Source organism: Salmo salar, chromosome ssa15 (assembly GCF_905237065.1).
Source record: "Salmo salar chromosome ssa15, Ssal_v3.1, whole genome shotgun sequence".
In the NCBI taxonomy this organism is placed as follows: domain Eukaryota; kingdom Metazoa; phylum Chordata; class Actinopteri; order Salmoniformes; family Salmonidae; genus Salmo; species Salmo salar.
Genome location: NC_059456.1, coordinates 18,097,034 through 18,169,122, shown reverse-complemented (window position 1 = coordinate 18,169,122; position 72,089 = coordinate 18,097,034). Strand labels below are relative to the sequence as shown.

The 72,089-nt window shown below is 43.3% G+C and overlaps 1 protein-coding gene across 3 annotated transcripts; it reads right to left on the bottom strand.

Annotated features, from left to right (window-relative positions):
* Window positions 1–17,302: 17,302 nt before the first annotated feature.
* mtmr9 (myotubularin related protein 9) lies at window positions 17,303–55,489 on the bottom strand. Of its 3 annotated transcripts, XM_045695516.1 has the most exons (12): window positions 55,341–55,436; window positions 54,038–54,065; window positions 53,601–53,785; window positions 52,839–52,947; window positions 51,958–52,083; window positions 50,416–50,589; window positions 47,864–48,081; window positions 42,878–43,039; window positions 41,015–41,156; window positions 37,706–37,926; window positions 31,858–32,009; window positions 17,303–18,321 (listed from the first exon to the last, which is right to left on the bottom strand). In XM_045695516.1, exons 3-12 carry the CDS (start codon window positions 53,780–53,782, stop codon window positions 18,158–18,160), a joined length of 1,650 nt encoding a protein of 549 aa, XP_045551472.1. In that variant the 5' UTR covers window positions 53,783–53,785; window positions 54,038–54,065; window positions 55,341–55,436; the 3' UTR covers window positions 17,303–18,157. The 3 variants fall into 3 exon arrangements, with proteins under 3 accessions (XP_045551472.1, XP_045551471.1, XP_045551473.1); XM_045695515.1 differs by lacking the exon at window positions 54,038–54,065 and having other exon boundaries at window positions 55,341–55,489; XM_045695517.1 differs by lacking the exon at window positions 54,038–54,065 and having other exon boundaries at window positions 53,601–53,807; window positions 55,341–55,437.
* Window positions 55,490–72,089: the final 16,600 nt, after the last annotated feature.

Sequence of the window (72,089 nt, the reverse complement as noted above, 5' to 3'; positions counted from 1 at the left end):
TGCTTGTACAGTCTATTTGCAAAAAAATTGGGGTAAGAAACGTTATTCCGGTATACTGTGTAATGTATGACCTCAGAGCTGGTATTTGGCAACTGACCTCAAGTGGGAGTACGGAGCAGCAAAATACGGAATATAACGCTGTTACCAGAGAAATGTTCTGACAAGTATCTTAATTATCTTAATTATATATATATATAATTAATATAATATATTTGACAATCCCATAACATTGAAATAAAGCAACAGTTCACTGAAAATACATTTGTTTTGCTGTCAATTGGTACAAAATACAGGCGTAACATAGTTTTTTTTCTTTCTCCAATGTTTATTATGATTTAGTAAATGATACATAGGAAATGTCCCAAAGGGGGGGAAATGTCTTACACAGGTACTGCTGTATAGAAAATAGACACTGTACATTACACACTCAGCATTAATACATACAATACACGTGACCCTTATTATTATAATAGACTTCTCATATAGTCACATACGTAATACTTACGAAGAACACCATCGTATTCGTGACGCTACAGACTGTTTTTTGTGAGAAGACCGATTTTGGGTTCTTCGTCACCTGGTCTGACAAACACCACTGTAGCTCTACCACTTTCCACCACAGACGGGGGGGGCTGCATTCCAAACACATCAGGAGACACATGTCCACTTACCCTCTCACCTTATTCCCTTGGGGGAATCCCAGCGGCCATCTTTGCTGTCGGTCCAAACAATTAGCCAAGCAAGGAAAGTTGGTAAACCTTAAGTCCCTCAGCCTTTGTTTGTGATCAAGTGTTTTAGTGATCGAATTCTGTTCAGTCCAGGGCCTGAAACATCCCATAATTCAATTCGGGATGATTGTACATCACAAAGATAATTTTACCAGAACTTAAAACTAACATTAATATTGCATCAATTTACAAGTATAAGTAAAAATGAATGTAAAAATAAGTTAGAAATTGTGCTACTAATGCACATGATGGCACAAACACCTCTCTTAAAAGTAATTAATGTTTTTTTGTTTGATTAGCTTTTGGAAACAATAGCTAACGTATAACTTTCACTGACATCACACTTATACATTATCATTTTCAATTTACCTGATATCATCAGATGGCTAATATTCGATGTCTGCGGATGCATTGTATTCTGGCCAAGATATGAAATGCGATCATAATTGACTGTAGCGCATATTAAACACACACACAACAGCTATCAGTGGTTTCATGATAACTGAAAACACTACCGTGGGACAAACGAATTACAAATTTCCAGGCAAAGTTTGGTTCATTTAAAATTCATTCATTCCTCCCTCGCCCTGCAAGTGTTAACTCATGATACATCGTCAGAAGTGTCCACTTAATTTGAGGGCTGAGGGGAGAGAGTGTGTCTTTAACGTGTTTGAAATGCAGGCGGATGCGGGCGGATTGAGACGCAGCCCATACAAAAAATATTTATCTTTAGTTTAAAACAGACAGATTCTGGATGGGGATTTTATATTATGTTAATACTCTAGGGGATTAGGCCTACAGATCATGTGACTAAGACCTACAGATCATGTGACTAAGACCTACAGATCATGTGACTAAGGCCTACAGATCATGTGACTAAGGCCTACAGATCATGTGACTAAGGCCTACAGATCATGTGACTAAGGCCTACAGATCATGTGACTAAGGCCTACAGATCATGTGACTAGACTTACAGTGTGAACATGTTGGTTTTTCCACACCCTTGGTTTTGACTTTGAGGTTTGTTTGTATCTGAGGAGAGGCAGGGCAGGGCCGACACACGGACTGGGCCGACACACGGAGTGACCCGAGTAACCAGAGTGCAGGCTCATAACTCAGCTGACCTGTGATTGGTCGATATGTGCACACCCCCTTTTCCGTCATCAGGGGTATGGGAATTAGGAAACAAGACACTAAGTGCGTCCCAAATTGCCCCCTAATTCCTATATATAGTGCACTATTTTAGACCAGAGTTCAGTCTTTCAAGAGCTCCACCCTGTAGATAAGAGGTACCAGTTAGGCAGGCAAGCACCTGCTCCTTCTACACAGAGGAAGAGTGGGCGACAAGAGAACTGTAAACACTCTGTGTGTGCCCAAATGGCACCCTATTCCCTGTATAGCACACTACTTCAGACCAAAACTCTATGGCCCCCTATTCCCTATATAGTGCACTACTTTAGACCAGAGCCTTATGGTATCCTATTCCCTACATAGTGCACTACTTTAAGCAACAGGTTAATCAGTGATTTATAGCGACACACTTTTTACAGTAAACAAAGTTCAGTGACCTCAAGGAGGTTACTCTGGGTTATGTCCCAAATTGAGCCCCCTGGACCCTGTTACCTGGTTGAATAAGCTGTATTAAACTAGTCGGATGGTTGAATAAGCTGTATTGAACTAGTTGAATGGTTGAATAAGCAGTATTAAACTAGTTGGATGGTTGAATAAGCTGTATTAAACTAGTTGGATGGTTGAATAAGCTGTATTGAACTAGTTGGATGGTTGAATAAGCTGTATTGAACTAGTTGAATGGTTGAATAAGCTGTATTGAACCAGTTGGATGGTCGAATAAGCTGTATTAAACTAGTTGGATGGTCAAATAAGCTGTATTGAACTAGTTGAATGGTTGAATAAGCTGTATTGAACTAGTTGAATGGTTGAATAAGCTGTATTAAACTAGTTGAATGGTTGAATAAGCTGTTTTAAACTAGTCGGATGGTTGAATAAGCTGTATTAAACTAGTAGAATGGTCGAATAAGCTGTATTGAACTAGTTGAATGGTTGAATAAGCTGTATTGAACTAGTTGAATGTTTGAATAAGCTGTATTAAACTAGTTGAATGGTTGAATAAGCTGTTTTAAACTAGTCAGATGGTTGAATAAGCTGTATTAAACTAGTAGAATGGTTGAATAAGCTGTTTTAAACTAGTCGGATGGTTGAATAAGCTGTATTGATTTGAGGGCATCCATTAGATTCCCTAGATTCTATGATGAAGGCGAGATTCCCCAGGACCAGGATTAACAAATGCTGCTATATCCTCCTTCCATTGTTTTAATAGAATGGCCAGTGCTGTTGTTTCATTTCAGGTTTGAATCAAACTATGAGAATGAATCATTCAAATTCTAGAACGTTGGAGGGAGAAAGTGAGATAAGGAGCCCCAGATCATCAGCTAGGACTACAGCCAGGTTTCCACACAGCAGGGCTTCTAAAGAGGGCTAGGACTACAGCCAGGTTTCCACACAGCAGGGCTTCAGCCGAGTTTCCACACCGCAGGGCTTCTAAAGAGGGCTGGGACTACAGCCAGGTTTCCACACAGCAGGGCTTCTAAAGAGGGCTGTGACTACAGCCAGGTTTCCACACAGCAGGGCTTCTAAAGAGGGCTAGGACTACAGCCAGGTTTCCACACAGCAGGGCTTCTAAAGAGGGCTAGGACTACAGCCAGGTTTCCACACTGCAGGGCTTCTAAAGAGGGCTGCGACTACAGCCAGTTTTCCACACAGCAGGGCTTCTAAAGAGGGCTGTGACTACAGCCAGGTTTCCACACAGCCAGGGCTTCTAAAGAGGGCTAGGACTACAGCCAGGTTTCCACACAGCCAGGGCTTCAGCCAGGTTTCCACACAGCAGGGCTTCTAAAGAGGGCTGGGACTACAGCCAGGTTTCCACACAGCAGGGCTTCAGCCGAGTTTCCACACAGCAGGGCTTCTAAAGAGGGCTGGGACTACAGCCAGGTTTCCACACAGCAGGGCTTCAGCCGAGTTTCCACACAGCAGGGCTTCTAAAGAGGGCTAGGACTACAGCCAGGTTTCCACACAGCAGGGCTTCTAAAGAGGGCTAGGACTACAGCCAGGTTTCCACACAGCAGGGCTTCTAAAGAGGGCTGGGACTACAGCCAGGTTTCCACACAGCCAGGGCTTCTAAAGAGGGCTAGGACTACAGCCAGGTTTCCACACAGCCAGGGCTTCAGCCAGGTTTCCACACAGCAGGGCTTCTAAAGAGGGCTGGGACTACAGCCAGGTTTCCACACAGCAGGGCTTCTAAAGAGGGCTGGGACTACAGCCAGGTTTCCACACAGCAGGGCTTCTAAAGCGTGCTGGGCACCTGCAGTGTACTACTAAGGGACATGGTGTATGAGAGAAAGACACACACACAGAGAGAGAGAGGACCTCAACACGACAGCAGGACATATGCCCAGGTCACGAGCAGAGCAACAGGCCCAACCCCCACTATTACACCCGCCCCCAAGCCCCATACTGAGACCTAAGAGGTACGTATCAGATGCTCAACATGCTCTGCTCACACCTACTGTGATGGTCCAGGACCTAATAAACCACACAAAAACAACACTAGACACTATGGAACACAAAGCTTTTACTATCTCATCCTGGAATATCCAAGGTCTGAGGTCATCTGCCTTTGGCCTAAAGAGCAGGAACCTGGACTTCATCAAAGAAATTGGAAATGCAGACATTGTCATCCTACAAGAAACATGGTATAGAGGAGACGGACCCACTGGTTGCCCTCTAGGTTACAGAGAGCTGGTAGTCCCATCCACCACACTACCAGGTGGGTGGTATAGAGGAGATGGACCCACTGGTTGCCCTCTAGGTTACAGAGAGCTGGTAGTCCCATCCACCACACTACCAGGTGGGTGGTATAGAGGAGATGGACCCACTGGTTGCCCTCTAGGTTACAGAGAGCTGGTAGTCCCATCCACCACACTACCAGGTTGGTGGTATAGAGGAGACGGACCCACTGGTTGCCCTCTAGGTTACAGAGAGCTGGTAGTCCCATCCACCAAACTACCAGGTGTGAAACAGGGAAGAGACTCAGGGGGTACGCTAATTTGGTGTAGAGCAGACCTAACCCACGCTATTAAATTAATCAAAACAGGAACAGCTTCTCCATCCTACCTATATCCCCCACTAGAATCCCCATACTTTAATGAAGACAGCTTCTCCATCCTACCTATATCCCCCCACTAGAATCCCCATACTTTAATGAAGACAGCTTCTCCATCCTACCTATATCCCCCCACTAGAATCCCCATACTTTAATGAAGACAGCTTCTCCATCCTACCTATATCCCCCACTAGAATCCCCATACTTTAATGAAGACAGCTTCTCCATCCTACCTATATCCCCCCACTAGAATCCCCATACTTTAATGAAGACAGCTTCTCCATCCTACCTATATCCCCCCACTAGAATCCCCATACTTTAATGAAGACAGCTTCTCCATCCTACCTATATCCCCCCACTAGAATCCCCATACTTTAATGAAGACAGCTTCTCCATCCTACCTATATCCCCCCACTAGAATCCCCATACTTTAATGAAGACAGCTTCTCCATCCTACCTATATCCCCCCACTAGAATCACCATACTATAATGAAGACAGCTTCTCCATCCTACCTATATCCCCCCACTAGAATCACCATACTATAATGAAGACAGCTTCTCCATCATACCTATATCCCCCACTAGAATCCCCATACATTAATGAAGACAGCTTCTCCATCCTACCTATATCCCCCCACTAGAATCCCCATACTTTAATGAAGACAGCTTCTCCATCCTACCTATATCCCCCCACTGGAATCCCCATACTATAATGAAGACAGCTTCTCCATCCTACCTATATCCCCCCACTAGAATCCCCATACTTTAATGAAGACAGCTTCTCCATCCTACCTATATCCCCCTACTAGAATCCCCATACATTAATGAAGACAGCTTCTCCATCCTGGAGGGGGAAATCAATCATTTCCAGGCCCAGGGACATATACTAGTCTGTGGCGACCTAAATGCCGGAACTGGACAAGAACCTGACACCCTCAGCACACAGGGGGACAAACACCTACCTGGAGGTGAAAGCATTCCCTCTCCCATATGCCCCACTAGGCACAACTATGACAACATAACCAACAAAAAATGAGTCACAACTCCTGCAGCTCTGTCGGATGCTGGGTATGTACATAGTCAATGGTAGGCTTTGAGGGGAATCCTACGGTAGGTACACCTATAGCTCATCTCTTGGCAGTAGTACTGTAGACTACTTTATCACTGACAATCCAGAGTCTCTCAGAGCGTTCACAGTCAGCCCACTGACACTCCTGTGAGATCACAGTAGAATCAGTCTACTTGAACAGAGATATACTCAATCATGAGGCATCAAAGCCAAAGGAACTGAGTAATATTAAGAGATGCTATAGATGGAAGGAAAGTAGTGAAGATATTTACCATAATACAATTAGGCAACAACATATTCAACCATTTCTAGAGAATTTCCTGGACAAAATGTTTCACTGTGTCACGTAGAGTAGGCCAGAAGGCTAAACTGGAAAACCTAACCTCTATCAAAATAAAAAGATGGCGGAGCCGCAAAAGTTCTTATGTGCTTCTGGGTGTTTATTTACATAGTGATTCAGGAACAAAAACAACAGCACTGCCATCAATCATCTACCTTATGGGACAGCTAAAAACAATGCTGCCCCATCCACAGCTCAATCCAAAATGGCTCTCCATGAACTGAAAGAGAGGCTCCTTTTGTAAGGGCTAGCCCCTCCCCTCAGAACAATTAACACTAATTAATGAAGCAATTACCTATTCAAACCTACATTTTCCATTTAACTAAACATACTAAAGTATATACATTGCAACACGTTTTTTTATGAAACAATATCACAATATAACATTTACAAAATTACATCATTACTGACAGTGTCTTTCAATATGTCCATTTACATTAATGAGCCAATCGGGACAGGCACTACAAAGTCAGCCCGATTCCTTTAGCTCGGGTCCTTATCCAGCATACCCGGACGCTACAGAGATGGAGAGAGAGAGGAACAGAACAAACAAACGCGTTCATCCATAACATCTAAGTATAGTAAATATTGCTAATATTAAATATGAACACTGGTCTGTTTATTTCTTTATACCCTAACCGGTTACTGAAGTAAGTGTGAAATGTATTTACTATGATAGAGGAGTTAACTTGTGTGTCGACCCACATTGTTAACTTATCTGATAACGGAGCAGGGAGGAGTGATGAATGTGTGCGTGCGTTAAAGTACCAAATGCTGCCCGCGGACAGTGACGGACTTCTACGTCACACACTGTAATAGTGAAGGTGTAAACGTGTCAGTAGAAAACCTAAACAGTATATTTGACTTCTCAGCTTCCCTATCAAATCTAAAAATGCCAAGCAGACAACCTAAGAAAATGAACAACAATGACAAATGGTTTGATGAAGAATGCAAAAACCTCAGAAAGAAATTGAGAAACCTATCTAATCAAAAACATAGAGACCCAGAAAACCTGAGCCTACGCCTTCACTATGGTGAATCACTAAAACAACACAGAAATACACTACGGAAAAAGAAGGAACAGCACGTCAGAAATCAGCTCAATGTAATTGAAGAATCCATAGACTCTAACCACTTCTGGGGAAATTGGAAAACACTAAACAAACAACAACATGAAGAGTTATCTATCCAAAACAGAGATGTATGGATAAACCACTTCTCCAATCTTTTTGGCTCTATAACAAAGAACAAACAGCAAAAACATATACATAATCAAATACAAATATTTTAATCAACTATTAAAGAATACCAGAACCCACTGGATTCTCCAATTACATTGAATGAACTACAGGACAAAATACAAACCCTCCAACCCAAAAAGGACTGTGGTGTTGATGGTATCCTAAATGAAACGACAAAATATACAGACCACAAATTCCAATAAACTCTTTAACAAAATCCTTAGCTCTGGCATCTTTCCCAATATTTGCAACCAAAGACTGATCACCCCAATCCACAAAATTGGACTCCATTAACTACAGTGGGATATGCGTCAACAGCAACCTTGGAAAAATCCTCTGCGTTATCATTAACAGCGACTTGTACATTTCCTCAATGAAAACAATGTACAGAGCAAACGTCAAATTGGCTTTTTACCAAATTACCGTACGACAGACCACGTACTCACCCTGCACAATTCTTTCCAATTGGCAAACAAACAAACCAAAACAAAGGCAAAGTCTTCACATGCTTTGTTGATTTCCAAAAAGCTTTTGACTCAATTTGACATGAGGGTCTGCTATACAAAATGATGGGAAGTGGTGTTGGGGGAAAAACATACAACATTATAAAATCCATGTAAACAAATAAGTGTGCGGTAAAATTGACAAAAACACACATTTCTTTCCACAGGGCTGGGGGGTGAGACAGGGATGCAGCTTAAGCCCCACCCTCTTCAACATATACAGTTGAAGTCGGAAGTTTACATACACTTAGATTGGAGTCAATAAAACTCGTTTTTCAACCACTCCACAAATTTCTTGTTAACAAACTATAGTTTTGGGAAGTTGGTTAGGACATCTACTTTGTGCATGACACAAGTTATTTTTCCAACAATTGTTTACAGACAGATTATTTCACTTATAATTCACTGTATCACAATTCCAGTGGGTCAGAAGTTTACATACACTAAGTTGACTGTGCCATTAAACAGCTTGGAAAATTCCAGAAAATGTTGTCATGGCTTTAGAAGCTTCTGATAGGCTAATTGACATAATTTGAGTCAATTGGAGGTGTACCTGTGGATGTATTTCAAGGCCTACCTTCAAACTCAGTGCCTCTTTGCTTGACATCATGGGAAAATCAAAAGAAATCAGCCAAGACCTCAGAAAAAAAATTGGAGATCTCCACAAGTCTGGTTCATCCTTGGGAGCAATTTCCAAACACCTGAAGGTACCACGTTCATCTGTACAAACAATAGTAAGCAAGTATAAACTCCATGTGACCACGATGCCGTCATACCGCTCAGGAAGGAGACGCGTTCTGTCTCCTAGAGATGAACGTACTTTGGTGCGTAAAGTGCAAATCAATCCCAGAACAACAGCAAAGGACCTTGTGAAGATGCTGGAGGAAACAGGTACAAAACGTATCTATATCCACAGAAAAACGAGTCCTATATCGACATAACCTGAAAGGCCGCTCAGCAAGGAAGAAGCCACTGCTCCAAAACCGCCCTAAAAAAGCCAGACTATGTTTTTTTGGGGACAAAGATCATGCTTTTTGGAAAAATTTCCTCTGGTCTGATGAAACAAAAATAGAACTGTTTGGCCATAATGACCATTGTTATGTTTGGAGGAAAAAGGGGGAGGCTTGCAAGCCGAAGAACACCATCCCAACGTGAAGCACAGGGGTGTGCAGGGGTGATTTGCTGCAGGAGGGACTGGTGCACTTCACAAAATAGATGGCATCATGAGGCATGAAAATCATGTGGATATATTGAAGCAACATCTCAAGACATCAGTCAGGAAGTTAAAGCTTGGTCGCAAATGGGTCTTCTAAATGGACAATGACCCCAAGCATACTTCCAAAGTTGTGACAAAATGGCTTCAGGACAACAAAGTAAAGGTATTGGAGTGGCCATCACAAAGCCCTTACCTCAATCCTATAGAAAATGTATGGGCAGAACTGAAAAAGTGTGTGCGAGCAAGGAGGCCGACTAACCTGACTGAGTTACACCCCTCTATTGTCCTCCAATACCAACCCTCCAAAACTCCTCTATTCCCCTCCACTACTCCAACTCTCCTCTATTCCCCTCCACTACTCCAACCCTCCTCTATTCCCCTCCACTACAACCCTCCTCTATTCCCCTCCACTACTCCAACCCTCCTCTATTCCCCTCCACTACTCCAACCCTCCTCTATTCCCCTCCACTACAACAACCCTCCTCTATTCCCCTCCACTACAACAACCCTCCTCTATTCCCCTCCACTTCTCCAACCCTCCTCTATTCCCCTCCACTACTCCAACCCTTCTCTATTTCCCTCCACTACTCCAACCCTCCTCTATTCCCCTCCACTACTCCAACCTTCCTCTATTCCCCTCCACTACTCCAACCCTCCTCTATTCTCCTCCACTACAACAACCCTCCTCTATTCCCCTCCACTACTCCAACCCTCCTCTATTCCCCTCCACTACTCCAACCCTCCTCTATTCCCCTCCACTACTCCAACTCTCCTCTATTCCCCTCCACTACTCCAACTCTCCTCTATTCCCCTCCACTACAACCCTCCTCTATTCCCCTCCACTACTCCAACCCTCCTCTATTCCCCTCCACTACTCCAACCCTCCTCTATTCCCCTCCACTACAACAACCCTCCTCTATTCCCCTCCACTACTCCAACCCTCCTCTATTCCCCTCCACTACAACAACCCTCCTATATTCCCCTCCACTACTCCAACCCTCCTCTATTCCCTTCCACTACAACCCTCCTCTATTCCCCTCCACTACTCCAACCCTCCTCTATTCCCCTCCACTACTACAACCCTCCTCTATTCCCCTCCACTACAACCCTCCTCTATTCCCCTCCACTACTACAACCCTCCTCTATTCCCCTCCACTACTACAACCCTCCTCTATTCCCCTCCACTACAACCCTCCTCTATTCCCCTCCACTACTACAACCCTCCTCTATTCCCCTCTACTACAACAACAGGTGTATCTTCAGTTGGCATGAGGAATGTATCATCTGATGGAGGAATAAATAGACCCTCAATAACAGCTGTCTGTGTTGGTGTGTGTAGGACGGTGTGTGTAGGACAGTGTGTGTGTGTGTGTTTTCTGTTTCATTCTACCACCAGTTTTACACTACAGAGTTAATTCAGACCTTACAGCCTTACTAGTATTACATTTTTTTCTCATCAATCTACACACACTAACCCATAATGACAAAGCAAAAACAGGTTTTCAGAATTTTAGGCAAATTTAAATAAATACAAAAACGACTGAAATATCACATTTTACATAAGTATTCAGACCCTTAACTCAGTACTGTGTTGAAGCACCTTTGGCAGTGATTACAGCCTCGAGTCTTCTTGGGTATGATGCTACAAGCTTGGCACACCTGTATTTTGGGAGTTTCTCCCATTCTTCTCTGCAGATCCTCTCAAGCTCTGTCAGGTTGGATGGGAAGCGTTGCTGCACAGCGATTTTCAGGTCTCTCCAGAGATGTTCGGGAGGGTTCAAGTCTAAGCTCTGGCTGGGCCACTCAAAGACGTTCAGAGACTTGTCCCAAAGCCACTCCTGCGTTGTCTTGGCTGTGTGCTTAGGGTCGTTGTCCTGTTGGAAGTTGAACCTTCGCCCCCAGTCTGAGGTCCTGAGCGCTCTGGAGCAGGTTTTCATCAAGGATCTCCCTGTACATTGCTCCGTTCAGCTTTCCCTCGATCCTGACTAGTCTCCCAGTCCCTTCCACTGAAAAACATCCCCACAGCATGCTCCTGCCACCACCATGCTTCACAGTAGGGATGGTACCAGGTTTCCTCCAGACGTGACGCTTGGCATTCAGGCCAAAGAGTTCAATCTTAGTTTCATCAGATCAGAGAAAAAAGGTGGCTTTTGGCAAATTCCTAGCGGGCTGTCATGTGCCTTTTATGGAGAAGTGGCTTCCGTCTGGCCACTCTACCATAAAGGCCTGATTGGTGGAGTGCTACAGAGATGGTTGTCATTCTGGAAGTTTCTCCCATCTCCACAGAGGGACGCAGACCTGTCAGAGTGACCATCGGTTTCTTAGTCACCTCCCTGACCAAGGCCCTTCTCCCCTAGTGTTAGGCCACACAAGCTCACAAAAACGGGACAGGAGTGCTGAAGCGTGTAAAAGTAACCTGTCCTCGGTTACAACACTCACTAGCAAGTTCCAAACTGCCCCTGGAAGCAACGTCAGCACAATAACTTTGTCAGAGCTTCATGAAATGGGTTTCCATGGCCGAGCAGCCGTACACAAGCCTAATATCACCATGCGCAATGCCAAGCATCGGCTGAAGTGGTGTAAAGCTCGCTGCCGTTGGACTCTGGAGCAGTCAAAATGTGTTCTCTGGAGTGTTTGATCATGCTTCACCATCTGGCAGCACGACAGATGAATCTGGGTTTGGCGGATGCCAGGAAAACGCTTCCTATCCAAATGCATAGTGCCAACTGTAAAGTTTGGTGGATAATGGTCTGGGGCTGTTTTTAACAATTCGGGCTAGGCCCCTTAGTTCCAGAGAAGGAAAATGTTAATGCTGCAGCATACAATGACATTCTAGACGATTCCGTGCTTCCAACCTTTTTACAACAGTTTGGGGAAGGCCCTTTCCTGTTTCAGCACGACAATGCCTCCGTGCACAAAGCGAGGTCCATACAGAAATGGTTTGTTGAGATCAGTGTGGAAGAACTTGACTGGCCTGCACAGATCCTGACCAAATCTGACCATAATTCTATCCTCCTGATTCCTGCTTACAAGCTAAAATTAAAGCAGGAAGCACCAGTGACTCGGTCTATTAAAAAAAAAAGTGGTCAGATGAAGCAGATGCTAAACTACAGGAGTGTTTTGCTATCGCAGACTGGAACATGTTCCGGGATTCTTCCGATGGCATTGAGGACCACACAGTCACTGGCTTCATCAAGAAGTGCATCAATGACGTCTTTTCCACAGTGACTGTACGTCCATACCCCAACCAGAAGCCATGGATTACAGGCAACATTCGCACTGAGCTAAAGGCTAGAGCTGCCGCTTTCAAGGTGCGGGACTCTAACCCGGAAGCTTATAAGAAATCCTGCTGAGCCCTCCGATGAACCCTCAAACAGGCAAAGCATCAATACAGGACTAAGATCGAATCGTACTACACAGGCTCCGACGCTTGTCGAATGTGGCACTGCTTGCAAACTATTACGGACTGCAAAGAGAAGCACAGCTGAGAGCTGCCCAGTGACACAAGCCTATCAGATGAGCTAAATAACTTCTATGCTCACTTCGAGGCAAGTAACACTGAAACATGGATGAGAGCATCAGCTGCAAGCGCTGACCAACTGGCAAGTGTCTTCACTGATATTTTCAACCTGTCCCTGACTGAGTCTGTAATACCAACATGTTTCCCTGTGCCCAAGAACACTAAGGTAACCTGCCTAAATGACTACCGACCCGTAGCACTCACATCTGTATCCATGAAATGCTTTGAAAGTATAGTCATGGCTCACATCAACACCATTATCCCAGAAACCATAGACCCACTCCAATTTGCATACCGCCCCAACAGATCCACAGATGATGCAATCTCTATCGCACTCCACACTGCTCTTTCCCACCTGGAAAAAAGGAACCCCTATGTGAGAATGCTATTCCTTGACTACAGCTCAGCGTTCAACACCATAGTGCCCTCAAAGCTCATCACTAATCTAAGGACCCTGGGACTAAACACCTCCCTCTGCAACTGGATCCTGGACTTCCTGACGGGCCACCCCCAGGTGGTAAGGGTAGGTAACAACACATCCGCCACATTGATCCTCAACACGGGGGCCCCTCAGAGGTGCGTGCTCAGTCCCCTCCTGTACTCCCTGTTCCCTCGTGACTGCACGGCACGACTCCAACACCATCATTAAGTTTGCAGACGACACAACAGTGGTAGGCCTGATCACCGACAACGATGAGACAGCCTATAGGGAGGAAGTCAGAGACCTGGCAGTGGTGCCAGGACAACAACCTCTCCCTCAACGTGATCAAGACAAAAGGAGATTGTGGACTAAAGGAAAAGGAGGACCGAGCACGCCCCCATTCTCATCGACGGGGCTGTAGTGGAGCAAGTTGAGGGCTTCAAGTTCCTTGATGTCCACATCACCAATAATCTAACATGGTCCAAACACACCAAGACAGTCATGAAGAGGGCATAACAAAACCTATTCCCCCTCAGGAGACTGAAAAGATTTGGCATGGGTCCTCAGATCCTCAAAAGGTTTTACAGCTTCACCATCGAGAGCATCCTGACGGGTTGCATCACTGCCTGGTATGGCAACTGCTCGGCCTCCGATCGCAAGGCACTACAGAGGGTAGTGCGTACAGCCCAGTACACCACCGGGGCCAAGCTTCCTGCCATCCAGGACCTCTATACCAGGCGGTGTCAGAGGAAGGCCCTAAAAGTTGTCAGAAAAACTCCAACCACCCTAGTCATAGACTGTTCTCTCTGCTACCGCACGGCAAGCAGTACCGAAGTCTAGGTCCAAGAGGCTTCTAAAAAGCTTCTACCCCCAAGCCATAAGACTCCTGAACACATAATCAAATGGCTACCCAGACTATTTGCATTGCTCCTCCCCCCCTTTACACCGCTGTTACGCTCTGTTGTTATCTATGCATAGTCACTTTAATAACTCTACCTACATGTACATATTACCAACATTATCTCAACACCGGTGCCCCTCCACATTGACTCTATACCGGTACCCCCTGTATACAGCCTCCACATTGACTCTGTACCGGTACCCCCTGTATATAGCCTCCACATTGACTCTGTACCGGTACCCCCTGTATATAGCCTCCACATTGACTCTGTACCGGTACCCCCTGTATATAGCCTCCACATTGACTCTGTACCGTAATACCCTGTATATAGCCTCCACATTGACTCTGTACCGGTACCCCCTGTATATAGCCTCCACATTGACTCGGTACCGGTACCCCCTGTATATAGCCTCTACATTGACTCTGTACCGTAACACCCTGTGTATAACCCCGCTATTGTTATTTACTGCTGCTCTTTAATTATTTGTTATTCTCATCTCTTACTTTTTTGGGGGGTATTTTCTTGAAACTGCATTGTTGGTTAAGGACTTGTAAGCATTTCACTGTTGTATTTGGCACATGTGACAAATACAATTTAACCCCTGACCTCAACCCCATAAAAACATGAATTGGAACGCCGACTGCGAGCCAGGTCTAATCGCCCAACATCAGTGCCCGACCTCACTAACTCTCTTGTGGCTGAATGAAAGCAAGCAACTTTTCCAACATCTAGTGGAAAGCCTTCCCAGAAGAGCAGAGGCTGTTATAGCATCAACGAAGGGGGGGGGACCAAACTCTATATTCAAGCCCATGATTTTGGAATGAGATGTCGGATGAGCAGGTCATGTAGTGTATATGCCTGTCCGGTGGGTGTGAAGCTGAAATACAACCTGTCTGAAATCAGTCCTGAGACAGAGACACAATAAAACACACATCAATACCTTTAGCACAATCATCTTTTTAATGCCCTAGAAAACATTATATATATCATTTAAATCACTCAATAAAAGGTTCATGTGAAAAAGACAGAAGAAATCAAAACGGAGACGATAGAAAAACTAAAATATTTAACTTAGATTAAACAGAATATATATATTTTTTTTCTCCAACCCCCATAAAGAATTGCACTGATCAGAGGCGTGAATGTCAATCAAAACGTGAGAAGGATGAAAAGTAGAACAACTTGTGTCAGTGATAACAGCAATGGATTAGTATAGAATGAGCCTTTATAATAGCCCACGTGACAACAGTGGACACAGATCTAAGGCTATATATGTACAGCTCTTTCCCAGTGGACACAGATATAAGGCTATATATGTACAACTCTTTCCTATGTCATTCTGAAGCCGTAACTAGTTTGACATCTAAAAGCCATTCATACATGCAAATCATTATATGGTTTACAAGATAATATAGGTATATAATGGGCATACATCGAACACGAAACACTTTTCAGAAACTCTTTCAATATACAGATTCAAATAACCATCTCGGTCTCTTAAGTCGCTCAGCTTTTTATCCAATTTTTTTATTTTTATTTAACTAGGCAAGTCAGTTAAGAACAAATTCTTATTTACAATGACGGTCTAGGAACAGTGTGTTAACTGCCTTGTTCAGGGGCATGTGACGTGACAAATGACAGTGCAATTTTCAGGGCTACCCAACTCTGCAACATGACTTAGCAGAACGCAGGCAGCCCCCCTTACAAGTAGCCAGTCAGTCCCATTATTAAGACAGAGTGTTCATAGATTTAAAGACTTCCTGTGTTCTAAAAAGTCCACGACTTTGACATCTACATTAGGCTAGGGGGACTTAGGTATCGCCCTTTGACCTCTACATTAGGCTAGGGGGACTAGGTATCGCCCTTTCCCTTTCAGGATGCAGGCGTGGAGAGCGCTTGGAAGGTTGCTATAGGCAACACCGCCACCACATTACACCCGATAGAATCACGTACGACGCAAGACAAGAGAGCCGTAAAAAAAATAAAAATAAGAGGTTTACGAATGTTTATGCCGCTTTGTGTCACGTCATAAGATGACGTAAGATGACTGATCGCTCAACCTCAGCGTCAGTAGTTTTTTGTTTGTTACCGTGTGTCTTCTTCTAACTGAAACACACCAGGAAGAAACAAACCTCTAAAAAGCAGCAGGACAGTCGCGCCCGTGGTGTCAACGACTGGCGGTGACTCAACATGTACAATCATCAGGAAACGAACAAAAAAAAATGACTGTCGATGTTCTGGTCATGAGGCGATAAAGACGGCCCACCAAGGTTTTGGGGTCAATTTCCATTCCAATTCTCTGCAACGTATTTTAACTAGGAACATTTTGGAATTTGGTTAACTTTCTGAATTGGAATGGACCCCAACCCTGACGAACACCTTATACTGTTATCTTAAAGACATTTTGACCAATGAAGACAGCGAGTCAATGAAATGTACAAAACAGGTTCAGCATAGTGTTAAACATACAACATAATCAAATTTCCATCTACTGTAGTTAGCTAATATAATAACAATATTACACATGAAATACCTCTCCCAAAAAAGCGATTTTAAAGCGCAGAACAACAATGGCAGTAGTAACGTCTGCCAAGACAATGGTTAAATGGTAGTTTTTTTCTCCCTCCCATTTATTTAAAAAACGTTTTCATTTTGGATATATAGGGTTTTATTTCGATAGCGATGATCTTGTTTTATTTTTTCAACATTTGTTTTTCAATCGTCCTGATTTTTTTGGGGGGGTCAGTGTGTGTGTGTGTGGGTCTGTGTGTCCTAAAGTAGTCAGTGTGTGTGTGTGGGTCTGTGTGTCCTAAAGTAGTCAGTGTGTGTGTGTGGGTCTGTGTGTCCTATAGTAGTCAGTGTGTGTGTACGTGGGTCTGTGTGTTCTATAGTAGTCAGTGTGTGTGTACGTGGGTCTGTGTGTCCTAAAGTAGTCAGTGTGTGTGTACGTGGGTCTGTGTGTCCTAAAGTAGTCAGTGTGTGTGTGTGTGGGTCTGTGTGTCCTAAAGTAGTCAGTGTGTGTGTGTGGGTCTGTGTGTCCTAAAGTAGTCAGTGTGTGTGTGTGGGTCTGTGTGTCCTAAAGTAGTCAGTGTGTGTGTGTGGGTCTGTGTGTCCTAAAGTAGTCAGTGTGTGTGTACGTGGGTCCTAAAGTAGTCAGTGTGTGTGTGTGGGTCTGTGTGTCCTAAAGTAGTCAGTGTGTGTGTGTGGGTCTGTGTGTCCTAAAGTAGTCAGTGTGTGTGGGTCTGTGTGTCCTAAAGTAGTCAGGTGTGTGTGTGTGGGTCTGTGTGTTCTATAGTAGTCAGTGTGTACGTGGGTCTGTAGTCAGTATTGTGTACACAGTGCAGCTACTGGCACGTGTTGCCGTGGTTACTCAGAGTAGTGCTGCAGTCTCCTCATATCCAGCAATAAGAGCCCCTTTCAATAAGAGCCTGGGTGTGGTTGGGCAGCTGCTGGCTGGTGACCAGGGGTAGCATGAGGAGCATATCTATACATGTCTGTAATATAGATAGATAGAGATAGATATACTTGGCTTTAGCCCTGCTCCAGAGAACTCTCTCGCCCTTTCAGCAGGCACTGACCTAACACCAGCGGGTTGGTGTAAAGCAAGGAATCAACCGCGTTACTTAAAAGACGAGGAAGCATTTTTTTATTTGTATTTTTTTTTTAAGTACTCAAAAATCTCTCGACCCCCGTCCCCCGTCCCTCGTTCCCCCGTCCCTCGACCCCCGTCCGAGTTCATATCGTTCTCTTCTTCTGGGACCGTTATGCGCCAAGCAGTTCAGAGTAGGAGCGTCAATAAGGCCTTTAATATAATAATGAATAACATTAGATAGAGTAGGAGTGCTGATCTAGGATCAGGTCTATCCTGTCCATGATGTTTAATACATACAGCCTCAGGTCTCTGGAGTAGTAACCTAGTGTTGTTACCTCTGCTTTAATCTTCCTCCTCTCCTTCTCCCTTTTCCTCCTTCACATCTCCTTCTCCCACTCTTCTTCTTCCTCTCCACCACCCCTCCCTCCCTCTCCTCTCCTCTCCTCTACGGTGTTTGCAGCAGAGGCTCCTCAGTCTCCAGTTGGGCCAGCTGTCTCCTGAGGTTGTTGACTTTATTCTGCAGCTCTTTGTTGTACTGTATGATATGAACCATCTCGTCGTACGCCTCATCCAGACACCTGGAGCTGCGCTTCCAACGCAGGAACACACCTTGAGGGGGGGGGGGAGACAGAGAAAATGAGAGAGCGAGAGAGAGAGACAGCGAGAGAGAGAGAGTGAGAGCGAGACAGAGAGAGAGACAGCGAGAGAGAGAGAGACAGCGAGAGAGAGACAGAGAGAGAGCAAGAGAGAGACAGCGAGAGAGAGACAGCGAGAGAGAGACAGCGAGAGAGAGACAGCGAGACAGAGACAGCGAGACAGAGGGAGGGAGACAGAGGGAGGGAGACAGAGGGAGGGAGACAGAGGGAGGGAGACAGAGGGAGGGAGAAAGAGAGAGAGGGAGACAGTTGAACAGTAATAATCAGAGGGGCCAGAGAGAGACAGTCAGTGGTAGCATCCCCAAATGGCACCCTATTCCCTATATAGTGCACTACAGTCCTGTTCCCTATATATAGTGCACTACAGCCTTATTCCCTATATAGTGCACTACTTTATACTACAGCCCTATTCCCTATATAGTGCACTACTTTATACTACAGCCCTATTCCCTATATAGTGCACTACTTTATACTACAGCCCTATTCCCTATATAGTGCACTACATTACACTACAGCCCTATTCCCTAAATTGTGCACTACAGCCCTATATAGTGCACTACTTTATACTACAGCCCTATTCCCTATATAGTGCACTACTTTATACTACAGCCCTATTCCCTATATAGTGCACTACTTTATACTACAGCCCTATTCCCTATATAGTGCACTACATTACACTACAGCCCTATTCCCTATATAGTGCACTACTTTATACTACAGCCCTATTCCCTATATAGTGCACTACTTTACACTACAGCCTTATTCCCTATATAGTGCACTACTTTACACTACAGCCTTATTCCCTATATAGTGCACTACATTACACTACAGCCCTATTCCCTATATAGTGCACTACATTACACTACAGCCCTATTCCCTAAATAGTGCACTACAGCCTATTCCCTATATAGTCCACTACAGCCCTATTCGTTATATTGTGCACTACTTTACACTACAGCCCTATTCCCTATATAGCGCACTACAGCCCTATTCAGTGCACTACTTTATACTACAGCCCTATTCCCTATATAGTGCACTACTTTTGACCAGGGCCCATAGGAGAAAAGGGGCTTGGTGGACTGAAAAAGTCTCCGTAGCAGCATAACAACTTGGCCTATAGGGCTATGCTTATGGCCTGCAGGGAATTCTTTAAATCACCAGCTCAGCATGTATATTTCAGCCATAAAGTAGTTAAATACAGGTTGAAACCAAGTCAATCCTCAAGTCTCTATGTTCAGCTGATGCAAGAGCAAGCAAAACTTAAGTCAAAACTTTTATTTTGCCGTTGATTTAAGCAAGTTAAGTAAGTAATTGAGAAACATTCTCAACGACCAGATCAAGAAAGACAAATTAACCTTTCTGGGACCGGGGGCAGTATTGAGTAGTTTGGATGAATGAGGTGCCCAAATTAAACTGCCTACTACTCGGGCTCAGAATGTAGGATATGCATGTTATTAGTAGATTTGGATAGAAAACACTCTGAAGTTTCTAAAACTGTTTGAATGATGTCTGTGAGTATAACAGAACTCATTTGGCAGGCAAAAACCTGAGAAAAAAAATCCAACCAGGAAGTAGATTGTAGTTTTTCCAAGACTGGGCCTATTCAGTATACAGTGACTTAGGGTTCAATTTGCACTTCCTAAGGCTTCCACTAGATGTCAACAGTCTTTAGAACGTGTTTCAGGCTTTTGCAGTCACAGAGAGCGAACAAGACCTCCTGGAGTCTGATGACCGAGAGAATGTCATGGCCTCAATTACGCGCGTTCACGTGAGGGGTAGCTGTGTTCCATAACGTTTTTCAAGACATTGGAATCGTCCGGTTGGAATATTACTGAAGTGTTACATTAAAAAGGCCCTAAAGATTGATGCTTTACAACGTTTGACATGTTTCAACGAACGTAAATATAACTTTTTGTCGTGAAATTTTCGGCGCGCTTCCTACATTTGAAGTAGCTTACTGAACGTGCAAACAACAAGGAGGTATTTGGACGTAAATTATGGACTTTATCGAACAAAACAACATTAATTGTGGACCTGGGATTCCTGGAAGTGCCTTCTGATGAAGATCATCAAAGGTAAGTGAATATTTCTAATGCTATTTATGATTTTTGATGACTCCAAAATGGCGGGTATCTGTATTGCTTGATGTCTTTTTCTGAACGCCGTACTCAGATTATTGCAAAGTGTGCTTTCCCCGTGAAGCTTTTTTGAAATCTGTCACAGCGGTTGCATAAGGGAGATGTTTATCTATAATTCTTTGAAAAACAGTTTAATATTTTATCAATGGTTATGATGAGTATTTTTGTAAATTGTTGTGCTGATTCACCGGCAGTATTGGAGGCAAAATATTTTCTGAACATCACGCGGCAATGTAAAATGGGGTTTTTGGATATAAATATGAACTTTATCGAACCAAACATACATGTATTGTGTAACATTTAGTCCTAGGAGTGTCATCTGATGAAGATCGTCAAAGGTTAGTGCTTAATTTTAGCTGTATTTCTGGTTTTTGTGACCCCTCTCCTGCTTGGAAAATGGCTGTGTGGTTTTTCTTGTGTTGGCACTGTCCTAAAATAATCTAACTTTATGCTTTCGCCGGAAAGCCTTTTTGAAATCGGACAATGTGGTTGGATTAAGGAGAGGTGTATCTTTAAAATGGTGTCAAATAGTTGTATGTTTGAGAAATTTGAATTATGACATTTTGTTGTTTTGAATTTGCCGCCCTGATATTTCACTGGCTGTGTCCCGCAGGTAGCCCATAGAAGTTAAGGAAAATGGACAACGATTAGAAAGAAAAGGCTATGGGCTCCGAATATTTTAAAACAGGTACTGCCTTCATGTACATATCTACCTCAAATACCTTATTATTATCTATCCTGATGCCTTGTCGCTTCACCCTGCCTTAATTTTCTATTAAATAAGCTGTTATTTTGAGAGTGAAAACCCGAAAACAAAAAATGGGAAAAGCAGAAACCTGGAAAAACTAAATAAAGTAAACAGAATTTGGGGAAAAACAAAACCTCTGTACATTGATCTGGTACTGGTACTCCCTGTATATAGCTCCACATTGATCTGGTACTTCCTGTATATAGCTCCACATTGATCTGGTACTGGTACTCCCTGTATATAGCTCCACATTGATCTGGAACTGGTACTCCCTGTATATAGCTCCACATTGATCTGGTAGTGGTACTCCCTGTATATAGCTCCACATTGATCTGGTACTGGTACTCCCTGTATATAGCTCCACATTGATCTGGTACTCCCTGTATATAGCTCCAAATTGATCTGGTACTCCCTGTATATAGCTCTACATTGATCTGGTACTGGTACTCCCTGTATATAGCTCCACATTGATCTGGTACTCCCTGTATATAGCTCCACATTGATCTGGTACTCCCTGTATATAGCTCCACATTGATCTGGTACTCCCTGTATATAGCTCTACATTGATCTGGTACTGGTACTCCCTGTATATAGCTCCACATTGATCTGGTACTCCCTGTATATAGCTCCACATTGATCTGGTACTCCCTGTATATAGCTCCACATTGATCTGGTACTCCCTGTATATAGCTCCACATTGATCTGGTACTCCCTGTATATAGCTCTACATTGATCTGGTACTGGTACTCCCTGTATATAGCTCCACATTGATCTGGTACTCCCTGTATATAGCTCCACATTGATCTGGTACTCCCTGTATAAAGCTCTACATTGATCTGGTACTGGTACTCCCTGTATATAGCTCCACACTGGTCTGGTACTCCCTGTATATAGCTCCACATTGATCTGGTACTCCCTTTATATAGCTCCACATTGATCTGGTACTCCCTTTATATAGCTCCACATTGATCTGGTACTCCCTTTATATAGCTCCACATTGATCTGGTACTCCCTGTATATAACTCCACATTGATCTGGTACTGGTACTCCCTGTATATAGCTCCACATTGATCTGGTACTCCCTGTATATAACTCCACATTGATCTGGTACTGGTACTCCCTGTATATAGCTCCACATTGATCTGGTACTTCCTGTATATAAGCTCCACATTGATCTGGTACTCCCTTTATATAGCTCCACATTGATCTGGTACTGGTACTTCCTGTATATAGCTCCACATTGATCTGGTACTGGTACTTTCTGTATATAGCTCCACATTGATCTGGTACTGGTACTCCCTGTATATAGCTCCACATTGATCTGGTACTCCCTGTATATAGCTCCACATTGATCTGGTACTCCCTGTATATAGCTCCACATTGATCTGGTACTCCCTGTATATAGCTCCACATTGATCTGGTACTCCCTGTATATAGCTCCACATTGATCTGGTACTCCCTGTATATAGCTCCACATTGATCTGGTATTCCCTGTATATAGCTCCACATTGATCTGGTACTTCCTGTATATAGCTCCACATTGATCTGGTACTCCCTGTATATAGCTCTACATTGATCTGGTACTCCCTGTATATAGCTCCACATTGATCTGGTACTGGTACTCCCTGTATATAGCTCCACATTGATCTGGTACTCCCTGTATATAGCTCCACATTGATCTGGTACTCCCTGTATATAGCTCCACATTGATCTGGTACTCCCTGTATATAGCTCCACATTGATCTGGTACTCCCTGTATATAGCTCCACATTGATCTGGTACTCCCTGTATATAGCTCCACATTGATCTGGTACTCCCTGTATATAGCTCCACATTGATCTGGTACTCCCTGTATATAGCTCCACATTGATCTGGTACTCCCTGTATATAGCTCCACATTGATCTGGTACTCCCTGTATATAGCTCCACATTGATCTGGTACTCCCTGTATATAGCTCCACATTGATCTGGTACTCCCTTTATATAGCTCCACATTGATCTGGTACTCCCTGTATATAGCTTCACATTTTATTCCTCGTGTTACAATTTTATTTTTATTTTTTTAATTTTTACTCTGCGTCGTTGGGAAAGGCTCGTAGAAAGCATTTCACTGTAAAGTCTGCACTCATTGTATTCGGCGAATGTGACATTTTATTCTCTCTGAACTGCCAGAATGAATTTATGAACACACCCTTAGTCATGCATAGGAGTCAATGGGAGTGAAAGTGGTGTAAAACCGGAAAAAGTTATGACTCAACCTTTAGGGTTAGAGGTCAGGGAACTTAAGTAGCATCTGAATCTAAAAACGGCATCAGAATAACTCGGGACTAACGCCTCATGGCCACCAGATGCGTCAAACTCCAGAGGAAGTCATTGATTGAGCAATCCAGGAACAATACATTTGGGACACCACACTTGGCAGCGGTGGGTTCTGTCTACCGCATGCGTTCAATATTATCAAATCGTGTGTTGCTTTACCGTGCTGTGGTACAAACAGAAGTTCATAACCAGACTCCAACTAGCTAGCTTTTAGCTACAGTGAGGGGGGAAAAAAGTATTTGATCCCCTGCTGATTTTGTATGTTTGCCCACTGACAAAGAAATTATCAGTCTATAATTTTAATGGTAGGTTTATTTGAACAGTGAGAGACAGAATAACAACAACAAAAAATCCAGAAAAACGCATGTCAAAAATGTTATAAAATGATTTGCATTTTAACGAGGGAAATAAGTATTTGACCCCTCTGCAAAACATGACTTAGTGGCAAAACAATTCCCACAATTCAATTTTCTCAAACAATCAACTATTTTACACCAATTTAAAGATAAGACTCTCGTTAATCTAACCACATTGTCCGATTTCAAAAAGGCTTTACAGCGAAAGCAAAACATTAGATTATGTTAGGAGAGTACATAGACACAAATAATCACACAGCCATTATCCAAGCAAGCATATATGTCACATAAACTCAAACCACAGCTAAATGCAGCACTAACCTTTGATGATCTTCATCAGATGACACTCCTAGGACATTATGTTATACAATACATGCATGTTTTGTTCAATCAAGTTCATATTTATATCAAAAAACAGCTTTTTACATTAGCATGTGATGTTCAGAACTAGCATACCCACCGAAAACTTCCGGTGAATTTACTAAATTACTCATGATAAACGTTGACAAAATACATAACAATTATTTTAAGAATTATAGATACAGAACTCCTTTATGCAATCGCTATGTCCGATTTTAAAATAGCTTTTCGGCGAAAGCACATTTTGCAATATTCTGAGTACATAGCTCGGCCATCACGGCTTGCTATTTTGACATCCGCCAACTTCGGGGTCACCTAAACTCAGAATTACTATTAGAAAAGTTTGATTACCTTTGCTGTTCTTCGTCAGAATGCACTCCCAGGACTTCTACTTCAAAAACAAATGTTGTTTTGGTTCCAAATAATCCATAGTTATATCCAAATACCTCAGTTTTGTTCGTGCGTTCAGGTCAGTATCCGAAGGGTAACGCGCGAGGGCATTTCGTGACAAAACATTTCAAAATATTCCATTACCGTACTTAGAAGCATGTCAAACGCTGTTTAAAGTCAAATTTTATGCTATTTTTCTCGTAAAATAGCGATAATATTCCAACCGGGCAACGTTGTATTCATTCAAAGAGAGAAAGAAAAACATGGCGAGTTCTCGTGACCGCGCATCTCCAGTCTCACTGTCCCCAGGCTGACCACTTACAAACTCTGCTCCTATACTTTGCCCAGAGACAGCAGACACCCCATTCCACTTTCTGGCGGCTTTAGAGAGCCAATGGAAGCCTTAGAAAGTGACACGTTACAGCACAGATGCTGTAATTTCGATAGAGACGTAACAGAAGGACAACAAATTGTCAGACAGGGCACTTCCTGCATGGAATCTTCTCAGGTTTTGGCCTGCCATATGAGTTCTGTTATACTCACAGACACCATTCAAACAGTTTTAGAAACTTTAGAGTGTTTTCTATCAAAATCTACTAATTATATGCATATTCTAGTTTCTGGGCAGGAGTAGTAACCAGATTAAATCGGGTACGTTTTTTATCCGGCTGTGAAAATACTGCCCCCTATCCCAAAGAAGTTAAGGTCTGGAGACTGGCTAGGCCACTCCAGGACCTTAATGTGCTTCTTCTTGAGCCACTCCCTTGTTGCTTTGGCTGTGTGTTTTGGGTCATTATCATGCTGGAATACCCATCCACGACCCAGACATCCGGCAAAACAAAACGCATATGCATCTGGCGGACATTGGGGTTATAAGATTAGCGTCTGTTTACGGCTGGCTTGTCCATCGATGTTGATGACTAGTAATTATCACGCAAGCCTCCCGTCTGGCCTTTGACCTTCTGTGGAGGCATCACGGCTACTCAAGTGACAGTGAGTGAGGACACCCTAAAATCAGTAAGGACGTCCTATAATAAGCTGCCCATGCAGGACACTTTGGAAGGGGCAGAGGGAGTCATTCAACGTGCCACAGATAGCAACCATCCCAGGTATGGAGAGAATGCCAGGGTGGAATTCAGTGACGTCTGGTAACCCATATAAAGCATTGTAAGACAGTCATTTGATCATATGCGCTTCATAAGCCAGTCATGAGTTCGTAAGCCTGTCCAGGATTTGACGTTAAAGTCTGAAAGGCACTTGCCCATTAGGCAAGTAAGGTATATTTTTGGGTTGCCCGAAATGTTTAATGAGCCTAGCTATTTACATACGGAGGTGGCATATACTGCTTTCACAGGGGAGGAACCAGAAAGATTAGTACTGGAATTCTTTGTATTTTGGTTGCCATCACTACAAAAATGATCTTGCCTGATTGGCAGTCAGGCAAAAAAATATAATAAAAATAGGATTTCCATCTACCCTAAAACAGTTAGGCTATCATTACCATTGCTAACGGCTAAACAAAGTGGTAGATATACAATTTTTTTATGTTACATTTTAGTCATTTAGCAGACGCTCTTATCCAGAGCGACTTAAAGTAGTGAATGCATCCATTTCATTTCATGCATTTTTTATTTTTTTGTACTGAATCGAACCCACAACCCTGGCATTGCACACACCATGCTGGCATTGCAAACACCATGCTCTACCAACTGAGCCACAGGGAAGACAGGTACCAGGCAGGTCACCCGTGATACAAGTCAGTTATCGACATCCATCCATGTGAGGATGAACAAGTAGCCTATACAGAGTTCATACAGACATTGGCAAGTTAAATTCAAGGACTTTTTCCAAGCACTAAATCATTATTTTCAAGTGCCTACATTTGATATTTATTGTAATAGACTACAGGAAGAAAAAAAAACTCCCCACAAAATGTAGCAAAAAAAACAACAACTATTCATTACCACTTTAAGAATAATGCATCTTTTTTTTTTATAGGCCTACACAATGGCATTATGCATTATCATTCACATTACATTCTAAACTATGTCAGAATAATGTGGGCCTTGCCTGACTAAATAGTCAGCATGGTCCCCACACAAACACACTAATGAAGTCTGTGTCAGACTGACTAGCTACACAGACAGACAGACTTCATTAGTGTGTTTGTGTCAGCCTGCCCACGCGCCGGCTGGTCAGCCTGCCCACGCGCCGGCTGGTCAGCCTGCCCACGCGCCGGCTGGTCAGCCTGCCCACGCGCCGGCTGGTCAGCCTGTCCACGCGCCGGCTGGTCAGCCTGCCCACAGCAGTAGAACTTCTAAATCGGCTAACAACTTCAATGACATTTTCAAGGAGCAAATAGCCTAGAGGAAATGTCTGATTTTCAAGGTAGGCTATTGCATGATGACTGAATTAAATTAAAATAAATAAAATACCTTGTTTGCATACCCATTATTGCCTTTACTGGTAGATATAACTTGGATCATATTTCGTACCCCTACCGGTCTTCGCTCCATGCAACAACCAGCTGTTTGAGAGCTACACGCTCTGCCCTACAGATTATCTATAGGTTACGTGTGCAGCGGGCGTGTAATAAATCCTTCCATCCTTCCCTGTGGCTCAGTTGGTAGAGCATGGTGTGTGTAACACCAGGGTTGTGGGTTTGATTCCCACGGAGGGCCAGTACAAAAAACAAAAATATGCATGAAATGAATAGTATGAAATGTATGCATTCACTACTGTAAGTCGCTCTGGATAAGAGCGTCAGCTAAATGACTAAAATTTAAATAAATCAACAAAACAAAACAGCTTTGGGGAATCCATCTCTTTTTTTAAATCAATTATATGGCATAGATTAAAAATATAATTATGATGATTTTTTTAAATTACTGACAGGGAATATCGACTGGTCTGAAGGGTTTCCAAAACCTCCCCTGTATATCGAGCCCTGACACACACACACACTCCTGTGTCGATGTTGACTCTTCAGTTGGTTTATTTTTGGTTTACAAGCAGCATACTGCCCCCTCTTGGTTTACAAGCAGCATACTGCCCCCTCTTGGTTTACAAGCAGCATACTGCCCCCTCTTGGTTTACAAGCAGCATACTGCCCCCTCTTGGTTTACAAGCAGCATACTGCCCCCTCTTGGTTTACAAGCAGCATACTGCCCCCTCTTGGTTTACAAGCAGCATACTGCCCCCTCTTGGTTTACAAGCAGCATACTGCCCCCTCCTGGTTTACAAGCAGCATACTGCCTCCTCCTGGTTTACAAGCAGCATACTGCCTCCTCCTGGTTTACAAGCAGCATACTGCCTCCTCCTGGTTTACAAGCAGCATACTGCCTCCTCCTGGTTTACAAGCAGCATACTGCCCCATCCTGGTTCAGTGGATATAAAACACCAAGCAGCATACTGCCTCCTCCTGGTTCAGTGGATATAAAACACCAAGCAGCATACTGCCTCCTCCTGGTTCAGTGGATATAAAACACCAAGCAGCATACTGCCCCATCCTGGTTCAGTGGTTATAAAACACCAAGCAGCATACTGCTCCATCCTGGTTCAGTGGTTATAAAACACCAAGCAGCATACTGCTCCATCCTGGTTCAGTGGTTATAAAACACCAAGCAGCATACTGCCTCCTCCTGGTTCAGTGGATATAAAACACCAAGCAGCATACTGCCTCCTCCTGGTTCAGTGGATATAAAACACCAAGCAGCATACTGCCTCCTCCTGGTTCAGTGGATATAAAACACCAAGCAGCATACTGCCTCCTCCTGGTTCAGTGGATATAAAACACCAAGCAGCATACTGCCTCCTCCTGGTTCAGTGGTTATAAAACACCAAGCAGCATACTGCTCCATCCTGGTTCAGTGGTTATAAAACACCAAGCAGCATACTGCCTCCTCCTGGTTCAGTGGTTATAAAACACCAAGCAGCATACTGCCTCCTCCTGGTTCAGTGGTTATAAAACACCAAGCAGCATACTGCCTCCTCCTGGTTCAGTGGATATAAAACACCAAGCAGCATACTGCCTCCTCCTGGTTCAGTGGATATAAAACACCAAGCAGCATACTGCCTCCTCCTGGTTCAGTGGATATAAAACACCAAGCAGCATACTGCCTCCTCCTGGTTCAGTGGATATAAAACACCAAGCAGCATACTGCCTCCTCCTGGTTCAGTGGATATAAAACACCAAGCAGCATACTGCCTCCTCCTGGTTCAGTGGATATAAAACACCAAGCAGCATACTGCCTCCTCCTGGTTCAGTGGATATAAAACACCAAGCAGCATACTGCCTCCTCCTGGTTCAGTGGATATAAAACACCAAGCAGCATACTGCCTCCTCCTGGTTCAGTGGATATAAAACACCAAGCAGCATACTGCCTCCTCCTGGTTCAGTGGTTATAAAACACCAAGCAGCATACTGCTCCATCCTGGTTCAGTGGATATAAAACACCAAGCAGCATACTGCCCCATCCTGGTTCAGTGGTTATAAAACACCAAGCAGCATACTGCCTCCTCCTGGTTCAGTGGTTATAAAACACCAAGCAGCATACTGCCCCATCCTGGTTCAGTGGTTATAAAACACCAAGCAGCATACTGCCCCATCCTGGTGAGTATAGGTAGGACGAGAGAGACTGAAAGAGGGAGGAGGATGAAGAGAGAACACACAGACGATAACATACGCACTATACCCCAGACATATAAATGGGGAGTGTTTCTCAAAATGCATTCCACCGTGCTACGAGCACGGAAATTGAAGAACGGGAGTGTCGGAGAATGAGTCCAAATCAAAGTATGCAAATAAAAGCTTACTCCGTTTGTACATATGTTGAAGCTTGCATTGATGCAAGCTTCAACAAAAAGTATGCAAAGAAATATAATGCAACAACGCAAAAAAAAAAACGGAGCAAAATGTATTGAAATCAACGGTGGACAGGAAATGAGAGTTGGAGTGAGACAAAATACACTATTTACATGTCACATGTTGCCCGACTACAATATTTTATTTTGATAAGTAAATAAATAGATGCTATGTTAATTGTGGCATGTTTACCTGCCTACGTACCTTAGATCACAAACCCGTAATAAGTCAATAGGGCTAACTGGCTAGCTACTACTGCTAGCTAGCCACGAAGAATTGACATCTATCTTGCATAACAGTTTTTAAGGTAATTTTCCCTGTTAAACTATCTGGATAGCTACATTATTACGATTCACATTTCTAGCTGATAATTATGATGTAAAACCTTTACTTTGTGTATATCTTGTTTCGTCTATATAGCTGTCATTGTCCTGACTGGAAGAAGGGGTCAGTGAATGGGGAGGTGCAGCGTGGGGTAATACAGTAGGGGGAGTGCTGCTCAGCGTGAGGTAATACAGTAGGGGGAGTGCTGCTCAGCGTGAGGTAATACAGTAGGGGGAGTGCTGCTCAGCGTGAGGTAATACAGTAGGGGGAGTGCTGCTCAGCGTGAGGTAATACAGTAGGGGGAGTGCTGCTCAGCGTGAGGTAATACAGTAGGGGGAGTGCTGCTCAGCGTGAGGTAATACAGTAGGGGGAGTGCTGCTCAGCGTGAGGTAATACAGTAGGGGGAGTGCTGCCCAGCGTGAGGTAATACAGTAGAGGGAGTGCTGCCCAGCGTGAGGTAATACAGTAGAGGGAGTGCTGCTCAGCGTGAGGTAATACAGTAGGGGGAGTGCTGCTCAGCGTGAGGTAATACAGTAGGGGGAGTGCTGCCCAGCGTGAGGTAATACAGTAGGGGGAGTGCTGCTCAGCGTGGGGTAATACAGTAGGAGGAGTGCTGCTCAGCGTGGGGTAATACAGTAGGAGGAGTGCTGCCCAGCGTGAGGTAATACAGTAGAGGGAGTGCTGCTCAGCGTGAGGTAATACAGTAGGGGGAGTGCTGCTCAGCGTGAGGTAATACAGTAGAGGGAGTGCTGCTCAAATGGAATGTTCTATGTGTTCTCCACACTCGTCCTCACAAGGACGTACTCAAGAGAACGTTGTCGGAAAATGCACTCGGAGCATGAGACTGTGGAGCACGGTAGCATGCATATTGAGAAACACCCATGGATTTTGTGTTGCAGATATGTGGTGGTAGAGTAGTGTCCTGAGGGAACGGTAGGTAGCCTAGTGGTTAGAGCGCTGGACTAGTAACAGGAAGGTTTCTAGATCGAATCCCCGAGCTGACAAGGTAAAAATCTGTCATTCTGCCCACCGTTCCGCGGTAGGCAGTCATTGTAAATAAGAATTTATTCTTAACTGACTTGCCTAGTTACATAAAAGGTTTAATAATGTGAAATGTAATAATAAACCCCAGGAAGAGTAGCTGCTGCCTTGGCAGGAACTAATGGGGATCCATAATAAACCCCAGGAAGAGTAGCTGCTGCCTTGGCAGGAACTAATGGGGATCTATAATAAACCCCAGGAAGAGTAGCTGCTGCCTTGGCTGGAACTAATGGGGATCCATAATAAACCCCAGGAAGAGTAGCTGCTGCCTTGGCAGGAACTAATGGGGATCCATAATAAACCCCAGGAAGAGTAGCTGCTGCCTTGGCTGGAACTAATGGGGATCCATAATAAACCCCAGGAAGAGTAGCTGCTGCCTTGGCAGGAACTAATGGGGATCCATAATAAACCCCAGGAAGAGTAGCTGCTGCCTTGGCTGGAACTAATGGGGATCCATAATAAACCCCAGGAAGAGTAGCTGCTGCCTTGGCTGGAACTAATGGGGATCCATAATAAACCCCAGGAAGAGTAGCTGCTGCCTTGGCTGGAACTAATGGGGATCTATAATAAATACTAAGAAAAAGAAAGAGGAAGAGCAGAGGAGAGAGAAAGAGGTCATACTGAGAGGTGAACAAGAAACTAAGAAAAGGGAGGGAAGCTTGAATAGACAGACACTTTTTTCTTTTGAAAGTCCTTCTGACCACAATGTTGCACAACAAGAGATATTTTTAGAAATTTTAACAGTAACTACTAACCACAAAAAAAAAAAGAACAGCTCTCACACAAAAATGTGGTTTGGAATTTTAGATGTTGCTAGTTGTGCGTCAGAATTAGTAAGTGTCGAACTCCCCTAAACCTTTCTACTCATGAATCACCCAAAACAGAACACCGGCCTGGGAGTAGGAAGAACATTTGAGGTCAGGGGTTAAGAATGGAGCCAGGTTCTTACCTTCCCATAGTAGCAGGCTCTGAGGGGCTACGGAGGGCCATATAACCAGACAGTTGGCCTCGTAGAGCGGGTTAGACAGCCTCTCCACCTCCTGGGGCCGGTTCACCCATGACCACAGAGAGACTGTCTTCTGAGATAGGTTCAACTTAGACCTGGGGAGGGGGGAGGAGAGATTCAAAAGAAAATTAGAAAAATGGCCTCCTGTGTGCTACCTATATCCCATCACTAGAATCCCCATACTTTAATGAAAACAGCGTCTCCATCCTGGAGGGAAATATTTATAATTTCCATGGGTCAAAGACATATACTAGTCTGTGGTGACCTAAATGCCGGAACTGGACAAGAACCTGACACCCTCAGCACACAGGGGGACAAACACCTACCTGGAGGTGAAAGCATTCCCTCTCCCATATGCCCCACTAGGCACAACTATGACAACATAACCAACAAAAAATGAGTCACAACTCCTGCAGCTCTGTCGGATGCTGGGTATGTATATAGTCAATGGTAGGCTTTGAGGGGAATCCTACGGTAGGTACACCTATAGCTCATCTCTTGGCAGTAGTACTGTAGACTACTTTATCACTGACCTCAATCCAGAGTCTCTCAGAGCGTTCACAGTCAGCCCACTGACACCCCTATCAGATCACAGCAAAATCAGTCTACTTGAACAGAGATATACTCAATCATGAGGCATCAACGCCAAAGGAACTGAAAAATATTAAGACTACCAGAACGCACTGGATTCTCCAATTACATTGAATAAACTGCAGGACAAAATACAAACCCTCCAACCCAACAAAAACCTGTGGTGTTGATGGTATGCAAAATGATTAAAATATATAAAAACACAAATTCCAATTGGAAAATACTTAAACTCTAATATCATCCTAGGTCTGGTATTTTCCTGAATATTTGGAACCAAGGACTGATCACTCCAATCCACAAAAGTGGAAACATATTTGACCCCAATAACTACCGTGGGATATGCGTCAAAAGCAACTTTGGGAAAATCCTCTGCATTATCATTAACTGCAGACTCGTACATTTCCTCAGTCATTTTTTTGTTTTATTGAGCCAATGTCAAAATTGGCTTTATACCAAATTACCGTACGACAGACCACATATTCACCCTGACAAACAAAAACAAAACAAAGGCAAAGTCTTCTCATGTCTTGTTGATTTCAAAAAAGCGTTTGACTTAATTTGGCATGAGGGTCTGCTATACAAATTGATGGAAAGTTGTGTTGGGGGAAAATCATACATTATAAAATCCATGTACACAAACATACATTTCTTTCCACAGGGCCGTGGGGTGAGCAGCTTAAGCCCCACCGTCTTCAACATATATATCAACGAACTGGCGAGGGCACTAGAACAGTCTGCAGCACCTGGCCTGACCCTACTAATGTTTGCTGATGATCTGGTGCTTCTGTCCCCTACCAAGGAGGGCCTACAGCAGCACCTAGATCTCCTACACAGATTCTGTCAGACCTGGGCCCTGACAGTAAATATCAATAAGACCAAAATAATGGTGTTCCAAAAAAAGTCCAGTTACTAGGACCACAAATACAAATTCCATCTAGACACCGTTGCCCTAGAGCACACAAAAAAAGCTATACATACCTCGGCCTAAACATCAGCTCCACAGGTAACTTCCACAAAGCTGTGAACGATCTGAGAGACAAGGCAAGAAGGGCCTTCTATGCCATCAAAAGGAACTTAAAATTTGACATAACAATTTGGATCAGGCTAAAAATACAAAAAAATACTTGAATCAGTTATAGAACCCATTGCCCTTTATGGTTGTGAGGTCTGGGGTCCGCTCACCAACCAATAATTCACAAAATGGGACAAACACCAAATTGAAACTCTGCACAAATATCCTCTGTGTACAACACAAAACAACAAATAATGCATCCAGATACCTGTTAATTATCAAAATACAGAAAGGACCCGTTAAATCCTACAAAGCAACGTAACAAAGCCAACACCTACAGAGAGATGAACCTGGAGAAGAGTCCCAAGCGAACTGGTCCTGGGGCTCTGTTCACAAAACACAAACAGACCCCACAGAGCCCCAGGACAGCAACACAATTAGACCCAATCAAATCATGATAAAACAAAAATATAAATTACAGAGCAAACTAGAATGCTATTTGGCCGTAAACAGAGAGTACACTGTGACTGACCCAAACTTAAGGAAAGCTTAGACTAATGTACAGACTCAGTGAGCCTTGCTATTGAGAAAGGCCGCCGGAGGCAGACCTGGCTCTCAAGAGAAGACAGGTTATGTGCACACTGCCCACAAAATGAGGTGGAAACTGAGCTGCAACCCATATTTATGTTTATTTAAACTTCCCTTTGTTACTTTTAACTATTTGCACATCATTACAACACCGTATACAGACATATGACATTTGAAATGTCTTTATTCTTTTGGAACTGTAATGTTTACTGTACATTTTTGTGTGTTTATTTTACTATAGTTTATCTATTTCACTTGCTTTGGCAATGTTAACATATATGTTTCCCATACCGATAAAGCTGTGCTTGATTAGCTGAACCACTTCCTCTCACACCGAGGCTAGAACCAAAGACCTCTGCCTCGCAAAACACAAGTAACCACCTAGTTAGCGACGTCTTAGCCAACTAGGTTACCAAAAATCTAGGCGTTTCAATAGTACGGGTGGAGACTTTTCAAGCTGGGAAGTGAGGTCACGAATATGACTCAGACTTAGCAAATCCAGACTTGAGCTAACGCCCATTTCCAAATTTCTCACATTAGTGAGTATCTGTATTTATTATGGATCCCCATTAGTTCCTGCCAAGGCAGCAGCTACTCTTCCTGGGGTACAGCAAAATTAAGGCAGTTTATATAGTTTTTTAAACATTACAATACATTCACAACACACTGTGTGCCCTCAGGACCCTACTCCACCACATATCTACAGTACTAAATCCATGTGTATGTATAGTGCGTATGTTATCGTGTGTGTGTGTGTGTGTGTGTGTGTTGCTTCACAGTCCCCGCTGTTCCATAAGGTGTTTTGTTTTTAATCTAATTTTACTGCTTGCATGAGTTACTTGATGTGGAATAGAGTTCCATGTAGTCATGGCTCTATGTAGTAATGTGTGCCTCCCATAGTCTGTTCTGGACTTGGGGACTGTGAAGAGACCTCTTGAAGAGACCTCTGGTGACATGTCTTGTGGGGTATGCATGGCTGTCCGAGCTGTGTGTCAGTAGTTTAAACAGACAGCTCGGTGCATTCAACATGTCAATACCTCTCATAAATACAAGTAGTGATGAACTCAATCTCTCCTCCACTTTGAGCCAGGAGAGATTGACATGCATATTATTAATATTAGCCCTCTGTGTACATCCAAGAGCCAGCCGTGCTGCCCTGTTCTGAACCAATTGCAATTTTCCTAAGTCCTTTTTTGTGGCACCTGACCACACGACTGAACAGTAGTCCAGGTGCGACAAAACTAGAGCCTGTAGGACCTGCCTTGTTGATAGTGTTGTTAAGAAGGTAGAAACTAGGGCCTGTAGGACCTGCCTTGTTGATAGTGTTGTTAAGAAGGTAGAAACTAGGGCCTGTAGGACCTGCCTTGTTGACAGTGTTGTTATTAAGAAGGTAGAAACTAGGGCCTGTAGGACCTGCCTTGTTGATAGTGTTGTTAAGAAGGTAGAAACTAGGGCCTGTAGGACCTGCCTTGTTGATAGTGTTGTTAAGAAGGCAGAGTAGCGCTTTATTATGGACAGACTTCTCCCCATCTTAACTACTACTGCATCAATATGTTTTGACCATGACAGTTTACAATCCAGGGTTACTCCAAGCAGTTTAGTCACCTCAACTTGCTCAATTTCCACATTATTCATTATGAGTTTTAGTTGAGATTTAATATGAGACCAGCTAGGAGCTCTGTTCCAAACGTAACCCTTCCAGTCTTTCAAAAGTACACACACACACACACACACACACACACACACACACACACACACACACACACACACACACACACACCTACGTGTGACTGGCTGACCAGGTCTGAGGTAACACTGACCTGCGTCTGACTGGCTGACTAGGTCATAGGTTAAAAAAGGTCAAGCGAAACAGCAGAACTGGCCATATACTGTACGGGCCCTGGTCAAAAGTACAGCACTATAAAGGGAATATCATGGACACATGTCCAATACAGTGTCTTCAGAAAGTGTTCACACCCTTTGACTTGTTCCACATTTTGTTGTGTTACAGCTGGAATTATAAATGGATTAAATTGAGATTCGTTTTGTGTCACTGCCCCCCACACACACACACAATACCCTATAATGTCAAAGAGGAATTATGTTTTTAGAAGAATTCATTAAAAATTAAAAGCTGAAATGTCTTGAGTCAATAAGTATTCAACCACTATGTTATGGCAAACCTAAATACGTTCAGGAGTAAAATTGTGCTTAACAAGTCACATAAGTTGCATGAACTCACTCTGTGTTCAATAATAGTGTTTAACATGATTTTTGAATGACTCTCATATCTCTGTACCACCACACATACAGATAATTGTAAGGTCCCCCAGTCAAGCAGTGAATTTCAAGCACAGATTTAAGCACAAAGACCAGGGAGGTTTTTCAATGCCTCGCAAAGAAGGGCACCTATTGGTAGATGGGTAAAAATAAAAAAAGCAGACATTGAATATCCCTTTGTGAAGTTATTCATTTCACTTTCGATGGTGTATCAATACACCCAGTCACTACAAAGATAAAGGCGTCCTTCCTAACTCAGTTGCCGGAGAGGAAGGAAACCATTCTGGGATTTCACCATGAGGCCAATGGTGACTTTAAAACAGTTACAGAGTTTACTGGCTGTGATAGGAGAAAACTGAGGATGGATCCACAACATTGTAGTTACTCCACAATACTAACCTAAATGACAGACTGAATAGAAGGAAGCCTGTATAGAATAAAAATATTCCAAAACATACATCCTATCTGCAACAAGGTACTAAAGTAAATCTGCAAAAAATGCAACTTTATGTCCTGAATACAAAGCGATATATTTGGGGCAAATCCAACACATCACTGAGTATCACTCTTCATATTTTCAAGCATGGTGGTGGCTGCATCATGTTATGGGTATGCTTGTCAAAGAAACGGAATAGAGCTTAGCACATTCAAAATCCTAGAGGAAAACTTGGTTCAGTCTGCTTTCCAACAGACAATAGGAGACAAATTCACCTTTCAGCAGGACAATAACCTAAAACACATGACAAAATCTACACTGGAATTGCTTAACAACGACAACACTGAACGTTCCTGAGTGGCCTAGTTACAGTTTTGACTTAAATTGGCTTGAAAATCTATGGCAAGATTTGAAAATGGCTGTCTAGCAACGATCAACTACCAACTTGATAGAACTTGAAGAATTCTTTAAAGAATAATGTGCAAATATCATACAACCCAGGTGTGCAAAGCTCTTAGAGACTTACCCAGAAAGACTCACAGCTGTAATATCTGCTAAAGGTGATTCTAACATGTATTGACTCAGGGGTGTGAATACTTATGTAAATTAGATATTTCTGTATCTAATTTTAAATACATTTGCTTACTTTTCTAAAAAAATGTTTTCATTTTGTCATTATGGGACATTGTGATGTCATTATGGGATATTGTGATGTCATTATGGGGTATTGTGTGTAGATGGGTGAGAAACAAAATGTATTTAATCAATTTTGAATTCAGGCTGTAGCACAACAAAATGTGGAATAAGCCAAGGTGTATGAATACTTTCTGCAGGCACTGTATATCCATAACGTATGACTCTCAGGATGTAATTCTCTGACAGACCTCTCGGAGGCGCTGTTGCCCATGAAGGTCCCGAACTGCGAGGCGTAGGCGTGTTCGAACAGCAGAACCAGGAAGTGTTGCGAGAACTGGAAGGAGCAGGGGAACTGGCGGAGGATCTGCCACACACAGTCTAGGAAGAGCAGGAACACCGGGGCTTCACAACGAGGCTTACTATTACTGTAGGCTGACTGGGAACAACGCTGCTGGAACGGATGGCCCGCCTAGAGAGAGGAGGGAAATATAACAAACAACCACATTACTAAACTTAGAATCAGCTATTAGAGAGAGTACCAGAACCCACTGGATTCTCTAAATCAGCTATTAGAGAGAGTACCAGAACCCACTGGATTCTCTAAATCAGCTATTAGAGAGAGTACCAGAACCCACTGGATTCTCTAAATCAGCTATTAGAGAGAGTACCAGAACCCACTGGATTCTCTAAATCAGCTATTAGAGAGAGTACCAGAACCCACTGGATTCTCTAAATCAGCTATTAGAGAGAGTACCAGAACCCACTGGATTCTCTAATTACATTGGATGAGCTACAGACAAAATACAAACCCTCAAACCCAAAAAGGCCTGTGGTGTTGATGGTATAATAAACAATAAAATATACAGACAAAAAATATCACATTTACATAAGTATTCAGACCCTTAACTCAGTACTTTGTTGAAGCACCTTTGGCAGCGACTACAGCCTCGAGTCTTCTTGGGTATGATGCTACTAGTTTGGCACACCTGTATTTGGGGAGTTTCTCCCATTCTTCTCTGCAGATCCTCTCAAGCTCTGTCAGGTTGGATGGGGAGCGTCGCTGCACAGCGATTTTTCAGGTCTCTCCAGAGATGTTCGATCGGGTTCAAGTCCAGGCTCTGGCCTTGTCTTGGCTATGTGCTTAGGGTCGTTGTCCTGTTGGAAGGTAAACATTCGCCCCAGTCTGAGGTCCTGAGCGCTCTGGAGCAGGTTTTCATCAAGAAGCTCTCTGTACTTTGCTCCGTTCATCTTTCCCTCAATCCTGACTAGTCTCCCAGTCCCTGTCACTGAAAAACATCCCCACAGCATGATGCTGCCACCACCATGCTTCACAGTAGGGATGGTTCCAGGTTTCGTCCAGACGTGACGATTGGCATTCAGGCCAAAGAGTTCAATCTTGGTTTCATCAGAGCAGAGAATCTTGTTTCTCATGGTCTTAGAGTCTTCAGGTGCATTTTGGCAAATTCCAAGCGGGCTTGGCATGTGCCTTTTACTGAGGAGTGGCTTCCGCCTGGCCACTCTACCATAACGGCCTGATTGGTGGAGTGCTGAAGAGATGGTTGACCTTCCGGAAGGTTGTCCCATCTCCACAGAGGAACTCTGGAGCTCTGAGTGACCATCAATTTCTTAGTCACCTCCATGACCAAGGCCCTTCTGCTCAGTTTGGGTGGTCGGCAAGCTCTAGGAAGAGTCTTGGTGGTTCCAAACTTCTTCCATTTAAGAATGAGACCACTGTGTTCATGGGGACCTTCAATGCTTCAGAAATGTTTTGGTCCCCTTCCCCAGATCTGTGCCTCAACACATTCCTGTCTCAGAGCTTTACGGGCATTTCCTTCGACCACATGACTTGGTTTTTGCTCTGACATGCACTGTCAATTGTGGGACCTTATATAGAGAGGTGTGAACCTTTCCAAATCATGTCCAATCAACGGAATTTACCAGAAGTATTAGAAACATCTCTAGGACGATCAACGGAAACAGGATGCACCTGAGCTCAATTTCGAGTGTCATAGCAAAGGGTCTGAATATTTATGTAAATAAGGTATTTCATTTTTTTTTCATATAAATTTGCCAGAAGTTTTAAAAACCTGTTTTCGCTTTGTCCTTATGGGGGTTTGTGTGTAGATTGATGAGGATTTTTTTTTCTTCATCCATTTAAGAATAAGGCTGAATTGATAAATTGGCGAACAGTCTGCAGCACCTGGCCTCACCCTACTAGAATCTGAAGTCAAATGTCTACTGTTTGCAGATGAATCTGGTGCTTCTGTCCCCAACCAAGGAGGGCCTACAGCAGCACCTAGATCTTCTGCACAGATTCTGCCAGACCTGGGCCCTGACAGTAAATCTCAGTAAGACAAAAATAATGGTGTTCCAAAAAAAAAAAGAACAAAAAAAGGTCCAGTTGCCAGGACAACACATACATTGAGGGAAAAAAATATTTGATCCCCTGCTGATTATGTACGTTTGCCCACTGACAAAGAAATGACCAGTCTATAATTTTAAATGTTAGGTTTATTTGAACAGTGAGTGACAGAATAACAACAAAAAAATCCAGAAAAACGCATGTCAAAAATTGTATAAATTGATTAGCATTTTCGTTAAAGCCTGTGTAAAGTTAATTTGTTTCAATGTACCGGTAGGCACCTGCGGCTTATAGACATGTGCGGCTTATTTATGTTCAAAATACTATTTTTTTTTTTTTTTTTCAGTGGGTGCGGCTTATATTCAGGTGCGCTCAATAGTCCGGAAATTACGGTACCTGAAAATCTTTTACAGGTTTATATTGTTTTTTCCTGTTCCTTTAAAAAAAATATTTATCTGTGAAATCAACAGTTTTTTTTTTACATTTAGCATTCACAATTACTTCACCAATCAGAGTGGATAGAGAAACATGAAAACTAGGCCTATAGTATCCATAATTAGCATAGTAAAAAAATATATATATATGCTTAACACATCAGTACAGTAGCCAATGCTTTGGAGGGGGGAGGGACAGGTAGCCTAAACACACACTTGCAAAGATTTTCAGCTGGCAGGCAGACACTGGAATAAGTTGCTTTTAAAATAACGGTTCTGTTCCGGAACAGTGTGGATCACTTTCGTTCCCGGTTCTGTTTCTCCCATATCTATTAGGCGAAATACTGCAATGTGCAATCACAGCAGCAAGATGTGTTTCCCGGATGCCATGAGAAAAGGTGGAACACTAATAACACTGTAAATACAACCAATATTTATTTATTTATTTATTTGTTTGTTTATTTACCTTCCCCTATTATTCATACTACAACTACTTGCACATTGCTAAAACAATAATCACAGCTGATAATTTTACACTTGAAAACGTCTATTGTTTTTTAAACCTTTATGAGAGCAATGTTTATTGTTCATTTCGTCAACAATTGTTTTTTGATTTTGCTTTTGTTTATTTCACTGGTTTGGCAATGTAAACATATGTTTCCCATGCCAATAAAGCATCGTTGAATGTTCAGAGAGAAAAGGCTTGCTATGGGGGGGGGTTGATGAGGATAGCTCAGGCTCAGAGCGTGTCTGTGTGTTACCTGGAGCCACTCTCTCTCCACTAAAGCTTGGAATCCCTGAATGGTCCTGCAGGCTGGGTCCAGGATGATCTGAGCTAGAGACGTCACCTGTAGGGTCGAGTCTGTCCCCTCTGTCCCGTGCACAAGTACTGACGCACCCTCCCTGAGACAGACAGACACGAGAGGGATAAAAGTTGATTGAGTTTAACTTAAAAAGAGACACAAATAGATAGAGATACAGTGCCTTGCGAAAGTATTCGGCCCCCTTGAACTTTGACCTTTTGCCACATTTCAGGCTTCAAACAAAGATATAAAACTGTAATTTTTTGTGAAGAATCAACAACAAGTGGGACACAATGATGAAGTGGAACGAAATTTATTGGATATTTCAAACTTCTTTAACAAATAAAAAACTGAAAAATTGGCCGTGCAAAATTATTCAGCCCCCTTAAGTTAATACTTTGTAGCGCCACCTTTTGCTGCGATTACAGCTGTAAGTCGCTTGGGGTATGTCTCTATCAGTTTTGCACATCGAGAGACTGAAATCTTTGCCCATTCCTCCTTGCAAAACAGCTCGAGCTCAGTGAGGTTGGATGGAGAGCGTTTGTGAACAGCAGTTTTCAGTTCTTTCCACAGATTCTCGATTGGATTCAGGTCTGGACTTGAACTTGGCCATTCTAACACCTGGATATGTTTATTTGTGAACCATTCCATTGTAGATTTTGCTTTATGTTTTGGATCATTGTCTTGTTGGAAGACAAATCTCCGTCCCAGTCTCAGGTCTTTTGCACTCCATCAGGTTTTCTTCCAGAATGGTCCTGTATTTGGCTCCATCCATCTTCCCATCAATTTTAACCATCTTCCCTGCCCCTGCTGAAGAAAAGCAGGCCCAAACCATGATGCTGCCACCACCATGTTTGACAGTGGGGATAGTGTGTTCAGGGTGATGAGCTGTGTTGCTTTTACGCCAAACATAACGTTTTGCATTGTTGCCAAAAAGTTTGATTTTGGTTTCATCTGACCAGAGCACCTTCTTCCACATGTTTGGTGTGTCTCCCAGGTGGCTAGTGGCAAACTTTAAACGACACATTTTATGGATATCTTTAAGAAATGGCTTTCTTGTTGCCACTCTTCCATAAAGGACAGATTTGTGCAGTATACGACTGATTGTTGTCCTATGGACAGAGTCTCCCACCTCAGCTGTAGATCTCTGCAGTTCATCCAGAGTGATCATGGGCCTCGTGGCTGCATCTCTGATCAGTCTTCTCCTTGTATGAGCTGAAAGTTTAGAGGGACGGCCGGGTCTTCGTAGATTTGCAGCGGTCTGATACTCCTTCCATTTCAATATTATCGCTTGCACAGTGCTCCTTGAGATGTTTAAAGCTTGGGAAATCTTTTTGTATCCAAATCCGGCTTTAAACTTCTCCACAACAGTATCTCGGACCTGCCTGGTGTGTTCCTTGTTCTTCATGATGCTCTCTGCGCTTTAAAACGGACCCCTGAGACTATCACAGAGCAGGTGCATTTATACGGAGACTTGATTACACACAGGTGGATTCTATTTATCATCATTAGTCATTTAGGTCAACATTGGATCATTCAGAGATCCTCACTGAACTTCTGGAGAGAGTTTGCTGCACTGAAAGTAAAGGGGCTGAATAATTTTGCACACCCAATTTTTCAGTTTTTTTATTTGTTAAAAAAGTTTGAAATATCCAATAAATTTCATTCAACTTCATGATTGTGTCCCACTGGTTGTTGATTCTTCACAAAAAATTACAGTTTTATATCTTTATGTTTGAAGCCTGAAATGTGGCAAAAGATCGAAAAGTTCAAGGGGGCCGAATACTTTCGCAAGGCACTGTAGCTATAGCAGTTGTCTACCTGTCGATGCACTGAGCAGCCAGACAGGCAGTAGTGAGGATCTCCTTGACGTGAGTCTGCCAGTTAGAAGCCTCTAGTTTACTGAGCCAGCGGTCCATACTGTGGCTCTGGTCATTACAGGCTTCTACCAGCTTTATCAGGCTCTCCTGGAGAATACTGGACCTGGGGGAGAGAGAGGAGAGGTTATAACAGACTTCTACCAGCTTTATCAGGCTCTCCACTTTACATAATTTTAAATTACAATGATTGTCTTTTCATAATTTAGTCAGATATACTTGGATGTGTAGTGTCAGCGTTTGTTGCTGGCATGTCATGCCTACATTTGCTAATCTTACCAATGAAAAAAATAATTAGGGTCGTTTGCAACATCAGTGGGTTAAGTGATGAATGAGCCATCTGATTCAATAAATGGAGCTGAGTTTGCCTTTTTGCCCCAAATTTTTACTATCATTCTTCTTTGTTTCATAGTGAAGTTTGTTCTTCTTCCGTTTAGTCACGTGATTTCTCAATTTGCAGTATGTTTGCCAATCGGTTGTGCAGCCAGACTTATTTGCTTACTATATAGACGTATTATTTTGTCTCATCCCTCTCAACCATACAATTCCTCATCAATCCCTGGTAGGTTGACTGATAACTTATGATGGTTCAGGTGCGTTATCTAACTGAGTTTCAGAGACAGTCGGAATATTACATTTACATTTTAGTCATTTAGCAGACGCTCTTATCCAGAGCGACTTACAGTAGTGAATGCATACATTTCATACATTTTTTTTCCTTCTCTTTTTTCGTACTGGTCCCCCCGTGGGAATCGAACCCACAACCCTGGCGTTGCAAACACCATGCTCTACCAACTGCGCCACACGGCTCAGTTATTACTATAAAAATGATTGATTTCATGAATTCTTGTTTCTTAAGCTACATATGTTAACGTGGGCAGTTTTTTGCACTTTTCTGGGATGCTTGATTTTTTTCATTGCTTTACTGGAAAGCTTAGAATAAGTAGACATGCTCATGTTATTTATGTAGGTGTAGGGGGAGCTGCACACAGTGGACTGTCTGCTAGGGCACACCGCCTCAGTTCTGACAGTATAACTTTGGTTCATAGGTACATGATTACTGCTGTGGGATCAGCAAAGGCATTCACGGCAATAAGAGGGACATAAATTAGGTTACTTACATTGTGTCTTCCAACGTCCCCTGGGATAATGTACATTTGCTGAAGCATTATGACAACTCAGTGACAACGGTAGGGATTAACTGAGCTGGGTTTGGGTCATTGATAAGTCACTGTCTCAACGCAACCTTATAATGCTGTGAAAGAATCCAGGAACCCAAATGATTTGGGTGGAACCCAACCTCCTTATAAAACAAGCTTTGTTTCCAGAAGGTATCAATATTGTCAATAAAATGTTACACCCACAGAGCTGTAATAGTCTCGTAGCCAGTTATGGAGGGGATAAAAGTCTGCCACGATTTAGGGAGGGCACAGGGCCAGATATTATGGGGTGTTTGTTGGTGTCAAGTAGAGACCCAATCAGTTCTTTTAAAATCCATCTTCAGATGTTCTGAGCTGCCCTTCATAATGTCATTGAATCCCACATGAACTATGATAGACTCAAATTCCTGATGCAGGTTTAAAATGTTCGGGAGCAGATTATTGATGTCCGATACACATGCTCTTGGATAGCACAACGTTTGTGCTCCAGGGACTGAGACATTTCTCACCATTGTACTGTCCAATACAACGGCCCGGAGAAGGAAATGGAGAAATCCTCCCACACGATTCATTGAACCTTTTCACGAGAAGCAGGATAGAGTACGCCCCCAGCTGCTCCCGGCGATAGGTCCAGACCTCCCACAGCAGGCAGTGCCTTGTCAGATCCAAAAGAGAGGGAAAGGAGTCGAAACTCGACGACAAAAGCTGCTGCTGGCGTCAGTGTAGTTGGGAGTCAGAACCGCCCATCGCAGACACAGGCAATCCCATCGATGAAGCCGCAGGTAGATCAGGCACCAATGGGAGCGATGCTATTCCTTTATATCAATCTGGTCCGAACGAACCTCGCTGATTGGAACAATCTTCTTGCTGTTCTCAGTCTACTCCACTACAAGATGGAGGAGGAGAAGCAGGTAGAGAAGACTTTTCTTGGCAGACAAGTTCCAGGAAGCACAGACCAGTCAGATAAGGACAGATAGAGACTAGATCCAGGTAGCACAGACCAGTCAGATAATGACAGATGGAGACTAGATCCAGGTAGCACAGACCAGTCAGATAAGGACAGATGGAGACTAGATCCAGGTAGCACAGACCAGTCAGATAAGGACAGATGGAGACTAGATCCAGGTAGCACAGACCAGTCAGATAAGGACAGATGGAGACTAGATCCAGGTAGCACAGACCAGTCAGATAAGGACAGATGGAGACTAGATCCAGGTAGCACAGACCAGTCAGATAAGGACAGATGGAGACTAGATCCAGGTAGCACAGACCAGTCAGATAAGGACAGATGGAGACTAGATCCAGGTAGCACAGACCAGTCAGATAAGGACAGATGGAGACTAGATCCAGGTAGCACAGACCAGTCAGATAAGGACAGATGGAGACTAGATCCAGGTAGCACAGACCAGTCAGATAAGGACAGATGACGACTATATCCAGGTAGCACAGACCAGTCAGATAAGGACAGATGACGACTATATCCAGGTAGCACAGACCAGTCAGATAAGGACAGATGACAAGGCAGGGAAACGTCCATCAGCCCCGAGCGGCGTCCAGCCATAGGAGTTGAGAACTAGAAAGTTCCAATTTGCATTTTCCCCATAAGTTCGAGCAAAATTGACATTCGCTTGCTAAGGATAGCCACCTTATTCCTGCAATCCTTCGCTAGAAAACAATTGCCACATTGGAAGACCGCATTGTCAATATTGTCCTGGACAAGAGCGTAATAAACACAGCTTCTACAGCGCTGGAAATGTTAGTTGGCTATTCCAGGCGAAGCGAGCTCCATTACAACCTAGCTAGCTAGCTGGTAGCAAATGTTGACACTAACACATTAATAAAAAATAAAATAAAGTAAAACTTGGGAAACAGCAGGCTGAAGCCAGGACAGCGGAGTCAATCACCACCTTCCGGAGACACCTGAAACCCCACCTCTTTAAGGAATACCTAGGATAGGATAAAGTAATCCTTCTAATGGAATGTTTGTTCACGAGTATAATTCATTGGCTGATCCCTCGTGATGACCTGGATGGAATTATTTGATCCTTCCTTAACCTATAGGAAGTCCCACTCAGCTGACTTCTTCAAAATGGTGAAAGTCCTCAATGGTGCTGCCCTTGCTAATACAGGCTTTTGGCCAGTAGAGGCCTCTATCATTCTCTACAAGATCACTTATTGTATACCTCTTTCCCCCCCCATCACCTCTTCCCTTCCCATCACCTCTCCCCTCCCCCCCCATCACCTCTCCCTCCCCCACATCACCTCTCCTCTCCTCCCACCTCTCCTCTCAACCATCACCTCTCCTCTCCCTCCCCCATCACCTCTCCATCACCTCTCCCCTCCCTCCTCTCCATCACCTCTCCCTCCCCCTCTCCATCACCTCTCGCCCCCCCTCTCCATCACCTCTCCCTCCCCCTCTCCATCACCTCTCCCTCCCTCCCCATCACCTCTCCCTCCCTCCCCATCACCTCTCCCTCCCTCCCCATCACCTCTCCATCACCATCAGGGTGGTGCGGTCTGCCCAACGCACCACCAGGTGCAAACTACCTGCCCTCCAGGACACCTACAGCACCCGATGTCACAGGAAGGCCAAAAAGATCATCAAGGACAACAACCACCCGAGCCACTGCCTGTTCACCCCGCTATCATCCAGAAGGCGAGGTCAGTACAGGTGCATCAAAGCTGGGACCGAGAGACTGATAAACAGCTTCTATCTCCAGGCCATCAGACTGATAAACAGCTTCTATCTCAAGGCCATCAGACTGATAAACAGCTTCTATCTCAAGGCCATCAGACTGATAAATAGCCATCACTAACATATGAAGGCAGCAGCCTCTCTACAGACTTGAAATCATTGGCCACTTTAATAAATGGATCACTAGTCACTTTAATAATGTTTACATATCTTGCATTACTCATCTCACATGTATATTTTGTATTCTATACCATCTATTGCATCTTGCCTATGCAGCTCGGCCATCGCTCATCCATATATTTATATGTATACAGTCTTAGTCCATCCCTTTACTTAGATTTGTGTGTATAAGGTAATTGTTGGGGGATTGTTAGATTACCTGTTAGATACTTCTGCACTGTCGGAAATAGAAGCACAAGCATTTCGCTACACTCGCATTAACATCTGCTAATCATGTGTATGTGAACATTTTTATTTGATCACCCTTCCCATCACCTCCCCCTCTCCCATCCCTCTCCCATCACCTGCCTCCCCCTCCCATCACCTGCCTCTCCCTCCCATCACCCTTCCATCACCCTTCCATCACCCTTCCCATCACCCTCTCCCATCATCTCGCCCATCATCACCTCTCCCCCTCCCATCACCCTCTCCCCCTCCCATCACCTCCCATCACCCTTCCATCACCCTTCCCCTTCCTACTCCCATCACCCTCTCCCCATCACCTCTCCCCTCTCCCATCCCTCCTCCCATCACCTGCCTCTCCCTCCCATCACCCTTCCATCACCCTTCCCATCACCCTTCCCATCACCCTCTCCCATCATCTCGCCCATCATCTCGCCCATCATCACCTCTCCCCTCCCATCACCCTCTCCCTCCCATCAACTCCCATCACCCTTCCATCACCCTTCCTCTCCCATCACCCCTCCCCATCACCTCTCCCCCTCTCCCATCACCTCTCCCCCCCTCCCATCACCTCTCTATAGCCTTGTGAATCCTCCTCCCATCACCTCTCTATAGCCTTGTGAATCCTCCTCCCATCACCTCTCTATAGCCTTGTGAATCCTCCTCCCATCACCTCTCTATAGCCTTGTGAATCCTCCTCCACTGTGGGTAGTTGGCCTCTGATTCGAACCCTCCTCCCCGTGCCTTGGCCTGCTGTGCTACGCTGACGGTACGCGTGTCGATGATGTAGCCGCGTTTCCCCGCCCGCAACGTGGCGTTGATCAACTTCTCGTCTTCCTTACAGCGACGCCCGTTGGTGCCGGTCAGCGGCTGGCCTGAACGCATCATCACCTGGGGACAGAGAGCGGTCAGGGGTCAAGAAGTAGACACCACAGAGGAAGACAGAAATTGAGCATTTTTGATTGGTTAAATTAGGTTGTTATATTTCACTCTTGCTACGGTTCTATCTGACCAAGTCACTGAATAAAAATGCCTGCTAAGTGACTAAAATGTACATGTATTTACGTCACGTGCCACTGTCCATACAGAAAGATTAGACTTTCACTACCTTCTACAGGCTTGAAGGAAAACGCCGGCTAAACTTTGAACACTGAGCTAAATAAATACATGATAGAGAAGAAGCCTTGAACAGGAAGAGTGAAAGAGATTGGGTTGTGAATCAGAAGTGAATGGTTCTCTGTGGGAAGACAGATGGACATCTGGGGACTAGGGGGAAGGAGGGGTTGAGACAGATGGACATCTGGGGACTAGGGGGAAGGAGGGGTTGAGATAGGGGGAGACAGATGGACATCTGGGGACTAGGGGGAAGGAGGGGTTGAGATAGGGGGAGACAGATGGACATCTGGGGACTAGGGGAAGGAGGGGGTTGAGATAGGGGGAGACAGATGGACATCTGGGGACTAGGGGGAAGGAGGGGTTGAGATAGGGGGAGACAGATGGACATCTGGGGACTAGGGGGAAGGAGGGGTTGAGATAGGGGGAGACAGATGGACATCTGGGGACTAGGGGGAAGGAGGGGTTGAGATAGGGGGAGACAGATGGACATCTGGGGACTAGGGGGAAGGAGGGGTTGAGATAGGGGAGACAGATGGACATCTGGGGACTGGGGGAAGGAGGGGTTGAGATAGGGGGAGACAGATGGACATCTGGGGACTGGGGGAAGGAGGGGTTGAGATAGGGGAGACAGATGGACATCTGGGGACTAGGGGGAAGGAGGGGTTGAGATAGGGGGGAGACAGATGGACATCTGGGGACTAGGGGAAGGAGGGGTTGAGATAGGGGGAGACAGATGGACATCTGGGGACTAGGGGAAGGAGGGGTTGAGATAGGGGGAGACAGATGGACATCTGGGGACTGGGGGAAGGAGGGGTTGAGATAGGGGGAGACAGATGGACATCTGGGGACTAGGGGAAGGAGGGGTTGAGATAGGAGACAGATGGACATCTGGGGACTGGGGGAAGGAGGGGTTGAGATAGGGGAGACAGATGGACATCTGGGGACTAGGGGGAAGGAGGGGTTGAGATAGGGGGAGACAGATGGACATCTGGGGACTGGGGGAAGGAGGGGTTGAGATAGGGGGAGACAGATGGACATCTGGGGACTAGGGGAAGGAGGGGTTGAGATAGGGGAGACAGATAGACATCTGGGGACTAGGGGAAGGAGGGGGTTGAGGGAGACAGATGGACATCTGGGGACTAGGGGGAAGGAGGGGTTGAGATAGGGGAGACAGATGGACATCTGGGGACTAGGGGAAGGAGGGGTTGAGATAGGGGGAGACAGATGGACATCTGGGGACTAGGGGAAGGAGGGGTTGAGATAGGGGGAGACAGATGGACATCAGGGGACTAGGGGGAAGGAGGGGTTGAGATAGGGGGGAGACAGATGGACATCTGGGGACTAGGGGGAAGGAGGGGTTGAGATAGGGGAGACAGATGGACATCTGGGGACTAGGGGAAGGAGGGGTTGAGATAGGGGGGAGACAGATGGACATCTGGGGACTAGGGGGAAGGAGGGGTTGAGATAGGGGGAGACAGATGGACATCTGGGGACTGGGGGAAGGAGGGGTTGAGATAGGGGGAGACAGATGGACATCTGGGGACTAGGGGGAAGGAGGGGTTGAGATCAGGAAGTGAGGTCAGTTCCCCTTAAGGGAGTAATCAGGGTTTAGTATCTGGTTACCTTCTTCCTGTTGAACTTTAAAATGTAAGGATTGGAGAGAGAAGGAGGAGTGTCCTAAAGTGGGATGGATATAACTGTGATGGTGAGAAATGTTTTGCTGTCTGAATTACAGCTGTAACGACCCTTTGGGAAGGATAAAACATGGTTAAGCTTCTCTAGTGTCCATGGGTTATTTACTCTGAAACATAAGAACCTAACAAAATATATATATATATATATATATATTTTATTTTTTATAGAAATCTTGATTGTGACATGCAAAATATTTTGAAACAATGGACTTATGAAACAAATACCAAAAGACAGTTTGTGGGTGGAGTTTCCCTTTAAGATCAGCCTCAAATAGATCAATTCAGTTGGGGTTTAATACCTTGAAAAGCCAAAAGGACTTCAAGTCATTCTGCCACATAAATTATGAACATTTCTCTATGGTGCACTACATCGACTATAAACTCAATTTCCCATGGTGCCGTGCACTCCTCTCACCATGCCGTTCTTCTTGTGATAGTAGCTGAGTACGGGGAAGCGTCCCCCGTGGCGGAAGGCGGCAGCTTTCCTTAGGGTGTCGTCATCCACATCTTTAGGTACGGCCACCAGAGGAGGGTAGGAGGAACACACACTGTAGTCCTTATTCACGTCACTCAGACGCCACTCTTCAGTCTAGGAGAGATGGATGGAGGGAGAGGAGGGAGGCGGGGAGGGGAGGGAGAGGAGGGAGGTGGGGAGGGGATGGAGGGAGATGAGGGAATACAGGGAGGTGGGGATGGATGGATAGAGGGAGAGAAGGATGGAGTAGCGAGGGAGGGGGGGAATTGATCATTAAAATACTTAAGGAAAGCTGGGGTTTTGTATACCACTGTGATATCTGCTGATGTAAAAAGGGCTTTATAAAAACACTTGATTTGACAGAACATTATTGAGAATTAGCATAATGAAAGAGCTGTTTTCCTTATTTGACAAATAAACCTGGAAACATCCAGATCTAATTAGAAAGAGCCATACAACGCGCAGAGGTAATTAGAAACAGCCATACAACAGCAGAGGTAATTAGAAACAGCCATACAACACGTAGAGGTAATTAGAAACAGCCATACAACACAGAGGTAATTAGAAACAGCCATACAACACGCAGAGGTAATTAGAAACAGCCATACAACACAGAGGTAATTAGAAACAGCCATACAACACGCAGAGGTAATTAGAAACAGCCATACAACACAGAGGTAATTAGAAACAGCCATACAACACAGAGGTAATTAGAAACAGCCATACAACACAGATCTAATTAGAAACAGCCATACAACACACAGAGGTAATTAGAAACAGCCATACAACACGCAGAGGTAATTAGAAACAGCCATACAACACACAGAGGTAATTAGAAACAGCCATACAACACACAGAGGTAATTAGAAACAGCCATACAACACAGAGGTAATTAACTCAATATACACCTACTGTACAAAACATTAGGAACACCTGCTTTTTCCATGACAGACTGACCAGGTGAATCCAGGTTAAAGCTATGCTCCCTTATTGATGTCACTTGTTAAATCCATTTCAATCAGTGTAGATGAAGGGGAGGAGACAGGTTAAAGAAGGATTTTTAAGTCTTGAGACAACTGAGACATGGATTGTGTGTGTGTGCCATTCAGAGGGTGAATGGGCATGACAAAATACTTAAGTGCCTTTGAACGGGGTATGGTAGTAGTAACCAGGTGTACCGGTTTGAGTCAAAAACTGCAACACTGCTGGGTTTTTCACACTCAACAGTTTCCTGTGTGTATCAAGAACGGTCCACTACCCAAAGGACATCCCATCAACTTGACAACCGTGGGAATCAACATGGGCCAGCATCCCTGTGGAATGCTTTCGACACCTTGTAGAGTCCATGATGACCTGATGAATTGAGGCTGTTCTGAGGACAAAAAGGGGGTGCAACACAATATTAGGAGGTGTTCTTAATGTTTTGTACACTCGGTGTATTATCTAAGCAGGTTCCATTGTGAGCAGAGCAGCCCTACATACCATGGACTCCAAGTCTTTGAAAGCATCCTCTGGAAGGAAAGACTTCCATCCATCCTCGATGACCTGAAACATGGGCCGGTAGAAGAACGGGTACATCAAAGAGACAGAGTCCAGTGTGGACAGAACCTAGAAGAAGACAGGAAGACAGGCAGCGTAACCTAGTGGTTAGAGCGTTGGACTAGTAACCCGAAAGGTTGCAAGATTGAATCCCCGAGCTGACAAGGTAAAAATCTGTCGTTCTGCCCCTGAACAAGGCAGTTAACCCACTGTTCCCCGGTAGACCGTCATTGTAAATAATAATTTGTTCTTAACTGACCTGCCTAGTTAAAGGTAAAATAAAAATTGTTGATTATGCACTCTATAGTGAACGAATGCACACTTCCTGAATGTGACCATAGCTAGTAACCTAATCCCCAAATTACTGCGCACAGCACATACAAGCCTGGGATATCAACCACTCAGAGTTTACCTTAGTGGGAGTGACCATAGAATTCTATGGGACCTACTGATTAAAGTATTTGTCATCATTTAATTTTAGCGAATCACGTGACTGATGTGTGGCTCTGTGCTTTGCTAGTGTAAAGGGGAGAGTTAGGGGGAAATGTGTTGTCGGAGAGGAATGGTGGGTAGATTAAGACAATTTATTGGGGGGGGGTTCTTCCGGCTGTCTGTGTCGGCTAACGAATGCCAAGTTTGACTCGTTGGTCCACCAGACTCTTCACGCATTTAGGCGGAAGTGTCTGGGAATGAGATAAGAACCACAGAGAAACTCCTCAGGTTGGGATTAATACCAGAGTCTAGTTTACTGGTCATCCTGCATTGTTCCTATTCATTCCATTGCTGTTCTAATATAAAACATGGCGACTATAGTCCCTCCTGACCTCGATAGAGCTGGCGATGTTGAGGCACTCTTCCATGCCAGGGATATCCAGCTGAATCACCCTGAGGTCTTTACACTTGACTATGATGGTGCCCAGAGACCCCACAAACCTGCAGACAGGGGGAAGAGAAGGTTAACACTGACCATAACCCCTCACCCCTCCTTACTCTCACCCTGATCCCTGAACCTAAACCTGATTGCTTACCCCTGATCCTAATCCCTCACCCTGATCCTAACCCCTCACCCTGATCCTAACCCCTCACCCTGATCCTAACCCCTCACCCTGATCCTACCTAACACTCATGTCTTTATACCTACTAGCAAGTCCCTAACCCCAAATATCTCCCTACAACCCCATTGTGTTGTCCTGTGCACACACACACACACACACACCTCTTCTCTATGGGGTCGATGTTAGCATGCAGCAACCAGATGCTGAGCCTGGACCAGAGCTACCAACCACCCACCTCTTCTCTATGGGGTCGATGTTAGCATGCAGCAACCAGACGCTGAGCCTGGACCAGAGCTACCAACCACCCACCTCTTCTCTATGGCGTCGATGTTAGCATGCAACAACCAGACGCTGAGCCTGGACCAGAGCTATCAACCACCCACCTCTTCTCTATGGCGTCGATGTTAGCATGCAGCAACCAGACGCTGAGCCTGGACCAGAGATACCAACCACCCACCTCTTCTCTATGGCGTCGATGTTAGCATGCAACAACCAGATGCTGAGCCTGGACCAGAGCTACCAACCACCCACCTCTTCTCTATGGCGTCGATGTTAGCATGAAGCAGCCAGAGTTCCTCTGTGTTGTCCTGTCTGGAGCTCAGTATGAGGTGATGTCCTGTCAGACAGAGAGTTCCCTCCACTGTGGGCAGGAAGGGCCTCCTCAACACCACCCCATCCACTCTGGGGGTCTTAATTAGCTCAGCAAACTCCATTTCCTAAAACAGAGAAACAGACAGCCTACCATGAGGTGATAGTGTGAGTTTGCTAGCCTTTTTGTATTTGTTAATTAACCAGGATAGTTCACTCAGTTGCACTTGCAACTGTTTTTCACTTCACCGGAGTAGAGCAGCCAAGGAGTGCAGTTTCTTTATCACAACAAGAAATTATAATTTAATGTTTGATAGACAGGTGCTTGCAATACTAGCTTTGGTCACCTAGCTAGCTACATGCTCCTGGTGAAAACTTACTGGCAATCAAATTGTGCTTTCAAGACAACTGGGAAAAAAAAAAAATAACGCTCAAATTATGAAATCAGTGATCTTCAGGTCGGGAAGTCTGAGCTCAAGAAATACCGCGTTCAAGACAACCGGGAACTCTCCGACTTCCGTTTGTTCAAGACAACCGGGAACTCTCCGACTTCCGTTTGTTCAAGACAACCGGGAACTCTCCGACTTCCGTTTGTTCAAGACAACCGGGAACTCTCCGACTTCCGTTTGTTCAAGACAACCGGGAACTCTCCGACTTCCGTTTGTTCAAGACAACTGGGAACTCTTGCTGCAAAAAAACCCCAGCTCCGACTACGAAAAATATTTACGTTTCTGTCAAATCATCACTGACGTCATGATTTGACCTTTTTTCCCCCTTCTTCTCCTCCCCGAGTTCAAAAAACAAAATCATAATGGCAGTGACCTTCAGGTCGGAGCATTTATAAAAGAGACCCGGGTTCCCAGGTAGATTGAACGTTCGGAAGTCGGCGATTTCCGAGTTCGCAGTTGTTCTGAACGCGGCATTAGTTGTATTGAAAACACCATAAGCTAAGATAGGTAACCAACTCTGAGGAAAGAGTGACAACCCTAATGCCGCGTTCAACAACAAAAAACAGCGAACTCGGTAAAATACGAGGTCAAATCAAGACGTCAGTGATTTTCGGGTCGGAGTTTTAGAAAGAGGCCCAAGTTGGTTGACTGTTCAAATCGATTTTTTTCCCCCCAGTTGGGAGACATTTTATTTTCTCTCCCGACATCCCAGTTGGTTTTAACGCACTGAAGTCATTTTTGGAACTTCTGTGACTTTACTATTCATTTATTTATTTCACTTCTGTATATTTAACATGTTTCCCATGCCAATAAAGCCAATTAATTGAATTGATTTCCGTGTACCCAGTTGTTAATAAACGCCTCATAAACCACAGCTCTTAGCTAGCTCCCCTAACGTTAGCTAGCTAGCTGCCTAGCCGGTAGCTAACTAACGACGTACGCTAGCTAGTAGGCTAATGTTAGATCATTTAAGCTCATACAAGCATGTATCTTCGGTAACAGAATAAAGTAACGTGCGGTGGACCATAGTTGAGGTTTTTTTCAATCAACAAATGACAGATTTAGCTAGCGAGCTAACTTCCTATCTAACGTTAACTAGCTAGCTGCGTAGACACTGCAGCGGAAAGTGTAGCCAAGTGGATGATATCTTTTGTCCGATACATTGGTTAATCAACACGTCCTACAATACCAATTTAGATTTTAAATGTAACTGGTGTAAACACTAGCGTCCTACCTGGCGCCTCTACTGATGTTTGACAAAATGTACTGGTTGGGCGAGAATGAAGTGCGAATACAAAAACATGCCGACTGGAACAAGAGGACATCTGACATTATGGTTCCCGAACAATTTGTGTCCGATATCTGTAGAAATTGACAATCAATGGAAAAATATTTCTAATTCACAACGACACTATAGATGCTACATATACAGTACCAGTCAACAGTTTGGAGACACCTACTCATTCAAGAGTTTTTCGTTATTTTGACTATTTTCTACATTGTAGAATAATAGTGAAGACATCAAAACGATCAAATAATGCATATGGAATCATGTAGTAAGCAAAAAAGTGTAGCAAAATATATTTTAGATTTTAGATTCTTCAAAGTAGCCACCCTTTGCCTTGATGACAGCTTTGCACACTCTTGGCATTCTCTCAACCAGCTTCATGAGGAATGCTTTTCCTACAGTCTTAAAGGAGTTCCCACATATGCTGAGTACTTGTTGGCTGCTTTTCCTTCACTATGTGGTCCAACTCATCCCAAACCATCTCAATTAGGTTGATGTCGGGTGATTGTGGTGGCCAGGTCATCTGATGCAGCACTCCATCACTCTCCTTCTTGGTCAAATACCCCTTACACAGCCTCGAGGTGTGTTGTGGGTCATTGTCCTGTTGAAAAACAAATTATATTCCCACTAAGTGCAAACCAGATGGGATGGCGTATCGCTGCAGAATGCTGTGGTAGCCATGCTGGTTAAGTGTGCCTTGAATTCTAAATAAATCACAGACAGTGTCACCAGCAAAGAACCCCCACACACCATCACACCTCCTCCATGCTTCACGGTGGAAACCACACATGCGGAGATCATACGTTCACCTATTCTGCGTCTCACAAAGACACGGTGGTTGGAACCAAAAATCTCAAATTTGGACTCATCAGATCAAAGGACAGATTTCCACTGGTCTAATGTCCAATGCTCGTGTTTCCTGGCCCAAGCATATCTCTTCTTCTAATTGGTGTCCTTTAGTAGTTTTTTTGTTGTTGTAGAAATTCAACCATGGAGGCCTGAATCACACAGTTTCCTCTGAACAGATGATGTTGAGATGTGTCTGTTACTTGAACTCTGTGAAGCATTTATTTGGGCTGCAATCTGAGGTGCAGTTAACTCTGATGAACGTATTGTAATGGAGCAGGCCTCGAACCCTCAACCTTCTAGCCCGAAGTCCAGTGCCCTATCGACTGTGCCCCAAAAGCATGCTCGAGCGGCAGAGTCGATATCCGTGCTTATAAACCCAGGGTCATTACAGTATCATCTGCAGCAGAGGTAACTCTGGGACATGATATCCTGTGGCGAACCTCATGAAAGACAGTTTCATCATGGCGCTTGATGGTTTTTGCAACTGCACTTGAAGAAACTTTCAAAGTTATTTTCCGGGATTGACTTACCTTCATGTCTTAGAGTAATGATGGACTGTCTTTTCTCTTTGTGTAGTTGAGCTGTTCTTGCCTTAATATGGACTTGGTCTTTTACCAAATAGGGCTATCTTCTGTATACCACCCCTACCGTGTCACAACACAACTGATTGGCTCAAACGCATAAAGAAGGAAAGAAATGCCACATAATAACTTTTAACAAGGTACACCTGTTAATTGAAATGCATTCCAGGTGACTATCTCATGAAGCTCGTTGAGAGAATGCCAAGAGTGTGCAAAGCTGTCATCAAGGCAAATGGTGGCTACTTTGAAGAATCTAAAATATATCTTGATTTGTTTAACACTTTTTTGGTTACTACATGATTCCATATGTGTTATTTCATAGTTTTGATGTCTTCACTATTATTCTACAATGTATAAAATAGTAAAAATAAAGAAAACCCCTTGAATGAGTATGTGTGTCCAAACATTTGACGGTACTGTGTGTATCTAATCTAACTATTTGAATAAAACTCAGCGGTGGCGCTTTCATCCCCTGAAACTGAAGTTTGAGAAGCCAGCAGGTGGTGCCAGTGAGACTTTTCCATGGTGGTCAATGCAGCGCTGAACAAAAATATAAACACAACATGCAACAATTTCAAAGATTTTACTGACTTACAGTTTATATAAGGAAATCAGTCAATTGAAATAAATAAATTAGTTTCTAATCTATGGATTTCACATGACTGGCAAGGGGCGCAGCCATGGGTGGGACTGGGAGGGCATAGGCCCACCCACTTGGGAGCCAGGCCCAGCCAATCAGAATGAGTTTTTCCTCACAAAAGGGCTTTATTATAGACAGAAATACTCCTCAGTTTCATCAGCTGTCTGGGTGGCTGGTCTCAGACGATCCCGAAAGTGAAGAAGACTGATGTTGAGGTCCTTTGCTGGCGTGGCATTATGTGATCTGCGGCTGAGGCTGGTTGGGTGTACTGCCAAATTCTCTAAAATGACGTTGGAGGTGACTTATGGGAAATTAACATTTAATTGGACATTGCTGCAGTCAGCATGCCAATTGAACGTTCCGTCAAAACTTGAGACATCTGTGGCATTGTGTTGTGTGACAAAACTGCACATTTTAGAGTGGCCTTTTATTGTCCCCAGCACAAAGTGCACCTGTGTAACGATCATGCTGTTTAATCAGCTTCTTGATATGCCACACCTTTCAGGTCTTGGCAATGGAGAAATGCTCACTAACAGGGATGTGCACAAAATTTGAAAGAAATAAGCTTTTTGGTGCATATGGAACATTTCAGGGATCTTTTTATTTCAGCTCATGAAACATGAGACAAACACTTTACATGTTGTGTTTATATTTCTGTTCAGTATATATTTAATGTCTGTGCCCCTGTAACAGTGTAGGTTCCGTCCCTCTCTTCGCCCCAACCTGGGCTCGAACCAGGGACCCTTGCACACATCAACAACTGACACCCACGAAGCATCGTGCCACAAAAGCCGCGGCCCTTGCAACGCAAGGGGAAACCCTACTTCAGGTCTCAGAGCGAGTGACGTCACTGATTGAAACGCTATTAGCGCGCACCACCGCTAACTAACTAGCCATTTCACATCAGTTACATTCACCCCCCCCCCCTTTGACCTCCTCCTTTTCCACAGCAACCAATGATCCGGGTCAACAGCATCAATGTAACAGTGTAGGTTCCGTCCCTCTCTTCGCCCCAACCTGGGCTCGAACCAGGGACCCTTGCACACATCAACAACTAACACCCACGAAGCATCATTACCCATCGCGCCACAAAAGCCACGGCCCTTGCAACGCAAGGGGAAACCCACCTTCAAGTCTCAGAGCGAGTGACGTCACTGATTGAAACGCTATTAGCGCGCACCACCTAACTAACTAGCCATTTCACATCGGTTACACCCCCGCGGAAATGTAATTCGCACAATAACAAATCCCAATCAAAATCTGTCTATTTAAGCTAGAGACGGGGACTTTGTGATTTCGAGGCCCCAGGCAGAGGCTTTAATGGGTTTTACAGTAAAGACGTAATTTAACTGTAAAAAAAAGTATTACCTTTTAATGTGCCATGAACACAATTATGTTTTTCATCTGATTGTCAAACCACCTTAAAAAAGTAGGCTACTTTCACACACATCCATTAAAAATAATTCCAGCATCCAAACACCAGCTGTCCTTCAAGTCTCAATGAGTGGCTGAAACTACTTATCTCACTGAAGAAAGCATCCTAATGCCATTTATCCACCAGATGGATGTTGCCATATTTAGTTTTTTGTCAAATGTCTAGTCAAACCTTTCCCTGTACTTACATTACATTTTAGTCATTTAGCAGACACTCTTATCCAGAGTGACTTACAGTAGTGAATAAATCCATTTCATTTCATCCATTTTTTTTTTTCTTCTCGTACTGGCCCCCCGTGGGAATCAAACCCACAACCCTGGTGTTGCAAACACCATGCTCTACCAATTGAGCCACAGGGAAGGTCTTGTGGCTTGACGCCCACGTGCTTCGGGCAAGGCTGCAGAAAGGTTTACAGCGTGGAGGAGACAGTCATTTTCCCTGTCTCTAGGTTCCTTCCCATTTGTGTGCTTATAGGTCAGTACCTGTCTAGCCTGCCAGACGTTTCAGAGGGTGAAGACTGGTGCTGGAGTTGAAGCCCATCAGTTGTTTCGGTAAATTGTCACAATTCACATTTTGCCCTGATAAGTTGCTTTATTTGACCACAGCAGAGTTCAACATTATTGAATGTGTGTGTGTCAGTATCCTTACAAATATTAAAATCTGTATACTGTATGACACAGATACGGGTATCAATAAAGTCATCTTCTAATCTCACTTTAAATGTTAGTGGTGGAACTCATCGTACTCTTCACTAAATCCAGGAATGGCAACAGCTGGTGTCTGATGGCGACTGATCACTTTTTTAAGTGGTTGGAGGCAATACCCATTAAAGTCAGTAAAGGAAGAGTAACCCATTAAGAAAGGTGGTTGGAACCAAAAATGTATTTTTATTTTGTATGATACCCATCAAGGACAAAGACTGGCAAGGCCACTTCCAAGGCAATAATAGACATCTTCAATACCCACGTTTCTCCTGAGGTCATTTTGAGTGACCGAGGTCATGAACTTTGGAACAAGATAAGGATATTATAGGTTATATTCTGTCACCAACGGTTTGTTTAAAAATAAAATAAATGACAATTCGTTTTTATTGTTTTTCAAAATCAGACATATTTCAATATCTTCCATTGTCAATCCCTTTCCTACCCCCTCCTCCAGGTTTGGATGAATGGACCAGGAATGGTGGGAGAACAACCTGAAGGTAATTATAATGCGATGCTACTGGCGGCAGAGAAGTCAGGCGAAGGAGAGCAGAAACTGATTTACAACAGTTGTGTTTAATAACCATAAACCACCGTCAACAGAATAATACAAATAAATGGGTCAAACAAAACCCGGTACATACCAGCATACCATGCACAAGCACTACAACAAACAATTACGGACAAGGACATGGGTGGGGGAACAGAGGGTTAAATACACAACATGTAATTGATGGAATTGGAACCAGGTGTGATGGAAGACAAGACAAAACCAATGCAACAGGAAAAGTGGATCGGCGATGGCTAGAAGGTCGGTGACGTCGACCGCCAAACACCGCCCGAACAAGGAGAGGAACCAACTTCGGCGGAAGTCGTGACAGTAATTCTCTTTGCACACTACAGCAACATCCAGGCCTCCACCGAGTACGGACGGGAGCCGCCGCTGTTGACTGAGGTAAACAATGCAATTATATATACAATTATTACATATACTGCAGTCTTTAAAATGTGTGGTTGACTTGGTGTTGTTTGTCTATTAGTGTTGTTGTTGTCTATTAGTGTTGTTGTTGTCTATTAGTGTTGTTGTTGTCTATTAGTGTTGTTGTTGTCTATTAGTGTTGTTGTTGTCTATTAGTGTGTTGTTGTCTATTAGTGTTGTTGTTTGTCTATTAGTATTGTTGTTGGTCTATTAGTGTTGTTGTTGTCTATTAGTGTTGTTGTTGTTGTCTATTAGTGTTGTTGTTGTCTATTAGTGTTGTTGTTGTCTATTAGTGTTGTTGTCTATTAGTGTTGTTGTTTGTCTATTAGTATTGTTGTTGGTCTATTAGTGTTGTTGTTGTCTATTAGTGTTGTTGTTGTCCATTAGTGTTGTTGTTGTCTATTAGTGTGTTGTTGTCTATTAGTGTTGTTGTTGTCTATTAGTGTTGTTGTTGTCTATTAGTGTTGTTGTTGTCTATTAGTGTTGTTGTTGTCTATTAGTGTTGTTGTTGTCTATTAGTGTTGTTGTTGTCTATTAGTGTTGTTGTTGTCTATTAGTGTTGTTGTTGTCTATTAGTGTTGTTGTTGTCTATTAGTGTTGTTGTTGTCTATTAGTGTTGTTGTTGTCCATTAGTGTTGTTGTTGTCTATTAGTGTTGTTGTCTATTAGTGTTGTTGTTGTCTATTAGTGTTGTTGTTTGTCTATTAGTGTTGTTGTTTGTCTATTAGTGTTGTTGTTGTCTATTAGTGTTGTTGTTGTCTATTAGTGTTGTTGTTGTCTATTAGTGTTGTTTCTGTTGTTGTCTATTAGTGTTGTTGTTGTCTATTAGTGTTGTTGTTGTCTATTAGTGTTGTTGTTGGTCTATTAGTGTTGTTGTTTGTCTATTAGTGTTGTTGTTTGTCTATTAGTGTTGTTGTTGTCTATTAGTGTTGTTGTTGTCTATTAGTGTTGTTGTTGTCTATTAGTGTTGTTGTTGGTCTATTAGTGTTGTTGTTTGTCTATCAGTGTTGTTGCTTGTCTATCAGTGTTGTTGCTTGTCTATCAGTGTTGTTGCTTGTCTATTAGTGTTGTTGTTTGTCTATTAGTGTTGTTGTTTGTCTATTAGTGTTGTTGTTTGTCTATTAGTGTTGTTGTTTGTCTATTAGTGTTGTTGCCCAACACCCAGACGTGGATCCACCTAATGTCCTACATTACCTGTTCTCCAGGACCTAGTGGTTCTGCCCAACACTCAGACGTGGATCCACCTAATGTCCTACATTACCTGTTCTCCAGGACCTAGTGGTTCTGCCCAACACTCAGACGTGGATCCACCTAATGTCCTCTATTACCAACCATCCTCCAACTTTTCATTACATATTCTACAGCTATTTTTACTGTCATGTTGTCATTATCTGCTGAGAAAGATCAAGAAAACTATCCTACTGGGCACATAATATATGAGATACACAGATGAACTAAAAACACGAGCACTGCGAACACTCAGAACAAAGAGATCAGCAGTGCCTGGACTTTGCTGTCTCCCTCTTCAAGTCCCCCTTCTGAGACTGGCTGCCTGTTGAGAACAAGGGACAGGCAGAACCTCCCACCCACACAGCAACCACCTCCTCTATATTACACACACCAGAATTCACTATTTTAGTCTATGATTATCATCTGAGTATAAAAAATATATATATCTGTGAAAATAAATGAATGACACAACTGTACCAAAAATATATCAAAGTTTATGTATTAAAATCTTAAATATTGTCAGGTTGGTTTTCACAGCTGTTTCACAAGGTGTTCATTATTGTAAGGTATCCCTTGATGCTACTTGTTAGTTCAACATAATTCCTTGTTGTATCTTAGGACCTACAAGAGATAAATACAGTTGATGTCGGAAGTTTACATACACCTTAGCCAAATACATTTAAACTCAGTTTTTCACAATTCCTGACATTTGATCCTAGTAAAAATTCCCTGTCTTAGGTCAGTTAGGATCACCACTTTATTTTAAGAATGTGAAATGTCAGAATAATAGCAGAGAGAATGATTTATTTCAGATTTTATTTCTTTCATCACATTCCCAGTGGGTCAGAAGTTTACATACACTCAATTAGTATTTGCTAGCATTGCCTTTAAATTGTTTAACTTGGGTCAAACATTTCAGGTAGCCTTCCACAAGCTTCCCACAATAAGTTGGGTGAATTTTAGCCCATTCTTCCTGACAGAGCTGGTGTAACTGAGTCAGGTTTGTAGGCCTCTTTGCTCGCACACACTTTTTCAGTTCTGCCCACAAATTGTCTATAGGATTGAGGTCAGGGCTTTGTGATGGCCACTCCAATACCTTGACTTTGTTGTCCTGAAGCCATTTTGCCACAACTTTGGAAGTATGCTTGGGGTCATTGTCCATTTGGAAGACCCATTTGCGACCAAGCTTTAACTTCCTGACTGATGTCTTGAGATGTTGCTTCAATATATCTACATAATTTTCCATCCTCATGATGCCATCTATTTTATGAAGTGCACCAGTCCCTCCTGCAGCAAAGCACTCCCACAACATGATGATGCCACCCCCGTACTTCACGGTTGGGATGGTGTTCTTCGGCTTGCAAGCCTCCCCCTTTTTCCTCCAAACATAACAATGGTCATTATGGCCAAACAGTTCTATTTTTGTTTCATCAGACCAGAGGACTTTTCTCCAAAAAGTACGATCTTTGTCCCCATGTGCAGTTGCAAAACGTAGTCTGGCTTTTTCATGACGGTTTTGGAGCAGTGGCCTTTCAGGTTATGTTGATTTAGGACTCGTTTTACTGTGGATATAGATACTTTTGTACCCGTTTCATCCAGCATCTTCACAAGGTCCTTTGCTGTTCTGGGATTGATTTGCACTTTTCGCACCAAACTACGTTCATCTCTAGGAGACAGAACGCGTCTCCTTCCTGAGCGGTATGACGGCTGCGTGGTCCCATGGTGTTTATACTTGCGTACTATTGTTTGTACAGATGAACATGGTACCTTCAGGCATTTGGAAATTGCTCCCAAGGATGAACCAGACTTGTGGAGGTCTACAATGTTTTTTCTGAGGTCTTGGCTGATTTCTTTTGATTTTCCCATGCTGTCAAGCAAAGAGGCATTGAGTTTGAAGGTAGGCCTTGAAATACATTCACATGTACAATTGACTCAAATTATGTAAATTAACCTATCAGAAGCTTCTAAAGCCATAACATAATTTTCTGGAATTTTCCAACCTGTTTAAAGGGACTTAGTGTATGTAAACTTCTGACCCACTGGAATTGTGATACAGTGAATTATAAGTGAAATAATCTGTCTGTAAACAATTGTTGGAAAAATTACTTTTGTCATGCACAAAGTAGATGTTCTAACCGACTTGCCAAAACTATAGTTTGTTAACAAGAAATTTGTGGAGTGGTTGAAAAACAAGTTTTAATGACTCCAACCTAAGTGTATGTAAACATCTGACTTCAACTGTATATATTCAACCACAAGGTACTAATTCCCTATGTGAGATATATCTCCCAAGTGGCACAGCAGTCTAAGGCACTGCATCTCAGTGACAAGAGGTGTCATTTCAGTCCCTGGTTTGAGTCCAGGCTGTATCACATCTGATTGTGATTGGGAGTCCCATAGGGCGATGTGCAATTGGGCCAGTGTCCTCTGGGTTTAGCCAGGGTTGGCTGTCATTGTAAATAAGAATTTGTTCTGACTTGACTAGTTAAATTTGAAGAAATATATTATTTAAAATCATGATAGAGATCTACTGGAAGGGCAGGTTGTAAAGATAACAGGGGTTTCTGCATTGGATAGGTCTCAATCTCTCTGTCTGTGTGTGTGTGTGTGTGTGTGTGTGTGTGTGTGTGTGTGTGTGTGTGTGAACATGGTATCCCAACTAGCTCTCACAGTCTAATGTCAGATTCAGACGTTCATGACATCAAAGTTTCGAAGTTGTTGCAAATGTCAAATTTCTAAATATTTAGGAATTAACTCCACATTTTTAAAGGTTAGGGTTAAGTTTCAGCATTAACTCTGACTTATTTTAAAGGTTAGGGTTAAGTTTAGGCATTAAGTCTGACTTTTTTAAAGGTTAGGGTTAAGTTTAGGCGTTAACTCTGACTTTTTAAAGGTTAGGGTTAAGTTTAGGCATTAAGTCAGACTTTTTTTAAAGTTAGGGTTAAGTTTAGGCATTAAATAACTGCATGTACAATTGCATCACCTGGTTCACCAACTACTTCTCTGATAGAGTTCAGTGTGTCAAATCCGAGGGCCTGTTGTCCGGACCTTTGGCAGTCTCTATGGGGGTGCCACAGGGTTCAATTCTCGGGCTGACTCTTTTCTCTGTATACATCAATGATGTTGCTCTCGCTGCTGGTGATTCTCTGATCCACCTCTACGCAGACGACACCATTCTGTATACTTCTGGCCCTTCTTTGGACACTGTGTTAACAACCCTCCAGACGAGCTTCAATGCCATACAACTCTCCTTCCGTGGCCTCCAACTGCTCCTAAATACAAGCAAAACTAAATGCATGCTCTTCAACCGATCGCTGCCTGCACCTGCCCGCCCGTCCAGCATCACTACTCTGGACGGTTCTGACTTAGAATATGTGGACAACTACAAATACCTAGGTGTCTGGTCAGACTGTAAACTCTCCTTCCAGACTCACATCAAACATCTCCAATCCAAAGTTAAATCTAGAATTGGCTTCCTATTTCGCAACAAAGCATCCTTCACTCATGCTGCCAAACATACCATCCTACCGATCCTCGACTTCGGCGATGTCATTTACAAAATAGCCTCTAATACCCTACTCAACAAACTGGATGCAGTCTATCACAGTGCCATCCGTTTTGTCACCAAAGCCCCATATACTACCCACCACTGCGACCTGTACGCTCTCGTTGGCTGGCCTTCGCTTCATAATCGTCGCCAAACCCACTGGCTCCAGGTCATCTACAAGACCCTGCTAGGTAAAGTCCCCCCTTATCTCCGCTCACTGGTCACCATAGCAGCACCCACCTGTAGCACGCGCTCCAGCAGGTATATCTCTCTGGTCACCCCCAAAGCCAATTCCTCCTTTGGCCATCTCTCCTTCTAGTTCTCTGCTGCCAATGATTGGAACGAACTACAAAAATCTCTGAAACTGGAAACACTTATCTCCCTCACTAGCTTTATTAAGCACCAGCTGTCAGAGCAGCTCACAGATCACTGCACCTGTACATAGCCCATCTATAATTTAGCCCAAACAACTACCTCTTCCCCTACTGTATTTATTTATTTGATTTATTTTGCTCCTTTGCACCCCATTATTTCTATTTCTACTTTGCACTTTCTTCTACTACAAATCTACCATTCCAGTGTTTTACTTGCTATATTGTATTTACTTTGCCACCATGGCCTTTTTTTGCCTTTACCTCCCTTATCTCACCTCATTTGCTCACATTGTATATAGACGTATTTTTCTACTGTATTATTAACTGTATGTTTGTTTATTCCATGTGTAACTCTGTGTTGTTGTATGTTGTCAAACTGCTTTGCTTTATCTTGGTCAGGTCACAATTGTAAATGAGAACTTGTTCTCAACTTGCCTACCTGGTTAAATAAAGGTGAAATAAAAAATAAAAAAATAAAAATGTAGGCTAACTCCCTGGAAAAAAAAGAACATGAAATCGCTAGACTGCCTGTCGTGTCGTACATACAGTTGCAAAATATTACATTTACAACAGACAAAGACCTATGTTTGTTAGTGCTCAGTCACGGAGTGAGTGAACATTGCGCAGCAGCTGAAAGGACTTGGAGGGGGAAGCGGATCCTACACATGCACATACATTTACATATCAATAGCGTCAAAAAATGTGGGTTCCAGAAAATCCGGAACCTCAGCCACTCCATAATAAGTGTCAGTGAGAGTAGTTTTGTAATAACTCTTTAATAAACAGGGAAAAACTATCATTACTGTTTTATATCATACATCACACACATGAGTACATATACATGTTTGATCTGTCAAAAAAAGGTGAATACAGCATACAATATCATCTGGTATATTTTTTTTCTTCACTTTCAAAGACTATATGTATTTTCTCTTCTGGGATGATGAACAGTCTGATATAGCAATCTACAGTAAGGCTTTGACATGACATTTCTCGGCATAATATTTATTAATAAATAAATAAATTAATATTATATTTTTTTTAAATCTTTTTAATCTAAAACCCAGAACACACCAATAGAACTTTAGCACCATGTGTTTCAGAATATTCATATTATTTCCCCACAATAATAAGAGCTTAGAGGACATCCGTTACTGTTTTATTTTAAAGAACGGGGATTCCAGGAAACTATTTACTTACATTTTTATATGTAATAAATCATTCTTTGTCTCAGCAGTTGTTTTGAGTATTTCATTTTCATAAAAATGCTGCGGCTTGTAGCAAAGAGTTTGCTAACTGACATTGTGCCAACCTTTATGAATACCCCCATACAAACTATACATGAGTTTCCTAATAGAATTGGGAAATACATTAACAATCTAACACAATCTAAAAAAAAAAATGTTATGAATATTTAACCAACCAATATTCCCAAACAGCATCAATAACAATTTAATAAAATCAGCAGCAATTCATACCTTAATTGATAACCATAGTTGCCTTGATTGGAATATTAAAATCCATCTTTTTAAACAAAATATTACAACCAATTCTACAGTAACAACATAAATATATACGTACAGGTTTAGGACACAGAGATGACAGGAGTAATACAACACAGTAATCACCTTCTATATACGTTTATCCACATTCCTTTGATCAGAAGAGCTTTATACCTTTGGCCTGGGTGTGGGGCCAAACTTATGAATTTTCTTTATTTGTTTGTTTATTTTATCCTCTTGAAAAAAAAATAATAATAATTATCCTAGTGCAGATTGAATCATTTACAATTGAAATGAAAAGCTTAAAACATTATGATAATAAAACATTACATTAACATAGGACAGCTGTTGTTGTAGTATTTTTTTTGTGCAGATTCATTGAGAAACCTAAAGTGGTGTTTTTTTTGAAGAGTTGTGTTTTGCTGTAAACTGTGAGGGGTTGAGGTGCCTTGTTCTCCCCGAGCATTGAGTGTCTGCAAGTGTTTTTTTTTTGAGGCAGGCAGGCAGGCAGGTCCCTCAGATGGCAGAGGGCAAGGCCATGCTCTGATCGAATGAGAGAGAGAGCCCCATGGGCAGGGGGGGAGGCAGCGAGAGACTCAGCAGTCTCTGTGGTGGTAGCACCTTAAGATCAGCGTTCAGCACCAGGTTCATTCATTAATGAACAAACTAAAATGCACCTTTTTTTGTCATCCAAGCATTTTGGCTCTAAATCAGAACTAATAAAGGCCATGATACAAAGAACCGAACCAAACCAAATACTGCAACGGCCTGCTACGCATCATTGCATTCAAAGAATTCAGAAAAAGAGAGAGAGTAAGACATTGTACAGAAGAGAGAGACAGTAGGACATTGTACAGAAGAGAGAGAGAGAGTATGACATTGTACAGAAGAGAGAGAGAGAGTATGATATTGTACAGAAGAGAGAGAGAGTATGACATTGTACAGAAGAGAGAGACAGTAGGACATTGTACAGAAGAGAGAGAGAGAGTATGATATTGTACAGAAGAGAGAGAGAGTATGACATTGTACCGAAGAGAGAGACAGTAGGACATTGTACAGAAGAGAGAGAGAGAGTATGACATTGTACAGAAGAGAGAGAGAGAGTATGACATTGTACAGAAGAGAGAGAGAGAGAGTATGATATTGTACAGAAGAGAGAGAGAGAGAGTATGACATTGTACAGAAGAGAGAGAGAGAGAGAGAGAGTATGACATTGTACAGAAGAGAGAGACAGCCCTAACATGCGTATACTTTTCGGGCCACCTCACGATGAACTCCAGGCATGCTGTGAAAAAAACAGGAAATTAGGTGATGAGAGAGTGAGTCTTCGTTTACGCCTTTTCATACAGCTGTTTTGGAATCTCTTATGATGTCATCGTACAATGTTGGAGATATGTGGTACTATTCAACCCAATCATGAAACACTTTGTCAACATTTACTGTCTTTCCCATGTCTTTTTTTTTTTTGCAAGCATTTTTCTATTTGGCTAGACATTTTGATCACAAGACTAACGACAGACAAGACAAATATGACATGTTGGCACAACAAATCATTAATCTTGCGAGACAGAAGAAGAAGGCACCAGCTCCATAGTTGCTGTGCTGTCATCTGTCCAGCTTCCTGTCCAACACCTGGACGTGTCCTGTGCTGTCATCTGTCCAGCTTCATGTCCAACACACCTAGACGTGTCCTGTGCTGTCATCTGTCCAGCTTCCTGTCCAACACACCTAGACGTGTCCTGTGCTGTCATCTGTCCAGCTTCCTGTCCAACACACCTAGACGTGTCCTGTGCTGTCATCTGTCCAGCTTCATGTCCAACACACCTAGACGTGTCCTGTGCTGTCATCTGTCCAGCTTCATGTCCAACACACCTAGACGTGTCCTGTGCTGTCATCTGTCCAGCTTCCTGTCCAACACACCTAGACGTGTCCCAAATGCCATCCTATTCCCTGCATAGTGCACTACTATAGGGTGCCATTTGGGATGCAATATCTATTCTCTCTTGATCAGATTCCAAACCAACCAACCGGTTGGCTGGCTGAATTAACTAGGATTTTTTATTTTTTTATCCAGTTTGCTTCAAACAAAGAAGAAGGGTGAACCAACCCACCCAACCCAGGCTCAGGTACAACCCAGGCTCAGGTACGACCCAGGCTCAGGTACGACCCAGGCTCAGGTACGACCCAGGCTCAGGTACAACCCAGGCTCAGGTACAACCCAGGCTCAGGTACAACCCAGGCTCAGGTACAGCTGATGTTCACATACCCCACCCAACCCAGGCTCAGGTACGACCCAGGCTCAGGTACAACCCAGGCTCAGGTACGACCCAGGCTCAGGTACGACCCAGGCTCAGGTACAGCTGATGTTCACATATTGCCTTGCTTTGAATTTCTCTGATGTCTATCCTCCTCAGAACGAGAGATTGAGTTTCACAGACAAAGTACCCGAATCTCTGGTTCTGATATGGAATCAGCTTCATCGTCATAGTAACTCTATTATTAATATTATTGTCATCATTATTATTAATGTTATTATTTTATACCAGCTTTCCTCTTTATGTTGTTATTGTCCTATGTCACATAGGTTGTTTGGTGTGTCTGCATGTGTCCCAAATGGCTCCCTATTCCATATATAATGTATTAGTGTCTGGGCCCTGGTCAAAGTACTTCACTACATATGGAATAGGATGCTATTTGTGATGAACCCTTGGTTATTGTACTGGCACATGATACACAGGTAAAGAAAGACACTGGTACCCGGTGTAGAAGTTGTTGTTAGTGGAGCTGGCTGCCGTGGCTTGGACAAAAGCACCCGGAAGGAACAAGGCACTACAACAAGGAGAAGCTATCCAACCCGACCACCCGCTGTTTCGTCCTCTCTGTCACCCTGTATGTGTGTGTAGTGACTGTGGGGTGGAGGTGGCACGTCTCAACTGTTTTCTCTTCGCTTGGGTTGACGTTAGCAGTGACCATTCTTTTTGTGTGTGTGTGTGTGTGTGTGTGTGTGTGTGTGTGTGTGTATATACACATGACCATCCCATGTCCTACTGAGATAAACACCTATGCCACGAGAAGATTTATCTGGAGAGCTGAATGAGTTAATAAATGAATAAGGATTCAAATATACTGGTTTGGTGTGAGGGTATGAGGTACCGATAGAATGAAGAGAAACATAGCTATGCCATCTAGCGTTGAGACAAGGGTAAGATGATGACGTATGGGGGGAATCACAGTGTATCTGCTGTCTGCACCTGACTTTGATGTATATCCCTACTTTATATATATATATATATATATATATATATATATATATATATATATATATATATACCTAAAGATAACATATCACGTATCCCAAAATATACCTCAACATATACTTCAATTTATACCTCAATTTATACCTTAGTATATACTTCAATATATACCTCAGTATATACCTCAGTATATACTTCAATATATACCTCAGTATATACTTCAATATATACCTCAATGTATACCTCAGGATACACCTCAATATACACATCAATATATACCTCAGTATATCCCTACAGTATATTCCTCAATGTATGCATCAGTATATACCTCATATATACCTCAATATACATCAATATATACCTCAATATATACATCAATATATACCTCAATATATACCTCAATATACATCAATATATACCTCAAAATACATCAGTATATACCTCAACATATACATCAATATATACCTCAATATATACCTCAATATACATCAATATATACCTCAAAATACATCAGTATATACCTCAATATATACATCAATATATACCTCAATATATACATCAATATATACATCAGTATGTACATCAATATATACCTCAGTATGTACATCAGTATATACCTCAATATATACATCAATATATACCTCAATATATACCTCAATATATACATCAATATATACCTCAATATATACATCAATATATACATCAGTATATACCTCAATATATACCTTATCTATAGGTAAAGGGAGAGTGTCTATATTTTATTTTAGAGGGGAATGATGCACCATAGACTCAATGCCTACCAGGCAGCCAACTCACACAAAACACACCTGCCCACCGAAACACTGTAGAACACACACTGTAACCTCACACATGTGAGGGAAAATGAAATCAAACAGAAACATTTGGCGGTATCCCAGAACACAACAGTGCACCAGAATGCATTGCAGTCTGAGGATGGACGGAGACCCGTGAGGACATGCCGTGGCTGCCTCTCAAATGGCACCGTATTCCCTACGTAGTGCCCTACTTTTGACCCATTTGACTAGAGCCCTACGGGGCCTGGTCAAAAGTAGTGCACTTTATAGCCCATGACTGCGTCGAGAGGCCCCTGAGTCAGCTGGTTCAGTGGCCATGATCCTATTGGTCCTGAGGAACCAATCCCTGGTTTGGCCTGTTTATTTATTTATTTGTGTATTTTTTTTTTTTTTACTGTGGTATTTTATTGTTCATTTGATTTATTCAGACAAAACTAAAACTAAAAGGATCACTGACTGTGTCAGAAAACATAGAAGAAGAAGTTGCATACTGACAGGAAGGACTATTCTACAGATAATTACTGAGTCTGACGTTCCCCACTGGAACTGACCCAGTCACTCCCAATATTCAGGGCTGAATGCTTCCAGTCTTAGCCCACATAACAAGATGATGAATAGAAGTAGTCTCAGCCCTAACCACCTTGTTGGGCTAAATATCGCTAGACTAAATGGGTGTAGTCTTATAGCCTACACCTAGAGGTTTCAGCACCTCGTCATGGAGGTGCACCTCATTGCATGTCCTCACTTCAGTATCTCCAGTCATTCAGCCCCGCCCCCCACCTTCTTTTA

Bases quoted from the DNA above. Each gene is read 5' to 3' on its own strand.
- mtmr9 (XM_045695515.1), bottom strand. From the start codon at position 53,782: ATGGAGTTTGCTGAGCTAATTAAGACCCCCAGAGTGGATGGGGTGGTG. The intron at 37,927-41,014 runs GTAACACACAGA...TCCTCTCTCTAG, and splicing joins TGGAGAGAGAGTGGCTCCAG to GCGGGCCATCCGTTCCAGCA. The intron at 32,010-37,705 runs GTCTGTCAGAGA...CCCCCTCCCCAG, and splicing joins GGCAACAGCGCCTCCGAGAG to GTCTAAGTTGAACCTATCTC.